The sequence below is a fragment of the Gymnoscopelus braueri genome, assembly GCF_963280865.1.
Source record: "Gymnoscopelus braueri genome assembly, chromosome: 18".
Taxonomy (NCBI): domain Eukaryota; kingdom Metazoa; phylum Chordata; class Actinopteri; order Myctophiformes; family Myctophidae; genus Gymnoscopelus; species Gymnoscopelus braueri.
Genome location: NC_137618.1, coordinates 47,390,141 through 47,462,229, shown reverse-complemented (window position 1 = coordinate 47,462,229; position 72,089 = coordinate 47,390,141). Strand labels below are relative to the sequence as shown.

Here is a 72,089-nt window from a genome sequence, read left to right as displayed (position 1 = left end):
ACAGTAGAATAGCTGAGCTTTGAGCTCCTTGGAAGAATAGTAGTGCTTCTGCTCTGCCACCTTGTAAGCAACTGTTAAGGATGACAAAAGGTAAACAAAATGTATTATGAATAAATACAGTACATCAGGGATCGTCAACAGGGGCCCCCCAAATCTGTGTGTGATAGGATCTTTTTTTTTTACATTAACCACTTGACCAACCCTAGCATCCCTATTCTGAGTGGAACATTAGCCAAAATAGCAGATCTACAAGCTCACAACGCATCGCACTGCGAGGCGTTGTGAGCTTGTAGATCTGCTATTTTTGGCAAAGAGGTTTGGTGTAGAGGGGAAAAAAAGAGCAGACTAAGTATTGATGGTTCAAGTGGTTAAATGTCTGAAACTACAAATTAATCCAACACACACTGATGATAGTGCTGTCAAAGTCTACAAAGCTGTCTAAGAAATCTATGAAAATGTTTCATCTGCAACACAATTTTATACAAAATGTAGTGGGGGTCCCTGCTTCATCTCTCAGCTAAGGGGTCCTTAGCTGAGAGGGCCTGAAAACGTTGAAGACCCCTGCAGTACATCATAAATGTGGGCGACAGAATGTACAGTGAAGTGTCCTGTAAAACTGTAGTGGAGTACTAACTTCTGTTACATGATACATGTTGATTGAGTCTAGGTTTGAATTGAACCATGCATCTATGAATTGAACACCCAGTAGGACATCAGTGTATAGATATGTGCCATTTAGATTAGTTTATATTTATTTATTTGGTGTATAGATACAAGTCATTTAGTTGTGTGCAGCTGATGTTTAGTTGGATCTACTGAGCTCGTTTTTCAAAATGTTAAACCATTAAGACCAGGAACACATCAGTGTCCTTTTTAGATTTCTTTGGCTATTGAAAAAATAGCAGATCTACAACCTCGTAGCGCGGCACTCGACTTGTTGATCTGCTCTTTTTTTTTTTATCGTGAAAATGTGTGCAAATCTTTACAAATGTCTTCTAAATCCAGTTGTCTGAAAAACTTATGTTGCTATAATATCAGTGGTTCTCAAACTTTTTCATGTCAAGGACCCCCCAAATTATGTGTTTGGCCGCCGATGCCCATCAAAATATGTTAAATAGTATTTTACACAACAGCATACAATAACAATATTTGCATCAGCTTACCATCACACTCCTCGAATGTTATAATGGCACTCTTGTCTTTGCTGACCCAGCGAATGGACTTGATATCACCACCTCTGCTTCTCTTGCTGGAGAAGTAGAGGTTGAGGGCCTCCTCTGATATTGTGCTCATGTCCCCCTGGACAAACACAGAGTCTGTCATCTCCAAACGATGGACCCCTATCTCTTTGTCCTGGAACTTCTTTGAGGAACACTTCCTCATGAAGTCGTTCACATCTGCAGACATGGAAAGAGCATTTTCATTCCGTTATAATTCACACCTTCATTGACGACCGTTAAGAGAATGTCATCATTACAAAATTACACATAATTATTATTATTCACATTTTCATCATATCATATGCAAATATCTTGATACATGAGGATTTTGTTTCAGTGGGTCCCAAAATATATATGTTTTAACTTTAAATTTGATCATACACCTTTGTACCATGTATTCATACAAAAAGACACCCTATTTTTAGCAAAATATTACGTATGCCTACCAATGTCTTGTTTGAAGGTGACCACTATTCTGTCTCCATCATCCAGTGTCTCCCAGACATGTTCAGCCCCGTGGCTACAGCTCCCAACGTACACGGACACGTGGGTGCAGATGCAGCCGTCATCAAACCCACTCAGGACAAAGCGTCTGGGATCCAGGTGCCCCTCTGTAGACCGTTCATTGCAGACGACCACAGATATCCCGTGGTCGTGTACCGTCTTGGCGCAGACCTTCTCCATGTCTGAGAGGGGAAAAGTAGAGGCAGCAATTTATTCTGTGTTATGAGAATAGAAGATTGTTGCATGCACAGTGGAAAATGTACGAGTGGCTGGTCATAATGGACAGACAAGTATGAAATCAAATTCATGTTCAATTAAGCATGTATGAGACCAAATGAAATGAAACAATGACAAATGAATTAACAAATCTAATTATCAAATGACACCAAACGTTTCTACTGTTGGATGCTAAACATGTGACATCCAAATAGTCATTCTAGTTTTCTGTTTTATCAAATCAATCAAACTTTTAATGTAATGAATGAAGCATGGCCTGCAGTGGTGTAAAGTAACTAAATACATTTACTCAAGTACTGTACTCACATAAAATGTTGAGGTATTTTTACTTTACTGGAGTATTTCCAATTTGCAATACTTTTACTTCTACTCCACTACATCTCAGAGGCAAATATTGTACTTTTACTCCACTACAATTATTTGAAAACTTTAGTTAGGGCACGGCCCCACCGCACTTTTATTTTACCTCTGGGGCGAAGAATCCACGCATTTGCATTGACAAAGCATTGGCAGATTCCGCCCCAGAGGTAAAATAAAAGTGCGGTTGGCCGTGCCCTTACTAGTTACTTTGCAGATATAAATGATTACATTATAAAACAGACATTAACCACTTTATCCCTATTTTATACCTAGGCTATTTGAAAATAGCAGATCTACAAGCTCACAACGTGTCGCATCGCGATGTGTTGTGAGCTTGTAGATCTGCTATTTTCAAACATTTTAGTACTTTTACTTTTGGTACTTTAAGTAATTTTGATACCATACTTTTGTACTTTTACCCAAGTAAATTTTGAATTCCGGACTTTTACTTGCGGATACTACATTGCAGTATTGATACTTTTACTCAAGTAAAACATTTGAGTACTTTTTTCCACCACTGAGCATGGGTGTGTGAGGGTGGGTGCAATGTATATGATCAGACACTGATGGGAAACATGCTGTCCAGTTCAAAGATGGCAGAAGGTGACAGCTGGAGGGTAAGAGCTATGAAATGAATGTTTCGATGGGTCAAAGTTTGATAGTCCGAAAACCATTTTACCTGCATGTTAAACACATTGTTGTTTGCTGACTACATGTAAAAGAAAATGTTGCCACAATATTTATTTTGTATTAGTATTGTTAATGATCATCAGCGGTGTCTCTGACTCTTGTTGGTAATTGCTTCAGAATTATTTATCAAATTGCTCATGCAAAGGTTAATGCTGACATACAGTAGGCTAATTAATGTACACTGTAGTTTTATTTACCTGATCTATCAGACAGTTGAAGGATCCAGGTATTTCTTCCATGTTTAGTAAGAGTGGGTTCTGCTGCAAACTGCTCAAAATACATCTGTAAGAAGGCTTTCTTTTGATCACTGGTGACAAGAAGACTGCATGAACCTACACCCCCCTCCTCATCCTTGGCTTGATCTTTAAAAAAAGGAAGAAAAAAAAGTCTGATTAGAGAATTAATTCATCCACTATCACAGTGGTTCTTAACCAGTGGTCCGGGGACCACCAGTAGTCCTTGAGGGGGTTCCAGGTGGTCCCCAGCTAAATGATGGCGAGTTGGTAACCAAATGGACCCTTATAGATCTTTAACTCTTAAGAGAGTAAAATGAAAACATTTGGTTTCATTTTTTTCATTTTAATTATTGTTAAACATCTACATTACTTAATTTACAAGAAGTCTACATAATTAGAGAATGTAGAAGAATTGTTATTTTGATCAATGTTTGCCTGTTATCTCTCCTATGTTACCAACATCAATACAGCATGGAATTGTGGACAAAATCATATCCAACGATAACAAAATATTCATTGGGTCTTAGAGGCTAAATCTCATCAAATGGTGGTCCATGGCTCAAATGCAGAATAAATAATGGACCTTGATATGAAAAGGGTTGAAAACCACTGCACTATCACCATATGATTGTATTTAGTAAAGACCAATACCTTACCTGTTTGGCAGACCTCAGGCTGTAACATAAATCATATTTTTGATTAATGGAAGTTATATTCAAGATCAGGGAAGTAAAGCAGGGAATGAAATCATGTGATAGCTAGAGTCAAATTAAGGAACCTTCTCATTGGCAGGTCTGTTTACCAAGTTTAGTTTATCTTTGTCAGGGCGAGGAGGAAGAGGTGGTTTGGATTTCTTCCCGACTGGACCTTGCTGTTCGTCGTCTGCTGGCACTTTGACTTCCAGCTCGACCTGTCCGTATGGCTCTCTGAAGTCAACACGGTGCTTTCTTTTAGACATCACTTTATGAAAGGCTATAAGGAAGAAAGAAAACAGCAGTGGTGGAAAAAGTACTCACATTTTTACTTAAGTAAAAGTATCAATACTGCAATGTATAAATACTATGTTACAAGTCAAAGTCCGGTTTACTTGAGTAAAAGTATTGGTATCAAATGTACTTAAAGTACCAAAAGTAAAAGTACTCATTATACAGAATGTCCCATTTCACAAGTTCAAAATGTATGAAAAATCTTTTTAAAATAGCTGATCTACAAGCTCACAAGCTCACTCATTGTGAGCTTGTAGATCTGCTATTTTCAAATGGCTGAAATATATTTAGGGCTGAAGTGGTTGGGATGTTTTGTAATTATATTCAAAATCTACAAAGTAACTAGTAACTAAAGTTTTTAAATAATTGTAGTGGAGTAAGCGTATAATATTTGTCTCTGAGATGTAACTAATGGAGTAGAAGTAAAAGTACTGAAAAGTGGAAATACTTCAAAATTGTACTTATTAAAGTACGAGTAAATGTACTCTTAGTTACTTTACACCACTGGAAAACAGTTAGCCTGGATATCATATGTATTTAATCAAGTCTGACTTGATCAATTGACATGCTATTGACATGCATAGTATGCATGTCAATTGTTTGTCTATACAAGCAAAAGTCTGACTCGATAAAATACATCTATGATAGTCTTGATCAAAGGCTAGCCTAATATGTTATCCTCCTAACATAACGTGAATGTAGCTCTGGTCCATAGTGTTAGAAGTTCTCCTTAACGCTATGTTACTGTTCAGCCGTTGCCTGAACACCCCCGGTAGTGCAGCCTCTCATCTTTAGTGAAAACAAAATACACCTTTGCTACTCACCAAAACAAAGACTGTTTTAACTAAGATGTTGAAGGCCTACTTTTGTGAACAATGTTTTAGTTATTCCACTGCGCCCCCTACAGATCTTGTCAATAGATAAATTCCATCGACCAGATCTATAGGGGGCGCAGTGGAGTAACTATTTCCCCCCCCCCACCCGGTGGAATATTACCTTTTCTGGCCAAAAGGTGTATTTTAGACGTGAGGTGGCAGGGGGCGGGGCTCCGAGTGTTTCCACTATTAAGGAAGGTAGGCTATTCAATATCTAAAACCCGTCTTTGTTTTGGTGAGTAGCGAAAGCGTATTTGTTATGTTTTACTAACAGTCGAGAGGCTGCGCAACCTGCGGTGTGCAGGCAACGTCTCGAAAGTAACATAGCGTTAAGGAGAACTCCTTCTAACTCGATGGACCAGAGTAACCTCGCGTCACCAGACTTTCCACCAGGACCAGAGTAGCCCTGAAACTAGCTGTAGTATACAACGCTCGTAGACGTATTTATGATTCTGACGTTTTCAATCTACGAGAGTTGTAGGGTTCACGCCCCATGGAGACATGGACTTTCTGCACTATGCCCCTCAGATACTCCAAACGTGTACAAATTGAAAATAAAGGTGCTTACCCCAAATGTTAACTACTTCTACGCGGTAGTAGTTTAATGTAATAATCCATATCTTTCAATAAATAAGTGTTTTAATGCCGTCTGTGGCCGATTCTGTCGGAAGTTCCCAATGGGCGGTAGTGACGGGTAGTGAGGGGGCGCATCCGGTGAAACCCGGAATTACAGTAAATGTAAACGGGAAGTAAACGAGGGTGAAAAAATGGCGTTCGGCCATAGACGGCATTAAAACACTTCTTTATTGAAAGATATGGATTATTACATTAAACTACTACCGCGTAGAAGTAGTTAACATTTGGGGCTACAGCTACCCTGAAACATGACTGTCGACCATCATGTGAACCATGGCTATGGACCAGAGCCAGTGTAGGTGCATGAACAGCTGGTAGCCATGAATTAAGACCATTGTAGATGTATTTGATCGAGTCTGACTTTTACTTTCGTATCTACCGTACGATAGTCTTGGCTATCACCCCCCAGTGCGTCCTGCACTTTCATCAGTAAAGCCCGTAGTTCTCCGTACATGTACTGAAACATATATATATATATATATATATATATATATATATATATATATATATGGTGCTTACCCGGTTATTCCTAATGTTAACAGTGGAGTCTTTGTGCAACGTATTAGTCCGTACTCGTACTGTTCAATATAGCCATGGTTCGGTGCCGAGTCCCCCTGGTCTAAAGTCGTGTTCGATTTTTTCACATTGCCATCTCTCACATAAACATAAACGTTCAGATTTCAAATATAAAGTGCTTACCACCGAGCCACGGATGTTACAAGGCGACGCGAACCGCGATAAGTACTCGTATCTCCCGTATTGTTCAATAAAAAGCATTTTAATCCCATCGCCGGCCATTTTCTCCAAATTGTCTCCGATACTTCCAACCATGCGACACTAATGGTTGGGAGGTGTATTGCACTCTGATACATTACCAAAAAAAAAATGGCCGGCGATGGGATTAAAATGCTTTTTATTGAACAATACGGGAGATACGGGTACTCATCGCGGTCCGCGTCGCCTTGTAACATCCGTGGCTCGGTGGTAAGCACTTTATATTTGAAATCTGAACGTTTATGTTTATGTGAGAGATGGCAATGTGAAAAAATCGAACACAACTTTAGACCAGGGGGACTCGGCACCATGACTTATGACAGTCATGTTTCAGGGCTATGTTCAATATAGAAGTGTTTTAATGATCCCGTCTGTGTCAGATTCTGTCGGACGTTCCCTGTTTTCACCGGGGCGCACCCGGTGAAAGCCAGAATTACACTCAATGTAAACAGGAAGTAAACGAGGGGGAAGAAATGGCGTTCGGCCAGAGACGGGATTAAAACACATATCTATCGAAAAATATGGACTAATACATTACACAAAGACTCCGCAGCGCTAGTTAACATTTGGGACAACCGGGTAAGCACCTTATATTTTGATGTACATGTACGGAGAAGTACGGACTTTACTGGTGAAAGTCCAGGACGCACGGGGGGTGCTAGCCAAACAAAAGGCAAAGTCGTTAAAATACATCTGTGATCGTCTTGCTCCAAGGCTAGAACAGCAGCGTAAGCCTAATATCGCAAAGCCATGCAATCATGTTCATATAAATGGAGATGTCACACTTCAGTGAAAGTAACCATATCTTACCTGCCTCGTCGACATAGACCAGGAATGCCCTGTTTGTGTCGTTAGGATCAGCGAGTAGTTCTGATATCTCACCGCCAGACCTCCTCTTGTTTCTGAAGTAGAGTTCTAGTTTAGGTCTGATGTTGTCCAGGTGGTCAGGCAGACCCTCCAGAAGGAGATGCAGCCTGCTGGACATCCTAGAGACAGACGGGGGACATACACACACCTGTCTGTCTGTATGTGAACAGGACCCTGTCTGTCTGTCTGTGCACTGTCACTGACTGCACATTTCTGGAAGGTAACCGGAACGCTCGCCCCAAAACACAGTCGCCCCCATAATTTCCGCGCACCGCTCGCGCCCAGCGGTTTTTCATTGATTGAATACTTGATTTAGAATTTTGCAGTGTCGTATATGGTCCATTGATCAGACAAGAAAAACACTATTCCATAACTATTCCCTAAGTGCAAGAATAAGAAGCATCCAGTTTGAAAGTAGGTTTGTCCACAGAAATGTATTTATTTCCATCGACGTGACATCTGTGTGAAGCCGAATCACAGAGTGTACTTGAATCACCAAAACATTGCACTTTATACAGACAGACATTTGACATAGGACCACCTCCCAGTCCTCCTTCTTGACCACTCACAAACAAGCTTTTAGAAACAAAAGGCTTCTTGGCCAGCCTTTCTCAGTCATCTCAAGGAATTAGCATCCGCCGCCCTAGATTCTAGGGTCGGCTATGACTTGACTTATTGTATTTGTTTTACTGAGGTTGGGAATAAGGTTATAGTTTCTTTAGGCTTAATTTTAATGAGTTTAAGGTTATGAGTAAGGTTAGGGTGAGGCATAGTTTTACTGAGGTTACGTTTAGGAAAAACTGCTCGCTGTAGATTTGACCCGGGGCGACCGTGTTTTGGGGCGAGTGATATTGTATTCCTCTGGAAAACACCGTCCACTTTTTACTTTCACTTTTGATGTTCAGCTTGTTTGTTCCTTTTAACTTTGAATGACATTCTGAATCTGGCTGGTTTTATTTGGCAAAGTTTAGGCAACACACAGGTAAGACTAGCCTTTAAGGGCATGTTCTATAATTGAAATCATAATTTAATAAATAATATATTATACAGTATATTATTCTGAAAGGTTGACATCTAAGTTTCGTTTTCCTCGAAACAGCCCAAAGCCATGGCAGATCTCAACAACATTATGCTGAACGGCACGGTAAGAGTCATTTATACGTTTAACTAGCCTATAGACTAGGCTATTATTAGTAATGAATTTAGTGCTAATTTAATGCCGCAATTATTAACATCATGCTCTCTCTAGATGGACAATGGAATCGAGGAAGACGAACTGGCTAAAGCCAAGAAAGAGCTGGAGTCATGGAAGGTATTATATAGGCCACTAATACTCTTTGGATTTGACTTATAAAGTAATACATAATGTGTTTTAAACAAGTGGTTTTGGTCCGTTATGGCACATTCATGATGACTTCTTAACATAAGAGATGAGACCCACCTGCCCTTTACAACATAGCCTAATTTACAGTGGTGTAGTAATAAGTACATTTACTCAAGTACTGTAAATTAACATTTTGAGGTATTCTTTACTTTACTGGTGTATTTCCAGTTTTCAGTACTTTTACTTCTACTCCACTACATCTCAGAAGCAATTATTATAATTTTACTCCTCTACAATTCTTTGAAAACTTTAGTTACTTTTTAGACTTTGATTATTATCACAAAACACATTAACCACTTCAACCCTATATACATTTCGGCCATTTGAAAATAGCAGATCTACAAGCTCACAATGAACTTTTTAAATTATTTTTTATACATGTTGAACTTGTGAAATGGGACATTATGCACAATGAGTACTTTTACTTGTGTACTTTAAGTATATTGTGATACCAATACTTTTGTACTTTCACTCAAGTACATTTTGAATTCCGGACTTTCACTTGTAACAGAGTAGTATTTCTCCATTGCGGTATTGATACTTTTACTTAAGTAAAACATGTACTTTTTCCACCACTGCCTAATTTACGCATTATGTTTCCAGGTCAAAGTTGAAAAGGCAGATGATGCCAAAGCCAGGCTGATTCTAGAGAAACTGGAGGAGGACGACAGAAAGTCTAAAGCCAAGAAAGAAATGAACACTCTTTTGGAACAGCAAAAGGAAAGTGAGAAACAATTCACTGAAACCACTGACGGGTTAAAGGTAGCCACTCCTGTTCAAATCAATTACATTCACATTATGTGATTACTGATGCAAATATTATTAATATAGTAATGTATTTTTGCTGAATATTTTGATGATTATTATTATTTAATTGTCATCTGCTGTTGGACAGTTTTGCAAGACAACCAGAGTAGTTGTATATCTGTGAATATTCTATTGTTTTACCGCAGCACAATAATGCATACATGACTAATTACATGTTCCCTTTTGCATAGGATGAAATCCTCAAACTCGAGAGAGGTAACCAGAATCTGAAGCACAAACTGGAGACGTGCCAGGCTGAACTGGAATCTAAAAGGTCGGAGGCCATCAAACTCCAACAGAGATTTAAGGTAGACAAAAATATGTAACTGAACTGTCAAAAATAAAGGACATTGTATGTTTTGATATTTCACAATAGTAACTGAACAACATGTTGATTTGCTAAAACAGTGTGTGCATGAACCAAGTATTGTGTGTGTAAATCTGAAATAGTATGGCTGTGAACAGCAATTCTCAACCTGTGCGCCAGGGGGGCGGGGGGGGGAGTCGTATGGTATGTTTTCTTTAAAGGAGTAGTTCACCCAAAAAATGACTTATTCTCTATCAGTTACACACCCCATGAAGCCTTGAATGATGTTTTTTGTCGCATTCCCAAGCCAATCATTTGGTGACCGGTGGAGTCTCCGGTAGGAGTCTCATACCAGAGATCACCATTGTCATAAATAGGAACTTAAAGTATATTGATCCACACCGGATCACCTCAATCTGTGTGTTAATCTTGTGTTAAGTGTGTGTGTGTGTGTGTGTGTGTGTGTGTGTGTGTGTGTGTGTGCTCCTTTCCCACTGTCTCACATCACACATTAAGACTTGGCCATACAAACATTTACAGTTGTGACTGAGATTTTATTTTTGCTTTAATCCATGTATACAGATCTGTGCCCAGATCCCAAAGACTAAGGTGAAGTTCGTTAGTAAGCAGGAGACAGAGGAGCAGGAGGATGGAGCTGATCACATCAAAGGCGTGTTCACCATCACACAGCGACCCACTGTGCTGCTGGAGGGGGGGCAGGCTCTCATCACGTTTGAAGAGGAGAAAGGTACATGTGGTTTGCATATATTAATAGGATCATAAATGATCTGATACAGTGTTATTTACCCACTCAAACCGGGAACGCATCTGTGTAACCACTTTAACCATTATTTTATACTTTGGTTATTCAAAAACAGCAGATATACAAGTTCAGAGTGCCGCGCTATGAGCTTGTATATCTGCTAGCAAAGATTTGAGTTACAAATGTTCGCTTTAAAAAATATATATTCAAAGATTTGCAAATTTACGATTTTTCAAAAATAGCAGATGAGAAAATTAGTTCAAGGCTGGCAGGGTGTTTCAAAGAGACAGACACATGGATTACATGGATTAAAGTTGTAACTGATAAATCGTAGGTCGCACAATCTCCACCATTTGTGCCGACTACATTTTCCACCATTTTGCGTTTCCTTCAAAACACACTTTTTGCTACAACTCCTACAACTTTTTTTCTAATCTCACACAAATCTGACTGTACACATAATCTCCGAAGTCATGTGATAAAGATATTTCAGTCAGATGTCTCATAATCATTCCAATTGTCTATAACTGCCTTCCTAGATTGTCATTTCCTAGATTAAGGGGATGTTTCACTTTTGGCTTGTCTGGGGACGTCTGATAAAATGAATCAAATATCTAAATACTGAATCAAGCAACTTAAAAACTGTCTGGGGTGAAACACAAAAGCCTGAGTTGACCTTAAAATGACCCCAAACATGTTTGAAAGTGAAATATCCCTTTTAACATTTGTCATTTTTAGATTTATTTGGCTATTCAAAAATAGCAGATCTACAAGCCCATAGCTGAGCTTGTAGATGTGCTATTTTTGGAAAATCTGTGCAAATCTTTGATTATATAAATTTTTAAAGCAAACATTTTTAACTCTGTTACAACTTCTGGAGGTCCTTGGAACAAAACATTTTTATATGGGGTCCACGGCCAAATACATATATTTTTTTAAATATTCTAGCACAGTATACATGTTTTTTTTATAAAAACTGTTAGGATATAGAAGACATTTGTAGAATCCCCAGAAGCAAAGATTTGAGTTACAAATGTTCGCCTTAAAAATTATATATTCAAAGATTTGCACAAATGTTCCACGATAATAATAAAAAATAGCAGATCTACAAGCTCATAGCGCGGCACTCGGTGCCGTGCTGTGACCTTGTAGATCTACTATTTTTGAATAGCCCAAAGAAATAAAAAAATAAGGCTCTGTTAATAGCTAGGAGATCCTAAGATTTCCAGTAACGATTCTACAGTATGTGTTTCTTGTTTTTATATTGCACACACACAACGCCAGAGAGAGTGGACAAGAGGGCATTACCCATGAACCAGGAAGTGTTCACAGTGAAAAGTACCTCGTCATACTCCGTGCAGGCATGATTTATTGATAAGCCTCCAATCTCATAAACTGATTTTATGGCTTGTTATGGCTTTATGTAGAGAAGTTATATGACCTAGTTGTTTTTGTGTGCATGTTTACAACAATCAAAACATGTCATTTGCAAATCTTGTGATTAGAATAAATAATTGTTTTTAAAAATATATCATTTTTTTCCCAGTGACTTCTCAGATTCTGAAGATGGCCAAGTGCTCCGTTTCTTGTGAGAAAACGAAGCTGGATGTGAAACCAAAAAGGCTCACCCTGGAGCCCTCTGTAAAGTTTGAGGTAAAGTTATAATTCAGGGAGCACATAGCACTTGCATTTTAACCCATTCAAACCGGGAACGCATCCGTGTAACCACTTTATCCATATTTTATACTTAGGCTATTCAAAAATAACAGATATACAAGCTCATAGCGCGGCACCGACTGCCACGCTATGAGCTTGTAGATCTGCTATTTATTTTTAAATCTTGACCATCAAGTGCAAATATTTGAATATGTATATATATTTTTGAAAGGGAACATTTGTAACTCAAATCTGGGGGGCCTGAAACAAAATATTTTGAGATGGGGGTCCGCGGCCAAATACATATAATTTGGGTGGTCCTTGATATGAAAAAGTTTGAGAACCACTGATATTATAGCATACGTTTTTCAGAAAACTGTTAGGATTTAGAAGACATTTGTAGAATCCCCCAGAAGCAAAGATTTGAGTTACAAATGTTTCCTTTAAAAAAAAAAATATATATATATATATTCCAAGTTTTGCGCAATTTGTCACGTTTTCCCAAAAATAGCAGATCGACAAGCTCAGCTATGAGCTTGTATAACTGCTATTTTTGAATAACCAAAGAAAGGGTTAAATGGGTTAATGTGAATTTGTGGTTTGGAATGAAAAGAAAGCTCAAAATCATGATTCTTGAACAACGTGTGTTATTGCCGCCATGTGTAACATTGCAGGTTCACATAGACGTTTCCAAGAAGGAACTCAAGTTCTCCAACGCCCCGCCCGCCATGGCGGAGGAGCGAATGAGGGACCGGCTGGAAATGAGCTTCTCCAGACCCAGCAGAGGTGGAGGCGAAGTGGAGAGGGTTGACTATGACAAACATAGTGGCTCAGGTCGAATCACCTTCTTGCAAACTGGAGGTACAAGAAGTGTTTAGTGTGTGTCAGTAGGGCTGTCACCATTACACATTTAAGTTGACTATTCATTGTCACTCAAATAATTGCGATTAACGATTTAATTGTGTGTTTGGCGTTGTTGAACATGTGAAGCCTTTTAGGCTTCGTAATAAGATATTGCACATGGGGCGGATATGACAAATAGCTGAAATATACAAAGAAATTATTGACATAATTAATAATTTTATACATGTAAAAATTGCAGAAATAGCTGATCTACACTTGTAGATCAGCTATTTCTGCTTTTTTTAATATTTGAAAATGTGTGAAAAAAAAATCAACATGGAAACGATTATGCGAAAATAAATGCGATTCTCCTCCTATAATTTGACAAACCTCTGTGGTGGGTGGTGAGGCCAAAACTGTCTGCCCGGTTCTCCTCAGTGGCTGGAGCAATTAATCTGAATTTGCACTCAGCCATTGACCATTACCATGTGCACGGAACTGCGAAGCCCGTGCACATGGTTCGCGATGGGACGTGTGCAGGGGGGGGCATATCCTCCCACGGGTATGGACTAGTCTCAAATGATTGCGATAAGATGATCATGTAATAATTGTGACAGGCCTATGTGTGAGTCTGTCTTTGTCGTGGTTGTGCATGAAGGCATGCTCAAGTGTCTGTCTTTTGTGTTTTTTTGTCACCATTTGTTATTGTGTTGGCTTATATATTTTATAGCAACAACAAAACGGGTCAATCATCAGCTAAATAAAAATACCTCAAAATTGTGCTCAAGTACAGTGCTTAAGTAAATGTACTTAGTTACTTTCCACCACTGAGTGTGACACAGAGTGAGCGAGCCTATAGTCAGATTGATTTCACTAATAAAGCTCTTGTGTTTGTGTTGGCCCCTGTAGTGGCTGAGAACCTGGCCCTGCGAGGGAAGTATTCTGTCAACCTGGACTCTGAAGTCAACGTGAAGGTTGGACCAGTTTATGACTATCAGCTACGGAAGTTTCAGGTAAGATAGTAAAAAGAATAATAAAAACTTGGTTCATCTACCATTGGCTTGCCCTCCACTGTTCTAGTATAGTTAACCTGCTGGGACGGTGGGACTTTGAGTTCTTTTGCATCATGAGCCAGTGTTATGAGTAGAGTTGAACGTAATAGAAAATATATTGTATACATACTTGGTGGAGGTATGCCTTTAACCTCACTGTGATCAATTTAACCCATTAACCCATTAAGACCGGGAACGCATCTGTGTCATTTTAAGATGTATTTGGCTATTAAAAAATAGCAGATATACAAACTCATAGTGCGGCCACGCTATGAGCTTGTATATCTGCTTTTTTTTTTATCGTTAAAATGTGTGCAAATCTTTGAATATATATATATATATATATATATATATATATATATATATATATATATATATATTTTAGAGCAAACATTTTTTATTACAATCTTTGCTTCTGGGGGGTCCCTGGAACAACATATTTTGAGATGGAGGTCCGCGGCCAAATACATATAATGTTTGGGGGTCCTTGACATGAAAAAGGTTTTAAGCACCACTGATATAGCAACATATTTTTTTTTCAGAAAACTGTTAGGATTTAGAAGACATTTGTAGAATCCCCCAGAAGCAAAGATTTGAGTTACAAATGTTCACTTAAAAAATATATATATATATTCTGATTTGCACACATTTTCACGGTTAAAAAAAAATAGCAGATATACAAGCTCATATGAGCTTGTAGATCTGTTATTTTTGAATTGCCAAAGAAATCTAAAAATTACACATGACAAATGACAAAAATGACGCTTAACGGGTCAAGACCTGAGGCTGATTCTACAAAATGTTTTCTAAATCCTAACAGTCTTCTGAAAACCTTATGTTGCTCTGTCAGTGGTTCTCAATCCCCCCCCCCCCCCCCCCCCAAAATGATATGCATTTGGCTGTGTGGTATATCCAGGACCAAAAGTAGTTATTAAAACATGAGAATATTACTACCAGATTATTTTGTTATAACACATTGGTTTAATAATAAGCAACTATAGGTTAAAGAAATTGATGTCTCACTCAAAGTCCACTGTGCCAGCAAAAAGGGACTGAGTTTGCCTAACAAAAGACTAATCAGTCCTCACATTTACATTGAAAGGTGTGATGAGTACATCACCTGATGAAGCTCCAAAGACTGAAATACTTTGATCAGGAAAACAGATGGTGGTCACCAATGTAAATAGCATAAATCATGAGTTCCTCTCTTTTACTGATTTCTGGGAGAGCAAGACAGTTGCTGGAAGCTAAAAAGCAAGTTTGTAAGTAAGTAGATAAGATAAGTAAGATAAAATAGAGTTGAGTTGCAGTATCTTTCCCTGACTGTGAAAAACCAAAGGTCACCAGGCTTAAGCATTTAGCTCATGTAAATTAGCTAATGTAAATGAGTCTAATCATTAGGTTGCAACTTTTTCTAAAGTAGACTTAGGATGAGAAATAGTAAAATGTGAGATCCTTTAAAAAACTGTAAAATAGGTGAATAAAACTTTGGTGATAATAGTCATGAATTTTTAATTTGATATCATGCATAAAGACTATTTTTAGTGTAATCATTTTAATTCTGTTTTATTTTATTATTCTGGGTTAACATAACATATTTTTATGCTGTTTGGACATTTCTTGAAGTACATGAATTGTGGAGTAATGAATGAATTATGAGTTTCTATTTTTAAAGTCATACCTTTGCAAAATAACTGATGTAAAGATATTGTTTTAAAGTTTTGTGCTAATTAATTTCTTTGAAAAAACCTGCTGATGTGAGAGGTGGAGTCAGATGCAGTTTACCTGACAACGTTATTGGCTGGTGAGAAAGTAAAGAAAGTAAAGGCGTGTCTAAGTCCATTGTTAAAGAAATGGAGGTATACCTACTGTTCAGTATAAAAGGTGTGTTTGTTGTAATGTAATTTGCGCTATTCTTATTTGACCCTGAATGGTTTTGCCTCTGTGGCAATAAGGATATTGTTATAAACCCACTTCTGCAACCGGAGCTTTGTTCATCATTATAATACTCAGGAGATAATACCTGTTTTTGTTGGATAAACTTAGATCAGTTACCACAGCTGCGGACCCCCATCCCAAAATATGTTGTTCCAGGGACCCCCTAGAAGCAAAGATTTGAGTAAAATATGTTTGCTTTAAAATTATATATATATTCAAAGATTTGCACAAATAGCAGATCTAAAAGCTCATAGCGCGGCACGACTGACGCGCTATGAGCTTGTACTGTATATCTGCTATTTTCCTTAAACCGTGACACACACACATAATAGCTCAAATCTAAAATGACACAGATGCTTTCCCGGTTTTAATGGGTTAAAAGCAGACAAGACACAATGAATACACAAACTCCACAAAGACAATATACTGTACTGTACCAAATGAGGTCAAATAAAAACCTTCCACCTGTTGTCTCTGGTTCTGGGCGCATGCCAGGGCAGGGCAACCAAGTGGACTGGCAGGTTTATTCTCACCGAGGCAATGTCAAGTCAAGTGAAAATGAAAGTGACTGTGACATCTGATCTGACAGCATAGTAGTAGATGAAATGTTTTCTCCTTCACCTTTCACCTACAGATGTGGAGGATTTTGTCCTAGGGGGTCCTCAGAGTTACTACAGGGGGTCCGCCAAATCTTTTTTTGTGAAAGGGAACATTATCGCCAAAAATAGCAGATCTACAATCTCTGAGCTTGCAGATCTGCTATTTTCGGAGAGTCGGTGTAGAGGGAAAAAGAGCAGACCAAGTACAGAGCCAACGGTCAAGTTGACTAAATATTGTGGGTTTAAAAGGTTTAACTATCTGAAAATACACATTAGCATGAATCCAACTATCTATGAAGTCTATGAAAAAGTTTAATCTGCAACACAGTTTTACACAATATGTAGGCTAGTTGGGGGTCCCTGCTTCATCTCTTTCTCAGCTAAGGGGGTCCTTGGGCCGGAAAATGTTGAAGACCCCTTGCACTACAGTATATTACACCATATCATTTGAGCCTTTTGGAGATGAACGAGTAGACATGTTGCTGTTGTCACTCAGTCACAAAGAGGCAAATGGAACATGAAGGAATAGTTAAAGTTATAACGTTTATGTCTGTTGTCTCCTCTCAACGAGAGAGGCAATTGCAACGATATCCAAACTACAGTAATAGTGTATGTACGTCCATCTGCTTGTACTGTACCGTGTTGAAATTAAATGAATCTACATGGCCAGAAGATGGCAGTGTGTCCTTTGTCAAGTTATCCAAACTCACCTTAATGCTTTACCAGTTGTTGCATACAGCAGGGTTCTCAAAGAGGGGGGGGGGGGGGGGTTCCAGGGGGTCCCCGGGGGTCCCCAGCTAAATTAGTTAATATAGCATCACAATCATTTTAACCACTTTATCCACATACCCACCACTATAACCACTATCTTAACCCATTAAGGCCTGAGGTTCCGATTCTACAAAGTTCTCTGAAACACTTATGTTGCTATAATATCTGTGGTTCTCAAACCTTTTCATGTCAAGGACCCCCAAAATTATATGCATTTGGCCGCGGACCCCCATCTCAAAATATTTTGTTCCAGGGACCCCCATGAAGCAAAGATTTGAGTTAAAAATGTTCGCTTAAAAAAAATAATATATATATTCAAAGATTTGCACACATTGCTCACGATCTTTCAAAAATAGCAGATCTACAAGCTCCTAGCACGGCACTCGGTGCTGTGCTACGAGCTTGCAGATATGCTATTTTTGAATAGCCAAAGAAATCTAAAATGACACAGAATGATTCCAGGGTTTAATGGGTTAATAGTTTGTCTATTAAAAAATAACCGATTACAAGCTTTTGTTTGTTTGTCTTTTTTACACAAATCTTCTCTTCTGGGGGTCCCTGGCACAACATATTTTCATGGGCGTCTGCGGCCAAATGCATATCAATTTGGGGGTCCTTGACATGAAAACGTTTGAGAACCACTGGCATATAGTATCTATAGTTGTATTTCTCGATATGCGCTTACACACATTAAAGGAATACATGGAGATCAGCTGCAAAAACTAGATTTGAGATTATGAAATTATCCTCCTTTGCAAATTGGGAATCACCAATAGCAACTCTTACATTAAAAGACGTCAGTGGTGTAAAGTAACTAAGTACATTTACTTAAGTACTGTACTTAAGTATAGACTTTAAGTACTTTTACTTTTCTGGAGTACTTTTACTCAAGTAAATTTTGATTACCGGACTTTTACTTGTAAGGGCGCGCTCTCACCAAAAGTTGGCTGGCCGCTGTTAAACGCAGGTTGTGCGCGGCCACAGTTTTTTGCAGCCAGCGGATTAAAAAAAACGCTGTGACGCACCTGTCACTCACATTCAAGACCGTCCCCGTAGCCCGCACCGCCTGCTGCCTTGAGCACCATGGTGCTTCCTGAGTCTTGGGACGGTCCGCCTTCAACTCACCCGATTGGACAGAGGGGGAAAATCAGCTCCTGCCTCCAGCAGTTTTCTGCTTCCAATGGACAAATCGTGTAGAGCAGATAAACGCAAGGTCTGCGCGACAAGCGGAAAAATCCACTCTTGCGTGAATCCACGCATTTACATTGACAATGCATTGGCAGATTCTGCCCCAGAGGTAAAATAAAAGTGCGGTGAGAGCGCGCCCTAACAGAGTATTTCTGCATTGCAGTATTGATACTTCTACAAAACATTTGAGTACTTTTTCCACCACTGAAAGACGTAAATCAACGCATCATTCACCCTTCCTTTCCATAAACACCTGTTGTTGTGCTTTCATCTCAGACGTTCTGCGGCGTGCCAAAGCGTACCATCCTCCTGGACGACATCGAGGACATGGGCGACGAGGAGGACCTCCAGGACCACCTGGAGATCCACTTCCAGAAGCCCAGCAACTACGGCGGAGAGGTGGAGAGCATCAAGTACGTCTCCACCGGAAAGAGCCTCCACGCCTTCTTCACTGAGGACAAGGCTGAGATGGAGGCCTAGTTTACAGCTTTAGATGTTATTAAAGGCTGCTAATTACAATTATGCAAACATACACTGGGTCAATAATTGTATAGTAAAAATGCAACCTAAAAAAAGAATAAGTCAATAGTTTAATAGCATTAATAAAGGAAAGATACATTCTGACTATCTGGTAAGAAATGTGTTATGTGTTAAACAATGAAAACGTAACATAGGACGTATATAGTATGACATTTAAGCTCAAATCTGTAGCTACAGGTGTATGCGCTTATTATTTGACAGGAAGAAAAAATGAATTGTCTTTGGACAGTAAGCTAGGTATTTAAAGCCACATTTTTGTTGCCCCCTTCAAATACTCTCAAACTAATGGATTTGTCAGGAATGAGAAGTCCAGGTTTTTCTTACAAGTAGAAGCACAAAATATGTTGCAGCTAACTCCATTTTGACGCTTTCGCATTTTTTTCCCATAAATCTGGGCTATTGAACACCCTTTACGTCTGTGTGTTGGTAAAAAAATATTTAACCAATGAAAAGCGCTTCTGACCAGCTAACTCCATTGATCCTCAAACTTTATGCTAAACCAGCTAACTCCACCAGAGTTAGCTGGTTTTGCTGACTCCAGGCTCCACCCCCTTTTGACCTCCAACCTCATTGTGAGCTTGGAGGTCCATTCAGCTGTTCTTATGAATGATGAACAAAACCTCCTAACTCCACTTTTTTCTTTTGGAGTTAGCGGGTTCCTGCCGGACAGCAGAGATATAGAACTTTTCTAGGTATATTTAACTATCTTTGTGATTTTTCATATGGTGAGTAATACTATACAAATACAACCGAATATTATTTGTCATGTACTTGTGATTCTCTACACATTAATTGTAGTTGCAGTGGACAATTAAAGACCTTGTTACTTCAAGAACCCTACTGTCTGTCTCCTTCCACTACCATTAAGCCTGTCACACTGGTGCATTGGCTGGGAAGATGGCAGAGCCTGAATACGAGACCCGGCTTCATATATAAAGTTAGTATTATTATAATATCATTTTAAAAGTTATAGAAATTCATTGAAGGATTTTTTTTTTACAATGGGAAGAAAACACGTAATCACTTAAACTCAGTGGTGTAAAGTAACTAAAATTGAGGTACTTTTACTTTACTGGAGTATTATCGATTTTCAATACTTCTACTCCACGACATCTCAGTGGCAAATATTGTACTTTTAGGGCGCGCTCCCACCGCACTTTTATTTTACCTCTGCATGGATTCATGGTCTTCTACATGGTCTAATCCACGCATTTGCATTGACAAAGCATTGGCAAATTCCGCCCCAGAGGTAAAATAAAAGTGCAGTGGGTGCACGCCCTTACTCCACTACAATTATTTGAAAACTTCAGTTAGGGCGCGCTCTCACGCACTTTTATTTTACCTCTGGGGCAGAATCTGCCAATGCATTGTCAATGTAAATGCGTGGATTCACGCAAGAGCGGATTTTTCCGCTTGTCGCGCAGACCTTGCGTTTATCTGCTCTCCGTGACTTGTCCATTGGAAGCAGAAAACTGCAGGAGGCAGGAGCTGATTTTCCCCCTCTGTCCAATCGGGTGAGTGGAAGGCGGAGCGTCCCAAGACTCAGGAAGCACCATGGTGCTCAAGGCAGCAGGCGGTGCGGGCTACGGGGAGGCTCCTGAAAGTGAGTGACAGCCAACTTTTGGTGAGAGCGCGCCCTTAGGGCGCGTTCCCACCAAAACATGGTCGGCTGCTGTTAAACGCAGGTTGTGCTGTTAAACACAGTTTTTTGCAGCCAGCGGATTCTAAAAAACGGGAGTGACGCACCTGTCACTCACTTTCAGAACCCTCCCCGTAGCCTGCACCGCCTTCTGCCTTGAGCACCATGTTGCTTCCTGAGTCTTGGGACGGTCCGCCTTCGATTCACCCGATTGCTACTATATATGTCTATGAAATTAATTCAAGGACCCCAACGGAAACAAGTCCGCAAGGACTTTTTTGGTCGGACCTTTTAGACAAAAGTATGATAAATGTAACTGTTGTTTTACATTATTTTGCCTAATTTTTTTTTCAATCAACCAATCAATGGACAGAGGAGGAAAAGCAGCTCCTGCCTCCAGCAGTTATATGCTTCAAATGGACAAGTCGTATAGAGCGGATAAACGCACGGTCTGCGCGACATGCGGAAAGATCCGTTCTTGTGTGAATCCATGCATTTGCATTGATAAAGCATTGGCAGATTCCACCCCAGAGGTAAAATAAAAGTGCGGGCGCGCTCCCACCAAAACATGGTCGGCTGCTGTTAAACGCAGTTTTTTTGCAGCCAGCGGATTAAAAAAAAGGGAGTGACGCACCTGTCACACTTTCAGGACCCTCCCCGTAGCCCGCACCGCCTTCTGCCTTGAGCACCATGGTGCTTCCTGAGTCTTGGGACGATCCGCCTGTGACTCACCCGATTGGACAGAGGGGGAAAAGCAGCTCCTGCCTCCAGCAGTTATATATGCTTACAATGGACAAGTTGTGTAGAGCAGATAAACACAAGGTCTGCGCGACATGCGGAAAGATCCGCTCTTGCGTGAATCCACGCATTTACATTGACAAAGCATTGGCAGATTCTGCCCCAGAGGTAAAATAAAAGTGCGGTGGGAGCATGCCCTTACTAGTTACTTCGCAGATATACATTTTTATATTATAAAACATACATTAACCACTTTAGCCGTATTTTATACATGGGCTATTTGAAAATAGCCGATCTACAAGCCCACAACGTGTCACATCGTGGCAAGCTGTGGGCTTGTAGATCTGCTTTTTTCAAACATTTTCGTACTTTTACTTTTGGTACTTTAAGTATATTTTGATGCCAATACTTTTGTACTTTTACTCAAGTAACATTTTGAACACATGCCCTTTACTTAACAGAGTAACCAAGTATTTCTACATTGCAGTATTGATAATTTTACTTAGGAAACAATTTGAGTACCTTTTCCACCACTGCTTAAACTCTTTATACCTTTTTGACCAGGGTGCCTGCCCCCAAGGGCTATACTTGGTCGTCTCCTTTTTCCCTCTACAGTCTGCACAAAATCTGCTATTTTGGCCGAATGTTCGCCTATTGTGACATGGCCAGAACAGGGGCGCTAGGGTTCATGTGTCATATAACACATTATGTCCCGTTTAAGGCCTCTAGGTGGCAGTGTAATACCAAAGTTCCAACAGAAATCTAGACTTTTATTGCAAATGCAAGTCACCTGCAGTTCTGTGTGTACTTAAAGCTGACCTTCATTTGCCCCTTTGTAATGAACACATTTGTGTATTTAACAAGGAGTCCTCTAAACAAGACACCAAGGCTTTGACTTTGTAGCGTATATATGTTACCAGTCTGTACAGTCATATTCTTTCTATATTGAGATGCACAATCATAAATCACAGAATGACCTTCACAGACTCGCTTCATAATTGAAAAGCTTTAAAAGTGCACCATTTAACTCCAATCACGGCAATGCAATATCTGTCATTGTAAGAGTGTAAAACGACGTAAAATGTGCTATTTTGTCCAAAATGTTAAAAAAAATAAGCAATGTAAGTAATGTACATTAAGTAAAGTAAAGATGATTTGAACATGTATGCTGTACATCGTTATCAGACTTAAATTTACCCTTCAACAAAATGATTGGAAATACAGGTTTTGTAGTAATTTGTAGCAATTGTAGAAATATTAGACCTTAATTGTCAAATGTTCAATCATGTTCTAATCATGTATACTTTACATGACTTAAGACTGTTTTCCAAATATTTTATGTTGTAACATTTTGGACCAAATAGTACATTTTACATGGAGGTGCCCAGTCTGCCCACTCGCCCTGTTACCCTGTTGATTCTCAAACTTTGTGTATTTGGCCACAGACTCCCATCTGAAAATATTTGTTGTGCCAGTAATGTTACACACTGCTGTCTGCTTTGTTCCCAAAGTGTCACGGTTTGTTTTCTAGCAAGGAGCTGGCTCACTCTTTATGACATCGGCCAAGCGGCCATATTGGCAGTGGAATGTTTCTACTGCTTATAGCTGAAACATTATTATTACAATTATTTTTGATTTCTTGTCCACCTTTGGAGTTACAAACTGGCAAGGCAACTACACAACCCACATCTCTACCAAAGTGGTCTTGCCCTTTAAGGCAGTGGTGCTAACAGAGAGATTATTCTGACACTAATACCATTAAACAATATCACTATGGCAATCTCCACAGATCGAGAGGATCTTCTGCTTGCTTCATTTATTTGGCAAAGTTTCCAGCCACCAGGCACTTCCTCAGGTCTGAGCATTATATTAGTGTTACTTATTAAGCGGTCCATGGAAATTAAGGAACGAAACGTGCATCTTTGAAACTATGGTTTAACTTTATTTCCATACAATTGTTTCATTGGAATGAAATTTTGGCAGTGCAATCAGAGAAAAACAAAACATTTCAGCAGCAATGAACTTCAAAGGAGTTGTATGCATTTTCATGGCAATGATCATGACATAATTTATCATGCCATGAGGACAAGAAATTGGCCTTCCCAGCCTTTCACTTACGTGACAGTCGTCTATTAGTGTGCCAGGAAATCAAAAACCGAAATCTTGGCCACATTTTCACTGATTATCTCCATGGTGATAGAGATATCTCTAAGCAGTGCCGCAAACTTTATGGTCAGGCTAATATGCTGCTTCGCAGGTTCAGTATGTGTTCAGATCCTGTCAAGTGTGCACTTTTTAAAGCATTCTGCACTCCCATGTATACAGCTTTCCTGTGGTGCACATACAAGAAAGGTAGCATGCGGAGGCTTAAAGTGGCCTACAATGATGCCCTGAGGATACTACTTAAGGTCCCTAGATGGCAGTGCCAGTCACCTGTTTGTGACGTGTGGAATCCACACATGTGAGGCTCTCCTAAGGCACTCACCGCTCTATTCTCGAGCACTTCCCCCCCCCCCCCCAAACCACGTTAAATACCGATAATGGAGCTGCGCCGCCCCAATAGGTTATTCTAGCACCTGCTCTACCCGTCACCATTATGCCGACGCCGTTATTTGCGCATGGAGGTGTGCCCGTGGGCATGTTGTTGCTATATCCCCCACATTGCCATTCTGCAGACACACATGGGTACGGCTTGGGGAGGGGGGATAGTGGAATCTAATACCACCCGCCGGTTTCTAAAAGCACCTGCCAAGTGCACACAGACACTGCAATGGCTTTGTGCGTTGGACCATGAGCCGTGTTGCCAGCCTTGGCGAGAAATAAGCAACCACAGGTCTATGAAAACAAAAAGAAGCAACTATAAGGCCACATGAGAACTTCAAACTACTAACTAGAGCTTTCATATCCCCTAAATATTTCAGCCCGGCTTGACTAATAATTGACAAATTAGGCCCAGCCCAGCCCGTCAGTCATTTTTCTAAAGAAGCCTTATTTCTCATTAAATCTTGGTAATTCGTTAAGAACAGGAGTCATTCTACCCTATTCCAACAGTCTATATTTTATTTAAAAAACAGCTTGGAGCAAATAGGGCTATATAAATATATACACTGCCCCATAACCATTTAAAAAATGATTATGGTTATTCTATGAAATATATGTTTCATAGAATAACCGTAATCATTTTTGCGATGGAGAAATCACATCCAATGTTACCTTCTACTGCCCGCTGCCTGTGCTCTCATTTGAAGAAATAATCCAACATTTACTTTGAGGTGAAAAAGACATGAAGAAAGCTCAATAGTCTGAAGGTCCATTCTATATGTCATGTTATGGTTTAAACTTTAAAGGGGGCTCTCTGCTGCTGCCGTCATGACAAGACCGCTGATTGATTTGACCTACTTTTTCGTTGCGCTGCCCTGTTGATTAATTATTTGGCATCAGCTGTGTAAGAATATATAACTATTTTAAATGGCTTTCATATACTCTTGGGGATCTGAATATGACAAGTTGCTTATTGTGAACACAATACGCTACAAATTAATTAATATATGAATTTATTTGGATTTAAAAAAAACGTCGACCCGGCCCAGCCGGTGCCGACGGGCCGGGTCGGGTCCCGTTGGGTTTGGGCTAAAATCTTAAGCACTTAAATTTTTTATGAGATGATCAGATCATCTAGTGTGATTTTCATTTTGGCTGCTGTCTCGTTAAACCCATGCTGCGGGTGAATATTATATGATATATTATATATATTATTATATTCCCCACGTAAACGCTGTCATGTTTACTGCATTAAAGGTTCTCAATCTTTTCAGGCCATTGACCCCCCAAAGAACCATATTTGAACTGGGGAGTGGGGACCCCCCCATTTTGTTTGACTCGGTTCCACAGATAAATATTGTGAAAATAGCAGATCTACAAGCTCGCCAGGCGTTGGGTGCTCCATTGTGGTCTCGACCCACAGGTTGAGAACCACTGCATTAAAAGCTCCAAGCAAGTTACATGTCTAGTATGTTGTTGACCACGTAATGTAATGTTTTTGGTTTAGTGTTAGGCTACTCCGTGGCGCGCGCGCGCCTCATTGTTTATGCTGTCCAAAATAACAGATCTGTAAGCTGTCGACAGACATGACGCAGCGCCGTTGATAGCTTGTATGTCTGTTATTTTGGGTAGGTAGGCGACGCACATACGCATCGCAGCAATGTGTCTGGGTTTGAGAGGCTTTGATTGATGTACACTTAAAGTTTAGCTCTGTTCGGGATTACTGAACAAAGGTGGATGATGAAAGATAACGGGGACAATATGGATGTACAGTAAGTTAACTTTAACTGCGTCACTTCAGAGGAAACTATGGAGCAACTTCAGAGATGTTTACACACCCCTGGAATCCATTAGAATGGTGGAAATAGAACGATAACAGCCAACGTGAGTACATAGGCTATAGACCTTTCCTAAAACTTTCCAATTTATTATACCCATGTGCTACTGTTTGTCTGTGTACCACGTAGGAGCGTTGTCGCAACATGATGTAATTAATTATTTGGGAGCAGCCGGTGTGTACCAATAGTATAAATATTTTAAATGGCTTTCATATACTATTCCGGATCTGACTAATATGACAAGCTTATTGTGAACACAATAGGCTACAAATTGATATAACATTTTATTTGGATAAAATAAAAAAAGAGAAGGAAAACAAGCCCAATGCGGCTTATAATAATCAGACCAGGCAACAGCGCAGACAGTGAGATAGGCTAGAGCATATATTGGATCGGGGATGACGGCTAGCACAGTCTTCTCTTAAAGGCAATGGCTTCTGGCACGGTGATTGGTTTTATCATTGTACCGCCCAAACCACACCTATGCATAATGTAAGGGGTAGCTCAGGTGTTTGGCGGGTGAGAGGGGTGCCACAGAATACCGAATTTTGCGGGGAAACGCCTCTTGCCTAGTCCGAAATCCGTAATTAGTGGTTTGTTCAAATCTCACACAGAATACGGCCCTCAATGTATGGATTCATGTCTCGCCTGGATGAGTCCCGGAACAGTATTATTGAGGATATAGTCAATCCTGGGAAGAGAAGAGCTGTCTCCGGTGCACGTCCAGGCTGCGTAAACACTGGAGAGTCAGCCTCTATTTATTGATTGTGTTTTTTTTATTTGTTGTGTGATGATTTGTATGTACTCTAATGGACCCCCTATGTGTCTGGGATAAAGTTTGAATTGAATTGAATTTCATAACTATTTACCTACAACAGTATCACACATCTGGTCACAACGACTGTATTTTAGAGGATTTTGTCAATTCAATTAGGAAAGAAAATGTATGTACTCAAAAATGTATATATACTGTCAATCAATATAATTGAAAAAGTGAAAAATGTATTCACTGTGTAAATACAGCCTATACTGCACAGTATATTTGGTTGTAAAACACCATATTTCTCCCACAGTGTAGACACATCAGAGTGCAATTTATCATTAAAAGTCAAATGTTTGTGCTCAAGACAAAGTGTCACCAGGATGCTCACAGTATAAGCAATTTAAAGGTTTCCACTAAAAAACAAGACTGACGTGTTTAAATCCTTTTTACGAGGGGTTGATAAGAGAACAAAATGTTTCATTGTGTGGCCATATTTTTTATTGCAAACCGTCAAATTGTACTCTGATTGTTTCCCAGTGTTCCTCACGATGTCTTGAAGGTGATCAGATAGTCAGGATAAGCGCCTGCATCGCAAAACACCACGTAGATTAATGGATTCAGTGGGTCGTCCACTGCACAGTCATGCAGGCCTGCGCCCAGGTTACCGGGGTTGAGAGGTGATGGCTCCAACATGCCGCTGGTCCCTTCGCAGGGTTTCCCGACCAGGACTCGAGCATGGTAGATGTACTTGAAGCCATTGGCATCAGGGTTGGAGTAGGCGTCTTGTAGTGAATACCAGGATTCTTTGGCAAAATAGGTCCCATTACCATACGCAGTGGCTGAGAAAACAGAATTAAGAGGAAACTCATTAATATGATGAAAATATGTATACATGTGTGTGTGTGTGTGTGTGTGTGTGTGTGTTGATTATGGTTTATGACTATGTTAATGACTATGGTGCTGACTATGGTGCTGATATGTTAATGATTATGGTGCTGACTAAAATACTATGCTGTTGACTATTAATGACTATGGTGCTGACTATGTTAATGACTATGGTGCTGACTAATGCTGACTAAGTTAATGATTATGCATGGTGCTGACTATGGTCCTGACTATGTTCATGACTATTTACTAGATCTAGTATGCATACTATCTAGAATGCATACTAGATCTACAGTAGTATATATACATACGAGATCTAGTGATATGTATCTGTGCATTTGTGCTCATACAGTACTGTGTGTGTGTGTGTGTGTGTGTGTGTGTGTGTCAGAAAGACTTCTTGTGAGCTAGTAATAAAGATAATAGAAATTCTCAGCACCAACTAGAAAACTAGCTGTCACAGCTACATCTTATGTGTGAAAGAAAATATGTAAATATAAAACATTATTATAATCCAGGGGGCTAATTTAGCATTTCTCTGGTTTTCTGGAGTTCATGTCAATGCGCGTTTGTGCCGTCAGGGCTGATCCACTGTACTAAAGTACACCACTACCTACCATTTCTACCACAGAAGCTCCTGTTGAAGCCGCTGGAGTTGATCTTTTGGCAGATGGCTGAGGTCGTGCCGTGGTAGAGGTTCATCTCATTCTTGTTGTTGGGATACCTCTTATCCAGCAGCTGTTTCCTGAAGGCGTACCGCTGCCACTGGTCTATATTCTGGATCCTCTGGATCTGTGGACATTAACAGAGTTATATTGTACAATGGTATTAGTGTTAGAATAAACACTCAAGACAGCAGAATATGTCAGCACTACTGCCTTTATTGTTGTTAGTAGGAATAAACATAGAAGCACCCGAATGGGTTCCCAGATTGGTGTCAGAATGACTATTGTGAATTATGTTATAACAGAGGGATTAAACAGACTGACACTGTGATTTTTAACCTGTATCGTAATGTTCTATTGTGAGACGGACATATGACATTCAGAAATAACACTTCACAATGCTGTCTTTGTATGTTTACCAAAGGTACTGTAAAGTGACACCAGCCTACAGTGCGTAAAGTGACGCGTTATGATAGAAACAATACAATTCATTTAATTTAAGTGTTTAAGGCTTTATAACGACAATTCATAACAAAGTATACCCAAACCTAACTAAAGTATATATTACCTTGACAACTTGAATGTTCGGCTTGATACCAGCTTGTGGACTTTGGGATGTTAAAACGAATTCTGTCTCAACTTTCTTGTACTCTCCTGAGGTTGGAGCAACGTCAACAATATCCATGTCCTTGTTGCCCATCTGGGTCCAGGTTGGTGGAGACTGTATGACACCTGAGAGAGAGGGACATCTTAGTACAATGAGAACATTCTGCCTCAGCTACATGTTATATACTGTATGAAAGGCACTACAATTAAAATTAACATTACAGAAATATTAACTAAATATAGATCATTCATGTATGTTTAATAAATATAAATAAAACTTAGTAACAATTGTAGTTAAAGGTAGGGAAAGTCATTTACTTTGGTTAAAATAAGTGTTAAATAGCTCTATATTCTGATAGTACTCATTGATAGAGTGTTTGTTCAGTAAAAGGAGTCTCCATGTCTCTCCAGCTCTTTATTAAACAGAAAATGCATTTTCAGTGCTCTCTCCTGATTGGCTTAAATTTTGTCACCTACCTGAAAATGTACTATATTCTGTTTACTAAAGAGCTGGAGAGACCCCTGTGACCGAACAAACGCTCTGTAGCAATGATCACTATCAGAATATAGTACTTTAACCTTTTAACAAAAAAAATATAAATACCAAAAAATATCACTTACCCTACCTTTAACTATTAATTGTTATTATAATCATTAATAATAAATAAACACATTTCTACACAATGTACCTGTATCAGAATCGGCCTTTGAGGTTCTCTTGACCCTTGTGATGGTTCCTGTAGCGTCTGTGCGCTGCATGCTCTTCAGATCCACGGTGTACGTTTGGCCCGAGTGGCTGTAGGTGATGCTGGGCCGCCTGTCGCACAGCGCATGTTCCAGGTCTAAGCTCACGCTCTGGTCCAGCGCTCCCCAGGCCTCGCCCACCGCCGCCTCCCAACACACCATCTCACAGAGCCTCTTCTCCTCCTCCTGCCTGCTCTCTCTATCCTTGGCCTTTTGGAGGAACTCTCTGATCTGCAGGACGGCGGTCAGGACGTCGTCCTTCTTCCCCGAGACGGTGGCTTTGTCCGGGGCCGACACGAGCACGCTCACCTGGCCAGCGGTGGAAAAAGTACTCAAATGTTTTACTCAAGTAAAAGTATCAATACTGCAATGTAGAAGTACCGTACTCTGTTGCAAGTAAAAGTCCGGAATTCAAAATTTGCTTGAGTAAAAGTCAAAAGTATTGGTATCAAAATGTACTTAAAGCACCAACAGTAAAAGTACTAAAAGGTTTGAAAATAGCAGATCTACAAGCTCACAAGGCGTCGTGATGCAACGCCTTGTTAGCTTGTAGATCAGCCATTTTCAAATAGCCTATGTATAAATTAGGGCTATGGTGGTTAATGTATGTTTTACAATGTAATAATGTATATCTGCAAAGTAACTAGGAACTAAAGTTTTCAAATAATTGTAGCGGAGTAAAAGTACAATATTTGGATCCGAGATGTAGTGGAGAAGTGAAAGTATTGGAAATGGGAAAATCTCAAGTAAAGTACAAATAACTCAAAATCGTATTTAGGTACAGTACTTAGTTACTTTACACCACTGCTCACCTGGCTCTTCTGGCTGAGATCCACAATGGCCTGCTTCTCTGACTCCAGCAGCAGGGGCAGCTGGCTGGAGGACAGGTCCTGACTGTGGCACTCCTCGGATATCAGGTCGTCCATGATCTTTTTGACTTGGGCCAGGCTGGCGGCAGAGCAGCCCATCACCTCCGCCTCCATGGTGGGGAAGGACACGGCTCTGCAGGCGCTGGACAGGCTCAGCGTGTTCAGCTGGGTGGATGTGGAAGGGTTGGCCGTGGCTGGTTTTGACGTTGCGGGACGGTGGTGTACCTTTTTGGTCCCTGTGGGAATAGTTTAGTAGACAAATATGTGTTATAAATGCTGGATCGGCTATTTTTAAATAAACAAATGTAAGATTTGCTTAACTGCTTATATAGATAGATAGAGAGATAGATAGATACTTTATTAATCCCAGAGGGGAAATTCAGATATAGAAGAGGAAGTCCGCACACTGTTGACGCTCCAGCGACCACAATTCTATTTAAGGCTCACAGCACACAACGTTTCCACCCCTTCGGGTCTTCATCAGGTATGAAGAGTGCAGACATAGGGAGCAAACAATTTTTAGAAAAACAGTTCATTTTTAGAAAAATAGAAATTAAATTCATCTTTAGAAAAATAGAAGTTCAATAAATATAGAAATTCATTCATTCTAATTCATTTTTAGAAAAATAGAAATTCAATTCATCTTTTGAAAAATAGAAATTCATTCATTTTTGTGACATGTAGTGACATAATGCAGCACAATACAGTTTTAAGAGGCAAAAAAGCCAATGGACTAATTATAGGCAGTACATGGGTGTTTTTGGGATCCCAAAAAAGACACATTAGGAATAGAGCAATAGTTTAGCAGCTCCAAATAGACATCACTCAAGGCCTAGATGCACAAATCAAATAAGTGAACGAGTACACACATATGGTACCATAGGGAAGGCATAGACAAAAAGACGTATAATAAAGAGAAAAAAAGTTAAAAGACAAAAAGCTATTACACAAAATGTTCTTGAAATGAAACTGGGGTATAAAGAAGGTAGATAGGCCCCCTCGAGGAGGTGATCAGAATCGATTATTACTACAACGAGAATCCTTCTATATATATACATTAAATACCATGGCCCCTCATGGGCTGAATGAGGAGTTTGACGTTAAACCTTTTCTGTAATAGCTTGATTTAGGTTGAAAATCTGCAAAGTTTAAGTTTAAGTAAACTGTAACTTAATGTAAACCTAACGAGTAGCATATCTCTAAAATGTCATGTATGCTGTCCGGCAGAAACCAGCTAACTCCATTTCTCCGCTTTTGCATTTTTTTTTTCATAAATTAGTATATTGAACACCCTTTACGTCTGTGTGTTGATTAAAAAATATTGAACCAATGAAAAGTATTAAAAAGAGCTTCTGACAAAACCAGCTAACTCCATTGGATCCTCAAACTTTCTGCTAAACCAGCAAGTCCACCAAAGGGGGGTGGAGTTAGCTGGTTTTGCTGACTCCAGGCTCCACCCCCTTTTGACCTCCAACCTCATAGTGAGCTTGGAGGTCCATTTAGCTGTTCTTATCAATGATGAACAAAACCTCCTAACTCCACTTTACATTTTGGAGATTTCTGCCGGACAACAGAGATATTAAAAGAAAAATGTATTTGTGACTATGATCAAATGATTTCATATGTAAAAGAAATGATAAAACCATAGTGGTATGATGTGACGGCACTGTCTCCTGGCCTCATCATAAAGATGTATTAACTGTACCTGAACTGAGATCGAGGGAGGTGTTGGTGCTGCTGACAACAGCATCCGTCTTCTCCTGAGTGATGTCAGCACTAAACACCTTGACCTTCACTGGTCCCACCATGCCTTCACTGTTGATGGCTGGGATTGAAGCCTGTTTGAAAGTGAAATATCCCTTTAACCACTTAAACCTAGCCTGGTAAAGCCCCTCCCTCCGGAAAATCTAATTTCCATTTGATTTCAGGAAGGAGTCTGGCATGAGAACCTGTGTGTGTTTTTGACTGTGGGCTGAAGTTGGGCGGGAGTAATACCGTTGACTGACAACCCTTTCAGCCAATCAGCAGTTCCTTTTTACCACCTCCAGATCAATGTGACGCAACAGGACTTTTGAAAGGGCCATGCCCAAAATCGGTTGCCTTATTCGGATACATTCGTGTCACTGCCCGCCCCTGCCGGTTCTCTGAAATTTTATTTTTAAATAGGCTCTGTCATGATTAATTGACCACATATATGAAGTTAAACAATCTAAAAGGTGAACAAATTGAGCTGGTCACATCTTATAAATACCTGGGCATTTGGCTAGATGCCAAACTCTCATTTAAGGTTCATGTGGAGAACCTAATAAAAAAATTAAGAGGACAAATTGGCTTCCTTTACAGAAACAGGTCCTGTTTTTCTTTTACCAGCAGAAAGACTATTGTTCAATCTGTAATAATGTCTGTATTTGACTATGGGGATATACTGTATATGCATGCTTCACTCTCCACACTGAAGCCTCTGGAAGCAGTCTACCACAGTGCTTTGCGTTTTATTACTGGCGATGATTATTTCACCCATCACTGTATTTTATATGATAAAGTGCGTTTTAAAACCGAAAACCAAAAACAGCAGACAGAAAACAATGTCTGCCGTCGGCTGCACTCGGATCTGACTCGGATCCATTCGGGTTCACTCGAACTCGCCACCTGATTGGCCAACTTTTGCTGTCAATCACAGAACGATGGGCTTTACCAGGCTAAGGATGCTGATAGGCTCGTCCACTTGGTGGACGGCGAAAAAAAGCCAAACAAGCCCTCATGCCAGACTCCTTCCTGAAATCAAATGGAAATTAGATTTTCCGGAGGGAGGGGCTTTACCAGGCTAACTTAAACCCTCTATACTTAGTAAACGAATACCTAACTGATCAGGATTGACTCTGTACTTGGTCCGCTCTTTTCTTCCCTCTACGCCAAATCTCATTGCTGAAAACAGCCGATTTACAAGCTCACCACGGGTTGCGTTGCGACGCCTTGTGAGTTTGTAGATGCGCTATTTTTGGCAAATATTGGCCCCAGATAATCCACCTTATTCCTGAACTTCTCCAGGGCGCCGCCATTGTCTCTTACAGGGGGCGCCATTTAGTTTTTCTCTGTATGCTGCTTCATTCAATATCTGTTCACTTCCTCCCTAGTAATAAAGTGAGCAGGTAATCAGTGTGTTGCCAGATTTAGCAATGAAATAAGCGGCCAGGTCTATGAAAACAAGCCCAAAAGAAGCAACTAGCTCAGTTTTACCATTTTAAATCGGATATTTGAAAATACCAGATCAACAAGCACACAATGTGTCACATTGTGACATGTTGTGAGTTTGTAGATCTGCTACTTTCCAAAATTTTAACAACACAAATCTTGTATGGGGGTCGCTGGCACCACATATTTTCAGATGGGGGTCTGCGACTCTGTGGACATATTAATCTGGTGGTCCTTGACATGAAAAAATGTGGGAACCACTGGTTTAAAAAACATTAGAAAGCAAGCCCAATTAAGCAACTACACTTTAAAGCAGCCCCAAATTGCTTATTATAAGCAGACATGGCAACACTGGTAAACAGGAAACTCATTGATATGGGGCTCCCCACCTCCCCTACCTGGCGATGCCCACAGTGGGCATGGCCATGCCCACAGTGGGCATGGCCAGGCCTACAGTGGGTGTGGCCAGGAATAAGGTCAATAGGGATGCTATGGTTCAAGTGGTTTAAGTGAAAAGAGATTTGAAAATTATAATCACCATCATGATCATCAATTAAGTCTTGTCAAGACACTATACTTTATATCCCTAGCACCAATTTCTACTGTACGTATACGCTCCTCCTTGATTTTAGGTGACTAGAACAACATTATTATTATTATAATAAAACAATTATTTAGTAAATAGCAAAAGTGTAGTTGTGTTTCACTATTCAAAAATGATCATATTTTCTGCATTTGTTGTAAGTCCCTTTGGATCAGCAGGATCAATACGTACTGTTTATGTACATACGGGTGTACAAGTGTGTGAACTTACACTCTGGTTTGACTTCCACTGGATGAAGCCCTGCAGAAAGGCTTGGAGGATGGTGTCCTGTTGGATGACTATGTAGATGAGCTTCAGGACAGTGGAGGCAGTAGAGGATAGATGGACTGTGATGCCCTGCAGGATGGCCTCAACGCAATCCAAGCCTGACACGCCTCCGGCGCCTGCGGTTAACAAGGAGAGGGAAGAGTACACCAAATGTATGATGATTCAAAATGTCTCTTTTGTTTTCAGAAAGCTTGATGTTCAATTGATGACATTGTCAACATTTTTACCCACTGAAAATTCCATTCATACTTCAAAATGAATGTGCTTCTACGTGTTTAGTTTTTTAAATTTAATTTCCACTTAAATTATTTGCTCAAAGAATCAAAGCTCATTTAATTACATTTCAACTCCATTTCTGATTTTATTTAACTATGCAGTTTAATAAGTTGGGATGTTACATGTTTTGCAGGACCACATTGGAAACAAGTGATTACACTTTTGTATGTGTTTATCTTGGCTTCAAGTTATATTGTGATTACTTGTATTTATGTGACCAAAATCAAGTATACAATATATATTGTGAATATAGGTTGTTTGATATTGTTTCAAAACCAGCAATATCACCAGGGTTGGTTAGGCATTTCTCTAAGAACAGTGATATTCCTTCCCAGGGATAATTTGGTATTTCTCTACGACTAGTAATCTTTCCAGAGGGAATATGGGCAGACAAAGAGCCCCATGTGTCCTGGGCTGTGGTATAATAACAATATACCATGGCCTGTAGTGAGTTATTGCTTAACCCATTAAGACCTGAGGCTGGTTCTACAAAAATGTCTTCTAAATCCTAACAGTTTTCTAAAAAACTTATGTCAAGGACCCCTAAAATGATATGTATTTGGCCGCGGACCCCCATCTTGAAAATGTTTGTTCCAGGGACCCGACCAAAAATAAATATATATATTCAAAGATTTGCACAAATTTTCAAGATTTTTCAAAAATAGCAGATCTACAAGCTCATCGTGACGCGCTATGAGCTTGCAGATCTGCTATTTTTGAATAGCCAAAGTATAATATATGGCTATGGTTGAATAATAGTGCCTACCAGTTCCCACAGCAGGGAAGGACAACGTGGTGATGGCGTTCTCTTCGCAGCGTTCCAGCACCTTGCGGACGCGTGTGGTGGCGTCCGCTGCGCTGTGCGGCCCCACCATGTGCAGGATGAAGTCACACTGCAACGCTCCGCCACTCGTCACTCCAACCTGATCACCTTTCAGGGGCCCTTCAGACACAACCAGAGGGCAGCAACCAAATCACATGGACAGAAATTACAGTGCATTTTTACATCAAAATCAAACCCACTTCATGCAGACAGATTAGATTAAAAACCATGTATATTCAAAACTCACGGATGTTTTGGCATTCTTGTTCAACTGAAAGCCCAGCTGCTTTGAAAATGGCTCCACTGACACCTAAAATGAAAACAAGTGGGTTCTTAAGGTGGCATTACACTACAAGATAATCGGGCTAAAAAACAACCCTCCCGAGTATCAGGGGGGCGTGCCCTACCCCAGCCTAGATCGGGGGCGAATCTCTGGCATAAATATCGTCTAGTGTGGGGGTTCAAAGATCCAATCGATAATGTCCATAGATAGAGAATCTATCCCAACCTGAAAGATGCTTATTAAACTTTTATATAACTTGCCTGGTACCATTCCATGCTTCATCTTGTGGTGCCGTCTAAAATTATATTCCTTTTGGCTTGCAAGCAGCCAAAACGTGTGTAGCCGATGAAACACAACAGCTTTGCATTGATGACACCATGCAGGTAAGATAAACACATAGTTTCCTCTACATATTCATCTTTAAAAGCCCTGTTTTCAGCACTGTCACATACATATCCGCTTTATACTTTTGGATAGTGTGTCATTTCTCTTGTTAACTATAGTAGCAGATTAATGTTTAGCGATCTCAAGCAGTCTGTCTCTCTCCACAAGTAGCAGAGCGCAGATTATTTTTCGTCGCGCAATGGTGTCGAGAGGTTAATTAACATTATGCGATTCACAAGACCACAAGTGCCGCGGATCATACAGTATGAGACACGTTGTGAGCTTGCAGATCAGCTCTGACGCAATGCACCGTGTGTGTGTGCGTGTGCGTTGCGAGGAGAGGCGAGGAGCAGCTCAGCAGCGTAGCTGGCTGTCGGAAAAAAACACACTGAATCGATTCTCCACAATTGCCAGTCAGAGTATGCATGCTTATAAAAAACTTTAAATATGAAAATGTATATGAAAATGTACGGATTGTAATGTGTAACTTAATTAATATCAAAATAATATAGGTTACCAATATAATAATATCTTATATCATTATAATTATTAATGATTAATACTTTTTTTCATAATATTTATTATTGCTGTGTTCGGGCAAGCCCGAGAATCTGGATCTTGTAGTGTGAGGTGCCCCCGATTTTTTTAATCATGTAGTGTGTGCATGTTTAAAATAATCTGATAAGAGAATCTTGAAAGATTATCTTGTAGTGTGTGATGATACCCGATTTCAAAATCGTTTAAGACTGAAAACATCTTGTAGTGTAAGGCCAGCTTTAGTCATGTCTCACTGTGTTAGATCTGCATATGAGCTACAAGTTGTTTAGTATTGTCTGTACACAAGAGGGCAGTGTACCAACCTCCTTTCGAATTGATATCAGCATTGGTAGTATTCACGATGCCTTTGACAGAGTCCTGAGTGATGTCACCTTTCCGCACTTCAACCCTGACACCGTGGATCTTAACTACAGTGGAAGGAAAATAGATAAATAATTACATAATGGCGATGATGATGCCTTTTTTTGAAAATGCGATACAACAAAAAAAATATTCAAACCTTGATTTGGAGGTAGATCAGACTTGGTGTTTGTTGATGCAGCTGTTGCCTATTAAAGACATCACATCATGTACAGATTGCAGAAAATACAGGAAATACAGAAGCGAATGAGGAAAGTCACAAATTCTTCAGTAAATAAATATGGATAAATGATTAGATTCATAGATTCATCATAGAAAAAACGAAAACATTTATAAATGTGATTCTACTGTACCTGACTGACACTTTTTTGAGGTTGTTTGTTTTTGCAGAAAACATGCCTCATTGCGTTAAAGATCTTGTCTTCAAAGGCCACTACAGAAATGCTCTTGAGGCTGGAGGATGCAGCCTGGGACGTGTGGTTGTCCACTGCTTTTAGAATGGCCTTGAGACAGTCCTCAGGGCTAATGCTACCTCTACCTGTGGCAATACAACAACAATCAACAATCAAAGAGAAAATAAATTATGAATACGAATGATGTACAGTACCTACTGAATATTCTTATTCAGCAGTGAAATATAAGTATAACTGAGTGGGACTATATTGCCTAAATATCGCACAGTTGCATAGCTTGAATATAATATAATGTAACAGAAGTAACACCTGTTTATACAGTGCAAGAAAAAAACGAAACAAAAAAAGAATCTCATACTGTATATTGCAATATGACAAGATTACAACAATTTATAGAGACTGGACCTTACATGTACAGTATGTTTTATATGAATGATGCAGTCTTCCCATAAGAGACTCATCCTTTCTGGAAAATTAACTGGTATGACAGTATATATTACCTGTGCCGATGGTAGGAATGGCAATGGTGGCAGCCATTTTGCTCTCACAAAGCTCAAGTACTTTCTCTATGGAGGCAGTGATACAGATGGCCTTGCTGGGTCCAACCATCTGAGCTACATGTTTACATTTCAGGTTGCCACCGCTTGTTAGCACCACACCATCAGCTTTCTGGGCACCTGAGAAAACAAAATGTCATCACAGATAGAGATTGTGATCGCTGAATTTCTATGCTTTTAATGTTCATGTTAATGTATGTAAAGGAACGTGTCATTTAATAATAATAATGATAATAATAATAATAATAATAATAATAATAATAATAATAATAATAATAATAATTAATAAGCATAACTTTGAAACAGTTTCTCTACCATGTTTGTTGCATTCATCCACAACAGATTTCCCTGCTGCTTTCAGGATGGCTCCGGACACACCTGTCCAACACAATGTGAAACAATCCATCAATAAGGACGCTTGCTTCAGATGGAGTGAAGCAACAAAAGAAGGTTAGATGACCACAAGAGCCAAGTAGTGTTAGAGGTAAGAACACTTTCAGCACACATTTCAAAAGACGTAATTTATGATCACCAGTGTTCAAATTCAGATCCTGGTTCGTAGAGTTCACTATGATGTCCGCGGCCTCCTCGGTGATGTCACCTTTCTTCAGAGTCACGGTGACTCCACCTATCACTAGTTTGAACAAGACAACAATCAGGTCCGCTCTTCATTAGTATATTCAAAAGGCCTTACATAATAATAATATTAATAACGTTATCAAAATGTAATTACCTTTGATGTTTGGGATAGGTGGTAGTGGTGGAGATGAAGCACTGTGTGGAGGCAGAATGGCTGATGATGTTTTGGGGATATTTGTTTGATCGAATCCCTGTTTGATAGACAAGAGGATTAATAGTTAAACTGTAACACATAATATTCCTCTCCGAATGTATAAGTCCAGCAAGGCCTGGAAATAACAATACAAAATAACAAATCAATAACAAAGAAAAAAAGGCAAGGAATACAACCGTACCATGCCCTCGACAGCTGACTTGAATTCTTCCACAACTTTGGCATCAGAATCTATCATGTGGATGCTTGTCAGAACTCCATGGCCCGTAGTGATGAAGTTTAGGATTCCCCCCACAATTGCTTCACAGCAGTCCTTTAGAGGAAATCCAAATGTGCCACATCCCAGTGCTGACATGCCAATGGAGACACACTGGTTGCTCTCTGCTTGCGCAAGGCTTTCATGGACTGCAGTTTGTAGGTAGGTTGCATGAAGACTTGGCATGCCCTTCCCCTGAACTGGGATCATTGCATAGATAAGTTTCTTGCATTTGAGGGTGCCAGGGTTGGTCAGGACAACATCTCCTGCTGTAAGACTCTGCTTCTCCCTCTGAAACTTGTTAATCACCTGCTTTATCTCTGGCCCTCCAGATTGGAGGAACTGTTGTGCAATGGGGTTGTCAAAAGCCAGGCTGCTCATAGGGCAAATCAAGGCATCCAATGTATGCTGGGAAATATCACCCTGATTGAGGGTCAATGTGATACATCCTTCTATATCAAAGCTGCATGGCTGAGTATTTGTAGTTGCTGGTTGTGACAGATAGAGTTCACAATGCAAAAGTTTCGCCCGAGCGGTCAATATCAGCGTATTCTTCTCCAGGATCTTGGCCTCGCCTGCTTTGGAGTACATAAGCTTCTCTGTTAGTATCGTACCGATTAAACGGGTCACCACATCTGTGGCTTGTTTGATTTTGTCACTTGGAGCTTTGACTTTCAGGCAAGGTGATGCTTGGCTTTTAGAGGGCAATATAGTCGCTCCCAAAGCCTTGAGGTCAGAGAACATCTTGCGAGACTGGACAAACTCCAACTCCTGCAGTGATTTCAACGGGACATCTTCTGTCACTGGCTTCTTGTCCTCCAGGTAGGCCTTTATCTTGCTTAGAACATCTGTCACCACACCAGAGAATCCACACACCTCAATCTTCTTCCCTGTGAGTTTGATGCTAACATTGTGAGAGTTCTGGCTGGATTTAAGATCTTTGTGAAGTGCTTCTAAAAACTGGTCCCAATGTTCACCTCTGACAATTTTAACTTGTTCGCCAGAGATTTCAATGACTTCATTTTGTATGACTTCGCGCAGTTTGGCTTCAGCTTTCTGGATGTCAGCACGATCGCCACGGATTTGAAAGGACTCCTCACTGGGGATCAATACGGCTGTTATGTTGCTCTGAGCAAAGTGATCCATTTGGAACTTCTTCAAGTCGAGTGACTTAATGAAGTTCATCAGCTGAGGGGACATGTCAAGGGTTATGGAATCCACACCCTCCAGGGCTTTGTTCAAGATCCCTTCCGCAGTGTTCACCGCGTTCCTCTGACCCTTAAGGTGAATGGAAAGACTTTCGTCATCTTTGGACAGCACCATGTTGGTTTCCATTTTGCCAGAGGCGAGATCCCAGATCAGGTCCAGTTTCTCCTTTGAGTCCAAGTGGATTTCTCTTTCTGCAGTGTCTCTTTTGATTTGGAGGTCATCGCCAGTCTTCTTCACCATGTTTCGAACCTTCTCCGCCACTGTCTTCACTTCGTCTTGCGTGCCCACGACCACTACCTCAGAGGTGCCCGTCTTAAAAGAGATGCAGGATTTAGTCGTGTTGAACTCAAAGCAACTGTTTTCGATTTCTTGCCAGACCTCAACCTCAGCAGGCAGATGTTCCTCTGTGTATCTATTCAACTGGACCTGAGCCTCACTCTGAGCATCCATTTCCCACGCGGGGCCCTGTCGTAGCATGCCCAAGGTGTCCGCGTCCAGGGTCATGCTGAGCTCCATCTGAGGCGTCTCGATGTCCATACTGATCGAGACACTGGAATGGACCTTTTCGAGTGCAGATGTGAAGGTCTGTTTTTGGGACTCGTTGCGACTGATGAAGCTGAGGAGTTCTGCGCTGACAGGGACGACTGTGTTTGTTGCGATATTTGTTTGGAGAGACATTCCTCCCGTCAAAGCCTTCTGCAGGCTACAGTAGAATAGCTGAGCTTTGAGCTCCTTGGAAGAATAGTAGTGCTTCTGCTCTGCCACCTTGTAAGCAACTGCAAAGAATGACAAAGGCAAACAAAATGTATATCAAAACTATGAATAAATATAGTACATCATAAATGTGGGCGACAGAATGCACCGTGAAGTGTCCTGTAAAACTGTTGTGGAGTACTAACTTCTGTTACATGATACATGTTGATTGAGTCTAGGTTTGAATTGAACCATGCATCTATGAATTGAACACCCAGTAGGACATAAGTGTATAGCTATGTGCCGGTAGAGGGTTTTGTTTAGTTTATATTTATTTATTTAGAGTATAGATATGTGTAATTTTGTTGTGTGCAGCTGGTGTTTAGTTGGTTTTTCAACGTGTTAACCCATTAAAGACCGGGAACACATCTGTGTCATTTTTAGATTCGCATTTTTGTTTTAATTATGATTATTTTTTGCAAATATTTACAAAATGTCTTCTAAATCCTAACAGTTGTCTGAAAAACCTATTATGCCATAATATCAGTGGTTCTCAAACTTTTTCATGTAAAGGACCCTCAAATTATGTGTTTGACCGCCGATGCCCATCAAAATATGTTAAATAGTATTTTACACAACAGCATACAATAACAATATTTGCATCATATTTTCATCAGCTTACCATCACACTCCTCGAATGTTATAATGGCACTCTTGTCTTTGCTGACCCAGCGAATGGACTTGATATCACCACCTCTACTTCTCTTGCTGGAGAAGTAGAGGTTGAGGTCCTTCTCTGATATTGTGCTCATGTCCCCCTGGACAAACACAGAGTCTGTCATCTCCAAACGATGGACCCCTATCTCTTTGTCCTGGAGCTTCTTCGAGGAACACTTCCTCATGAAGTCGTTCACATCTGCAGACATGGAAAGAGCATTTTCACTCCGATATAATTCACACCTTCATTGACGATCGTTAAGAGAATGTCATTATTACAAAACTACACATAATTATTATTATTCACATTTTCGTCATATATGAAAATATCTCGATACATGAGGATTTTGTTGCAGTGGGTCCCAAAATATATATATATTTGTCTCCGCCGGAGGCGGAGAGTATGTTTTCGCTTCGTCCCGCCGTGTGTTCACCTCCCTCCTAGCCAAGCTAACATTGGTCAAGCTCCACGTGACACGTGTCAATATGTTGACACCAATGCCTTTGATTGGCTAGAGCAGTGTCTATCAACCTTTTTTGTGCCAAGGCACACCTGGCATAGCCAAAAAATCCCAGGGCACACCTAGATATACGGCATATATAATTATATATATATATATACGGTATATCTATATACACACACTAGGGGTGTGCCGATTTTCACATTTCACGAAACGATACGATACGATATTGGGCACACAACTTCGATACGATTTCGATACGATACGCACTTTTTTATCATGAAAATATATGGGGGAGAAAAAAAGCAAATGCAAACAAATATTTCTGTTTTTGCATTATTCAGACATGCAAACTTTTCAGCTTCCACTAGCCGTTTTGAATCCAAATAGGGCAATAGTGTGACACCTGACCCGAAAAAAACAGCATGTTGTCACCCTTTTCACCTCGGGGCTGTTTGCATGCCTGATTATTATTATTGTTTAAAAAAAAAAAAAAAAGATCTTTTTTTTTTTTTTCAAAATGATTTTTTTTCAAACCTCCTTCAAACGGCGCGGCACGCCTCAGCAGTAGCCCCGGCCCAAAATTGGGACGTTTGCCAGGGTTGATATACACTGGGCTAGAGGGACGCATGACGAAATAAAATCCTATAAATAGGTGTGTCACTTCAAAAAGCCATTTATGTTTTTGAAGTGAGGTAAGACAGGATTAATCAGTCTTGATTGGAACAGTACCTTCCAGTACAAATCACCCGTCTGTGCGTGTGTGTGTCCCTCTGAGAACACCTAACATTGGTCAAGCAAAGGCGCAGAAGGCCAAAGCTAAGAAAGCATACTCATCTACAACAGTAACACAGAAGAGGACTATAGAGTTGAATTGATCCCACAACAAGGCCGAAGTCTTAATACTGTAACAATTGGCCACCTTGATCAAATACATTATGTAGCACTAGAGAAAACTGACATAGATCAAACACACCAATCAACTGCTGAAACTGTTCAAGACAATGAAGATGAAGAAGACAGACAAGCATTTGAACAAACCAGTCAATTACGACGACTCCCATATCTATAAATATGTATTTTTCTGAAAATGAAGAGAACCTTATATTTTTAAAACAAAGCAATATTGCCTCATCAAACTTGGTATTGTGACTTTATATATTATCAGATACTTGCATGTGTCATTATATTATCACCACTTCAAAATCCAATACAAAATCCAGCGCAAGTGGAGTTAGGAGGTTTTGTCCATCATTGATAAGAACAGCTGGCAATGGATCTCAAAGCTCACAACACATCACAACGCATTGTGAGCTTGGAGATCAGCTATTTATGGTGAGCGCCATCCTCATATACTAAGTATATATCAAGCTGAATTCTGTACTTAAACAACTTTTATTTTAACATGCATTGTAAACAACCATGGATCTAACTGTTACCACTGTTGTTCTTCTACAGTTGAGTGCAACAAACAATTCTGCCTCAATACTCAATCATGTATTTAACAAAAGCAATCATGGCACACCAACAATAAATAAATGGCATATAAATACACAATACATTCATGAAAAATAGAATCTGTAGCCTATCAAATCTGTAGCCTACTGCACTAACAATAACAACCACAGTTGAATTGACCAATCATATACCTATCAATCACACTGTTGTGTGTTGTGTGTTGCGTGTGTGTGTGGTGGGTGTTTCTTAGTGCTTTAGATTGTCATAAAAGCTGTGAAAGTCTTTTGGCATGATCTCCTTGAGCTCTTGGAGATGTTTGAAACAAACTCCTGCACACACTCATTCTCTGACCATTAACATTTAAAAAGAAAACACGAGCAGATGACCTTTGTGAAGACACCCTTCTCCTCTTTACTGGGGTGACATCTATCAAACCTTGCACATACATTCTCTTCTCTTCCCAGTTTATGTTCTCCCAAAAGCATTGAAAAATCTTCTCCCTGTCTGCCTCATACAGAGCAGAGCTTCTCTGAGAGCCTGAGAGGAGGGGGGAGTTGTTTGTTTTTGACGGACAGTTTGAGGGTCCAATGGAGTTAGGAGTTTTCGTCAGAGGCGCTTTTTAATACTTTTCATATGTTATTATTAAAAAAAAAATTACACAGATGTAGAGGGGGTTCAATAGCGTTGATTTATGAAAAAAAAAAAAAAAAACTGAAAATGGAGTTAGCTGGTCCCGGCTGGACATCGACGATATGACACATTGCTTCAAGAAGATTTTTTTTTAGATGCAGACACTACATATTCAGTCGCCCCTGCAGAACACCAAAAACCACGCGCATTCTACCAAGACGACCCGTTCTACCAAGACGACCCGTGCTATTAAAATAGCACGGGTCTGCTGGCGGAGACTTGTGCTCCGAGGAGCACATTTTCTAGTTTAACTTTAAATTTGATCAGTGGAAAAGGTACTCAAATGTTTTACTGCTATGTAGAAATACTCTGTTACAAGTAAAAGTCCGGAATTCTAAATTTACTTGCGTAAAAGTACAAAAGCATTGGTATCAAAATGTACCTAAAGTACAAAAGTAAAAGTACTCATTATGCAGAATGTCCCATTTCACAAGTTTTCAAATGTATAAAATTTATAAAAATCCTTAGAAAATAGCAGATCTACAAACTCACAATGCGTTGCATTGCGATGCATTGTGAGCTTGTAGATCGGCTATTTTCAAATGGCCGAAATGTACAAAGGGCAATGTGAGTAATGTATGTTTCGTAATAATAATCAAAATCTACAAAGTAACTAGTAACTAAAGTTTTCAAATAATTGTAGTGGAGTAAAAGTATAATATTTGCCTCTGAGATGTAGTGGAGTACAGTACTTGAGTAAATGTACTTAGTTACTTTACACCACTGAATTTGATCATACAACTTTGCACCATGTATTCATACAAAAATACACCCTAATTTTAGCAAAATATTACTTATGCCTACCAACGTCTTGTTTGAAGGTGACCACTATTCTGTCTCCATCATCAAGTGTCTCCCAGACATGTTCAGCCCAGTGGCTACAGCTCCTAACGTATACTGACACATGGGTGCAGATGCAGCCGTCATCAAACCCACTCAGGACAAAGCGTCTGGGATCCAGGTGCCCCTCTGTAGACCGGTCATCGCAGACGACCACCGATATCCCGTGGTCGTGTACCGTCTTGGCGCAGACCTTCTCCATGTCTGAGAGGGGAAAAGTAGAGGCAGGAATTTATTCTGTGTTATGAAAACTAGTCCATACCCGATCGACACATCCGTAGGGGGATATGCGCACATGATCTGGCAGCCCGCGAGGCGATATTCTTTCACACAAAAACGCTAATTAACAGCTGAGATTGGGTGATATCGAAAAACGGGCTTCGCAGTTCCGTGGGCATGGTAATGGTCAATGGCTGTGTGCAGATCAATTGCTCCAGCCACTGAGGAGAAACCGGGCAGAACAATGTTGGCCTCACCACCACGACACCATGCACCCATGCACTACAGAGGTTTGTCAAATTAGGATAGATAGATAGAAGATCGTTGCATGCACAGTGGAAAATTGATGAGTGGCTCATAATGGACAGGCATTAAATCAAATTCATGTTCAATTAAGCATGTATGAGAACAAATGAAACTAGACGCGTCGCAATTCAGGGCAATTGCAGAGTGTGGTTGCGCCGACGCGAGTCGCAGGTCGCTGCCGCCGGGACTCGAGGAATACGCTGGGAGGAATACCGTCGGAGGCTGTGCCAATTACATTGTCACATAACTCCTGAGATCACTTGCGTTTCATTTTGAGAGGATTGATCCCCCCAACATAAGGTTTTTGCATCAAACGGTTACATTTTGAGCATTTGTAGCGCCCCCTATGGATCAAAGTGGAAATGCTTTTGGGGATTTGTTGAATAAACCACCCTTGACATGTGATTCAAATTTAGGATTGACTGGACGTTTCGTTCGTGATTTGTGGCCTTTTTTGTAAAACGGGCCCCTTCCGCTAACTTTGGAAGCCATTTACGGACGAACGGTATGGACTATCTAAATTCTGTTTCGGTCCAGATTATTGCATGGGTCCAGAGATCATGTGTACCGATTTTTGTGAAATTTGACCAAAATATGTGGGAGGAGGAGCTAAAAGTGTGTTTTGAAGAAAATTCAAAATGGCGGAAAATCTATCCTGACACAAATGGGCGTGGCCTATATGGGGAGATGCGTCATGACCCAAGGAATCTAGGGAAAATAAATTTTGATTTTACGACCTACGGTTCAAGAGTTATAGGCCAAAACGTAAAGGGGGCTGTTATAGCGCCACCATGTGGCCGATTAGTGTAATTATTTTTTCAATAATTTCGGACTAAATTATAAACCTCCCTTCCAAATCTGGTAACTCTAGCTCTTACGGTTTCTGAGAAAAAAATACTTGAATTTGAGTTTTTTCACTTTTCCATTAAAGCGGATGGGGAAATTTAATGCACTAATAAATCAATATCAATTAAACTATTTAACCAATCTCAAAATACAAGCGCACGATTCCCGGTCATGACGGTCATTTTGACATATGGCACGACATTGGGGGATAAAAACTGTGGGAGGAGAGACGGTCTAAACTAAAGTTTATCTCCATATAATAAAGTGCGAGGATTACTATAGTCTGGTTGCCCTGTTAGGGCAACCACACTAATGAAACAATGACAAATGAATAAACACATCTAATAATGAAATTACACCAAACGTTATACTGTTGGATGCTAAACATCCACATAGTCATTCTAGTAGTCTGTTTTATCAAATCAATCAAACCTTTAATGTAATGAATGAAGCATGGCCCGCAGTGGTGTAAAGTAACTAAGTACATTTACTCAAGTACTGTACTTAAGTAAAATTTTGAGGTATTTTTTACTTTACAGAAGTATTTCCAATTTCCAATACTTTTACTTCTACTCCACTACATCTCAGAGGCAAATATTATACTTTTACTCCACTACAATTATTTGAAAACTTTAGTTACTTAGCAGATATAAATGATTACATTATAAAATTAACCACTTTATCCCTATTTTATACCTAGGCTATTTGAAAATAGCCGATCTACAAGCTCACAACACGTCGCATCACGATGCGTTGTGAGCTTGTAGATGGGCTATTTTCAAACATTTTACTTTTTTTTACTACTTTTACTTTTGGTACTTTAAATACATTTTGATACCATACTTTTGTACCTTTACTCAAGTAAATTTTGAATTCCGGTCTTTTAGGCCTACTTGTAACAGAGTACTTCTACATTGCAGTATTGATACTTTTAGGGTAAGGGTAGGGTAAGTGATTTGCTTTGGTTAAAATAAGTGTTAAATAGCTCTATATTCTGATAGTACTCATTGCTATAGAGTGTTTGTTCAGTATTAGGAGTCTCCTTGTCTCTCCACCTCTTTATATTTTTTATTTTTTTGATAATTTTATTTTTTATTTTTCAAGTAAAGCAAACAGGTGAGATCACCAAAGCACACAAAGAGGCCATACTCAGGAAAAACCAAGACAAAAAAGGAAAAGGAGAAAGAAACTGATAATAATACACATACACACATGTAGACATACAACAACAACAAAAAAAACAAAAAAAGGAAAAAAAATAATAATACAAAACTCGGTCAGACAAACAAACTCACAAAGAGCTAAATAAATGAGACAAGTCAAACAATAAACATGCATACATGCATTAGATGGAGACATGCATACATGCATTAAACAAAAAACACAACACATAACAAGCAAAACATTCAATACGATAGAGACACACGGGGACTACAAATTTCACGCCCACTTTTGAGACAGCGCCGCTACTCGAGGTCCGTTAGAACGATGAACTGCAGCTGCCAATGCATTCCCTATGAGAGGATATGAAAGTTAGCCTACTTTTTAAATTATCCTGCATTAACTGAAGACGATATTGATTTAAATAAAAATATGTTTCCAAATGTATGGAGTGTCTTTGTCAACATATCTTCTTGTTTTCTTAATAGTTGATGTGTTTCACATTTAATTTGCCACTTTAACGAGTTACCCATAATGTTAACACAGCAGAGGGTAGACAGCAGACAGACAAGTTGTAGCATTTCAGTGACATCACTGTCTTTACGAGCGCCGAGCGCCGACCAGTGGCGTACCCACTGTAGAGGCAGGAGAGGCGGTCGCCTGCCCAACTAAGATCTCGCCTCCCCTAAAAAAAAAGAATAACCCGAAAATGTGTCATTGCGTGCTTAATGTCCTCAAAGTCACGCATCCAACAAGCTTTGAACTGAGCAGATTGGACCTTCTGTTCCAGAGATAATGACCAAAACCTATTGAAAACGGCCACTTTCGCCAGTTTTCTGGGTATTGAAAACCTCAAGGGATGCGTCCGTGACGTATATACCATGCGACCACTTAAACTCTGGATCTCCGATGCTAGCGGTTTTGACATACTGATGGAGTATATTATAGTATATTGTGGGTAGTATATCGAGATGAAAGATATGGGACATTAAAAAGGACAAATTAAACAAATGGGACAGATTATTAGAACACCAAAAAAATCGCTACAGCCTCAGTAGTTAACCAGTGAAATGACGGTATTTTACAATGCCTCTCATAGAGATTGCATTGAGAGCTGCAGTTCATCGTTCTAACGGACCCCGAGTGTCAAAAGTGGGCGTGGATTTGTAGGCCTTCCGCTTCCGGCCGTGTGTCTCTATATGGACATCCACATGAACAGAAAAGAAAAAAAGTACAAATACAAGACAGGTACAGACAGGGACAGACCAACACGAGACAAGCACAAGACAAGCACAGGACAAGTACAGGACATGCATTTTCGTTTCAGTTTCAGTTTCATTTCCAATTTTATCCAACCAGGACAGAGAACTCAATCAGGATACAGATTAAACAAGTGAAATTGGAAGTGATGACACTAAGAAATGAGCAGACAAAATTGGAACTGGAACACTATACAAATTAAGCTTAAAAATGGGTACTTTCTCCTGATTGGCTGAGATTTTGACACCTAACGAAAAATGTATTTTCTGTTTATTAAAGAGCTGGAGAGACGGGGAGACACCTGTTACTGAAAAAACACTCTATAGCAATGATTACTATCAGAATATAGTATTTTAACCTTTTAACAAAATACTTTTTGTTTTAACCAAAAAATATCACTTACACTACCTTTAAGTAAAACATTTGAGTACTTTTTCCACCACTGTGCATGGGTGTGTGCAATTTATATGATCAGACACTGATGGGAAACATGCTGTTCAGTTCAAAGATAGCATAAGGTGATAGGCGGAGGGTAAGAGCTATGAAATGAATGTTTCGATGGTCAAAGTTTGATAGTCCGAAAACCATTTTACCTGCATGTTAAACACATTGTTGTTTGCCGACAACATGTAAAAGTAAAGACCAATACCGTACCTGTTTGGCAGACCCCAGGCTGTAACATAAATCATATTTTTGATTAATGGAAGTTATGTTCAAGATCAGGGAAGTAAAGCAGGGAATGAAATCATGTGATAGCTAGAGTCAAATAAAGGAACCTTCTCATTGGCAGGTCTGTTTACCAAGTTTAGTTTATCTTTGTCAGGGCGAGGAGGAACAGGTGGTTTGGATTTCTTCCTGACTGGACCTTGTTGTATGTTGTCTGCTGGCACTTTGACTTCCAGCTCAACCAGTCCATATGGCTCTCTGAAGTCAACACAGTGCTTTCTTTTAGACATCACTTTATGAAAGGCTAAAAGGAAGAAAGAAAACAGCAGTGGTGGGAAAAGTACTCAGATGTGTTACTTAAGTAAAAGTATCAATACTGCAATGTTACAAGTAAAAGTCCGGAAATCAAAATTTACATACGTAAAAGTACAAAAGTATTGGTATCAAATGTACTTTAAGTACCAAAAGTAAAAGTACTCATTATAGGGCGGCCATAGCTGAGTGGTTAGTGAGCCCGCCTAGGGAACCAGCTGGCCCTGGTTGCCCCAGGTTCGATTCCAGGCTATCCCAGCATATGTGCCGATGATATGAAATTTGTCCCTGAGCAAGACTCTTAACCCCAATTGCTCACAGGTTCTCATTGGAAACAAGACCGCAAGGACTTTCATGAACGACCTGTTAAAAGGAATTATCCTTATTATTATGCAGAATGTCCCATTTCACAAGTTGAAAATGTATTTAAAAAAATGTATGTATAAAAATAGCCGATCTACAAGCTCGCAATGCGTCGCATCGCGACACATTGTCAACTTTTAGATCTGCTACTTTCAAATGGCTGAAATATATGTAGGGCTGAAGTGGTTGGTGTGTTTTGTACTAATATTCAAAATCTACAAAGTAGCTGGTAAAGTTTTCAAATAATTGTAGTGGAGTAAAAGTATAATATTTGTCTGAGATTTAATGGAGTAGAAGTAAAAGTACTGAAAATTGGAAATACTTCAGTAAAGTAAAAAATACCTCAAAATTGTATTTAAGTACAGCACTTGAGTAAATGTACTTAGTTACTTTACGCCACTGGAAAACAGTTAGCCTAATATTAGCCTTGGAGCAAGACTACTGTATTATTTTTGTGCTTTATTGATGGTTCCAGAGTATTTGATAGAGTTTTCATGCAAAGTTATTTATGGAATTGATTGATAGAGGAGTTCCAAAATACTTAGTAAGAATATAGTCTTTGGTATGCCCGTCAAATGTTTCAGGTAAAATGGGGCAATTACATTTCTGAACCATTCCATGTCAGTAATGGGGTCTGCTTGGGTGGCTTTTAAAGTTGTTTAATGTTAAATGGGTGCAACACTGGCTGTCTTGTGGGTGACACTGTTGTCAATCATCTCATGTATGCTGATGATTTAGTTATATGTGGTCCATACAGTGCTGGGCTTCAACTATTATTGAAGATCTGCACACAGTATTGCAAAGATTTTGACCTAAACTATAATGCCAAAAACGTAACATCATGATTGTGAGAAGCAGAGAGAACAGGAAATTATCTTTCCTTGCTTTTCAATTGTGTGATAGTCCTCTCATAACATGCAAGGAAATAAAATACTGTGGTCATGTCACTGTGATGATTGGATGGACGACAGAGATGTCTACAGACAATGTATGCACAGGCCAATATGCTGCTCCTGAATTTTTGTATGTGTTCTGTTGATGTTAAGTGTTCAAATGTCACACCTCTGTATACGGCTCATCTCTGGCATTTGTACATAGTGGAAGTATGCAGAGGCACAGAGTGGCTTATAATGATGGTATGAGGTTGTTGCTCCACATTCCCAGATGGCATAATGCCAGTCAATTGTTTGTGTCCACTGGTGTGCCTACATGTGATGCACTTTTAAGACAGTATAGATGTACAATTTTATGTGTCGGCTTGATGTGTCCGAGAACAGCAACATAGAGGCTCTAACAAGCCCTATGAGAAGCAGTTATCGATACACATCCAGGCTCAGAGAACACTGGCATAATAGCCTCTATATTTTTTTATAAATTTGGCTGAATATTTTGACTTAGTGCTTGACAGACGCCTCATGTATGTGAGTGAGGTGGGGTGGGGGGTGGGTGCTTGAGTGATCTTTTTTGTTTTGTTATATACTGCTGTCTCTTTTTATATTATGTGCTGTCTTTTATATGGATCCACAGGTCTGAAATAAAGATTATATATATTATAACTCTGGTTATACATAATCAATTTCATAGTAATTTTAGCGATAATTCATAATCATAAATCCAAAGCTAACCATTCTAAGGCTACTATGGGTATAACAACAACTGTATAATAATAATAAAAAATAATAAGAATGAATAACTAATAATAATGGGTATTACTGTGGGTATAATAAACAATCACTCTTGATATTTATATAATGCCATTAATTTTTTTGCTGGCCAGGTGGATTGATTGATTGAATATTTTATTAGACAGAAATGTATGATTTTGATTATTATTACAAAACATACATTAACCACTTCAGCCCTAGATACATTTCAGCCATTTGAAAATAGCCAATCTACAAGCTCACAATGCCATGGATTGTGAGCTTGTAGATCTGCTATTTTCAAAAGATTTTTATACATTTGAAAACTTGAGAAATGGGAACGTTTTTGCATAATGAGTACTTTCTACTTTTGTTACTTTAAGTAGCCTACATTTTGATACCAATACTTTTGTACTTTTACTCAAGTAAATTTTGAATTTCGGACTTTTACTTAGAGTATTTCTACATGTATTGATACTTTTACTTAAGTAAAAAAAAAATAGTACTTTTTCCACCACTGTTTAATAGTTAATTTAGCGATTTTTGATATTCATAAATCCAAAGTTAACCATTCTAAGGCTCTCTTCTAAGACACCGACCATCCCAGCGTTTGTGTGTGTTTTGTGTTTGTTTATATTGATTTATTGTCGATAAATAAAGTAAAAACGACAAAAAGAAAAGTCTGCTCATCAGTTCCAGCTGCGTGAGAAGGGAGCGTGGCACAGACGCGCCAATATGGAGAAACAGAATTCAGTACAGCTTGCGCACTGTTGTTTTAAATTCCTAATTCTTTTTAGAACCACACCAACGAAAATCGGGAATTGAATACCTATTTCTAAGTTTTGTTTAACCATTTCTAAATAGTATTTAGAAAACAGACAGTTTTCCGAATTTCATGTATCAAATATCAAATTCAAATTCAAATGGCCGAAAAATACACGGACCAAAACACATATCTATTGAAAAATATGGACAGTAATACATTGACTCCGCAGACCGCAACGCTAGTTAACATTTGGGACAACCGGGACGGGTGAGCACCTTAAATACAAGTGCATGTACGGAGAAGTACGGACTGATGTAGCTGTAGTATACATATACAACCCTCGTAGACGTATTTATGATTCTGACGTTTTCAATCTACGAGAGTTGTAGGGTGCACTTCCCATAGTGATCTGGACTTTCTGCACTATGCCCCGTAGACACTCCAAACATTGTACAAAATGAAAATAAAGGCGCTTACCGCCGAGCCCCAAATGTTAACTGGGTCTACGGGGTAGTAGTGTAATGTAATAATCCATATCTTTCAATAAAGAAGTGTTTTAATGCCGTCTGTGGCCGATTCTGTCGGAAGTTCCCAATGGGCGGTAGTGACGGGAAGTGAGGGGGCGCATCCGGTGAAACCCGGAATTACACTAAATGTAAACAGGAAGTAAACGAGGGTGAAAAAATGTCGTTCGGCCACAGACGGCATTAAAACACTTCTTTATTGAAAGATATGAATTATTACATTACACTACTACCCCGTAGACCCAGTTAACATTTGGGGCTCGGCGGTAAGCACCTTTATCTTCATTTTGTACAATGTTTGGAGTGTCTACGGGGCATAGTGCAGAAAGTCCAGGTCACTATGGGAAGTGCACCCTACAACTCTCGTAGATTGAAAACGTCAGAATCATAAATACGTCTACGAGTGTTGTATATGTATACTACAGCTAGGACTGATGAAAGTCCAAGACGCACGGGGGGTGCTAGCCAAAAAAAATGCAAAATCAATAAAATACATATTATATGATCGTCTTGATCCAAGGCTAGAACAGTAGCGTAAGCCTAACATCGCAAAGCCATGCAATCATGTTCATATAAATGGAGATGTCACACTTCAGTGAAAGTAACCATATCTTACCTGCCTCGTCGACATAGACCAGGATTGCCCTGTTTGTGTCGTTAGGATCAGCGAGTAGTTCTGATATCTCACCGCCAGACCTCCTCTTGTTTCTGAAGTAGAGTTCTAGTTTAGGTCTGATGTTGTCCAGGTGGTCAGGCAGACCCTCCAGAAGGAGACGCAGTCGCCTGGACATCCTAGAGACGGTTGTTGACAGTGGACATGCACACACCTGTCTGTATGCTAACAGGACACGGTGGTTATACCCCTGTCTGTCTGTGCGCCTTTCTGGAAGGTAACCGGAACGCTCGCCCCAAAACACACTCGCCCCCCTTTTAGCCCCGGACATTTTTCTTGTATTCTTGTTTTACTAAGGTTGGGAATAACCAGTTTAGGCTTAGTTTTGCTGAGTTTAAGGTTATGGATAATGTTAGGGTTAGGCGTAGTTTTACTGAGGTTACGTTTAGGAATACGTTTAGGTTTATAGACATAGTTTTACTGAGGTTACGTTACGTTTAGGAATAAGGTTAGGTTTAGGCATAGTTTTACTGAGTTTAAGGTTTGATTGATTGATTGATGTAGTTTATTTAGAAAGACATGAGAATAGTACATGACAGTACATAACAGTACATGGAAGTACAAATTCACAATACAAGGTCTACTAAACTGGAAACCCTCATTAAGCATAACGCTTGTTTAAGATGAGAACCATGCACACAAATCATGATGAAATATAAGAGGCAGGCAGATATACACACTACTATACAGAATGTCATACAATCAGCTTTCAGGTTACTGGTATAGGTTAGGAATAAGGTTATAGTTTAGGCTTAGTTTTACTGAGTTTAAGGTTAGGAATAGGGTTAGGGTGAGGCATTGTTTTACTGAGTTTTAGGGTAGGAATAAGGTTAGGTTTAGGCTTAGTTTTACTGAGTTTAAGGTTATGAGTAAGGTTAGGGTGAGGCATAGTTTTACTGAAGTTATGTTTAGGAAAAACTGGTCGCTGTAGGTTTGACACGGGGCGACCGTGTTTTGGGGCGAGTGTTCTTGTATTCCTCTGGAAAACACCGACCACTTTTTGACTTTCACTTTTGATGTTCAGCTTGTTTGTTCCTTTTAACTTTGAATGACATTCTGAACCTTGCTGGTTTTATTTGGTTTAGGCAAAGCACAGGTAAGACTAGCCTTTAATAGCATGTTGTGCTATACTTTAAATAATAATTTAATAAATAATAAATAAATAAAAACAGCCAGAAGCCATGCATGGCCGATCTCAACAACGTTCTGCTGAACGGCACGGTAAGAGTAATTTACAAGTTTATCTAGCCTATCAGGCTATTCATAATGACTTTAGTGCTATTTAATGCTGCAATTATTATATTAACATCATGCTCTCTCTAGAATGGAATCGAGGAAGACGAACTGGCTGAAGCCAAGAAAGAGCTGGAGTATGGAGTTACATTTGTGTCTTTATTAACCAAACAAAAGAAAAACATTTGAGAGAGAAAAAATATAAACAGAACAAAGAATAGTTTTGAATGAAAACGAATTAAAACAGCAAGCAAAAAATAATAATTTGTAAGCAAAGGAAATTATATAAACAGAACAACAAAATATTTTTAATTAAAACAAATTAAAAACGCAATCAAAAAAATATATTTGCAAGCAAAAAAATATAAGATTTGAAAGAAAATAAAAAATAATTGAGAATAAAACTTTTAAAATTCAAGAGTGAAAAAATAAGGAAAAACTGTTTAAACTACATAAAACAAAATACTTAGTAAAATGTTTGGGTAATAAAATGTGTTGTGCTAAATAAAATGTTTCTAATGTTTTTTCCCTCATTTGCGAATGAAAGTTGTTTTTTTCTGTATTGCAAAATGCCTTCTCTCTCAAAACGTATGTCTTTGGTCTCGATTGTTTTTTCTCTCTCTTGGATTTTTTTGTGTGAGGGGTTAAAGTTCAGAAGGCGGGTCCTACGCTGATAGATGTAAGACACCTCTCCATTGGTCACTTGGAGTCTGAGTGACAGCTCCCCCTTCCTTATGTAGTTTATTGAATGCAGGGATGGAGGTGTGTTACGGCCAGCATGGTTTTTTGATTGATTGAATTATTAGCAGTTTGCAAAAAAAACAAAAAAACATGAAAGTATAATGCAAGGTCAGCTAAGAGTATTTAAAACCCAAGAAAGATGACTTGTTTCCATTGGGGTCCTTTGTACTCAATTCATAGAGACATTTAATGACAGACAGATATACACTATGCAAAACATCATAAAAACTAAAACAAAAAAAATATGTACAGTAAACAGTTTGAGTAAACAGATTGATGGAATACTTTATTAACAGTAGGATACAGAGGTACAATTGTACAATGATTGTTATAAGGATAACACAAAAAGGCTTGTTTCCATTGTGGTCCTCTGGGACTGAGGTCAGAGCTCCATCCCAGCTCTGGGCACTACACTATTCGTTACAATATTGAGCATTTTAGGCTATTAGCAATTCAGATGATTCCCTAATGTTAGGTTTCTGTTCTACTTACAGTTTGTGATCTGTATTTAAAATTGTTGTATTGTTGTTACTGTTATAGTAGGCCAGTGGTTCCCAAACTTGGGATCGGGACCCTCAGAGGGGGTCCCCAGATTAGCTTAATGGGCAACATTGTTTTCTCTCTCAACAGTAAACAAACCAACATATACAGTATAAGTGTATACAGGGTAACACATTTCTAAAGTGACAATTTAATGACTTTTAAGACCTTTTTAAAGGCATTGTGCGCTTGTTGTTCGGCTATTTTCACAATATTTATCTGTGGAAACGAGTCAAACTAAATCTAATGCCTACAATTTCAAGTGCTTGTCCCCAGGGGTGTGGTCCCCAGTTCAAGTATGATTATTTTGGGGGGTCCCCAGTTCAAATATGATTATTTTAGGGATTCACAGCCTGAAACATTTGGGAACCCTTGAAGTTATAAAATAAAGCTACATTATTTTATGTTATATTTGTTATTCTAATTAAGGCAAGGCTGAAGTGACTGGCCTACTGGCCAGGCCCATTCCAGATAGACTGCTTTGGAAACGTTTCGTCTGATAGTGTGCTTACTTTATGATTAAATGCCACATGCATTTTTTCCACCTGCCAACCTTAAATCCTAACAAATGCAGTTCTAACTTAGTATGCAGAAGCACTTTTAGTTTTGGCATTCTCGTCCAGCATTTCAGTATACACAGACAAGGCCTAAGTTGAGCAGAAATCTATTTATCCAACATTGACTTTCCTATAATTAGCATAAACTGCATTCGAAGGTCAAATTAACAGATATAGCAATTCACAATGTATTCATACAACTACATTTTCAGTGAATTGTTTATTAAAATACATTTTAACCAAAATGTGGGCTATATCGTATGCCATCGTATGCTAACCCTAACATCGACAATTAACACCGATTTACAAATGGTCTGAGTTTATATTATATTTCACCAAATCCATCTGTGTGAATGTGGTAGAAGCTGTTGTAGAACTTGTTACTTGGGTTCACATAAACTTTAAACACTGTGACACACTTGCCCTTTGTAGAGCAGTTGTAGAGCAGATTTGAAAGAAGAAAAACATTTTAAAACAGTTACACTGCCAGTGCCCTTAAAAAGTGCAATCATTTCAAACGTTAGGGAGGGTAAGTGATTTTCTTTTGTTAAAATAAGTGTTAAATAGCTCTAAATTCTGATAGTACTCATTGCTATATAGAGTGTTCAGTAACATCTCTCCGGCTCTCTAACAGAAAATGCATGCTCAGGTTGGGATGCCAATTTTATCCAATCAGGATAGAGACCTCAGTCAAGATACAGAAGTGAAATTGGAAGTGATAAATGAGCAGACAAAATTGGACCTGAAACACTTTTAAAATGGGTTAGGGTAAGAGGTTCATAATCTGGCAAGTTTTCCTTTAAGTTTGTATCCTTAACACGAGTAAAAATTGACAATGGACTGGAGTAAGAAAGTGACAATGTACAGTTATTTACAAGTTACACTCTGTCAAAGCTTGCACCGTTAATGTCCGAAAGCAAGTTGGTCTTAAAAGACTCGTAATCTTCAAGGTGGGCTGTTGGAAGTGTTACAAGCACTAACAATGGGATAACAAACAGTGTGGCCTGGCCTGTGGACTAGACAGTTGTGGTCAACTATTTTGAATTTCTTTCTCTCCGACACCAGCAAATGCCTGTGTCCCTGCCCAGTCAGCCACTGCATCACCATGAGCACAGAGGGTCTCTCTCCCTCAGCCACATCTTCTGGTTGTACATCTTAGAAAGGACAAAAGATCAACATCTGAAGTAACAAGTTTCAAAGCTTAAAAAAATATACCAATAAACGTAAAGAGAGCAATTATGTTAAACTCATTCACAAGAATCACCAATAAAATACACAGCGGACGAAATATGATTATGAACGGAAACTGTATTATTTGTCTGACAGACCGATATCCAGATAATGAAATTGTGTTGTGCTACTGACAAGATACACTACGATCACTTGAGAACATTGCTTGCCCTGTACCCGGTTAGTTAGTGGCCCCACTTCTTCTCTTTATGAAAACAAACAAGAAACTACGGAGCTTGCACAAAAACTAATTTCACCCACTGTTTTACACCTGTAAACCTGTGATTTGACAATAAAGATGATTGTGACAAAGATTATTCTGATTCTAAAATCGGTTAAAATCTGGGTATATTATGTGCTGTATGAGTGTAGGACAGGGTTTCTCAAAGTGGGTGCCGCAAAATACTTTGATAATGTTTGGAATGTATCAATATCACTTCAGTTTAACACTTAGAACCACTACTCTTAATAAAACGGACTTGAGGTGCACTGTACTAGGCTTACGAATGCTTAAGTCAGGGGTCTGAGGGTCCGTCACCGTAACCCCAAGGGGGCCCTCAGAGTTACGACGGGGGGCTACCAAATTCATGTTTTTTTTACATTAACCACTTGAACCCTAGCATCCCTGCCTACACTGAAGAGAACTTTAGCCAAAAATAGCAGATCTACAAGCTCACAGCACCTCGCACTGCAAGCTTGTAGATCTGCTATTTTTGGGAACGTTGTTTGGTGTAGAGGGAAAAAAGAGCAGACCAAGTACAGAGTGAAAGGTCAAGTTTACTAAGTATTTGAGGGCTGAAGTAGTTAAATGTCTGAAAATACACATTAACATGAATGCAACATGACAGTGTCTGTCAAACAAGTCTATGAAGCTATCTATGAAATATATGAAAAAGTTTAATCTTAATTTTATACAGTATGTATTGGGGGCCCTGCTTATCTTTCTCTGAGCTAGGGGGTCCTTGGCCTGAAAAGCGCTGAAGACCCCTGGCTTAAGTTTCATACTCATTTGGGTTCCCAGAACAACAATTATGTCAATATATAAATAGTTACGCAAACGTCAGAATGTACCTGTTTGGATGCGTCGTAGTTGAGAGCCTAGCACACTGAGCTGCACTTTTAATTTACTCAATGATAACATTTGCATCACATGACGCAAAAATAATTGCAGCACATCACAATAAGAGCATAAACTAACGTTATAGATGATTGACCTGGTAACTGGAGTAGCTACATAATATACATGCAACGACATGCTGCAGGCTGGCAATAGCCGTTGGATGCGCGAGTGACGGCCACTAGCAGCACAATAATGTATTTAAACTTACTACATCTTATATCATTAAATTAAATAAAGTCGCCATAGGCCTAATATGTGAAAAAGTTAAAAGGAGGGAAGTTAAAATACTTACGCACTGACTATCTGTCAAAGTTTCGCAGCACAAACATCTGCCACAGCTGGAGAAATGTACTGGGAGCCGGAGTGGAATGTTGTTGTTGTTGGCTGGGAGGGGAAAGTTGTCAAGCTGTCACTCAGACTCCGAGTGACCAATGGAGAGGTGTCTTACATCTATCAACGTAGGACCCGCCTTCTGAACTTTAACCCCTCATACAAAAAAATCCAAGAGAGAGAAAAAAAAATCGAGACCAAAGACATAGGTTTTGAGAGAGAAGGCATTTTGCAATCAGAAAAAAACAACTTTCGTTCGCAAATGAGGAAAAAAAACATTAAAAACATTTTATTTAGCACAACACATTTTATTACCCAAACATTTTACTAAGTATTTTGTTTTATGTAGTTTTAACAGTTTTTCATTATTTTTTTACTCTTGAATTTTAAAAGTTTTGTTCTAAATTATTTTTAATTTTCTTTCAAATCTTGTATTTTTTTGCTTGCAAATATATTTATTTGATTGCGTTTTTAATTTGTTTTAATTAAAAATATTTTGTTGTTCTGTTTATATCATTTCCTTTGCTTACAAATTATTATTTTTTGCTTGCTGTTTTAATTCGTTTTCATTCAAAACTATTCTTTGCTCTGTTTATATTTTTTCTCTCTCAAATGTTTTTCTTTTGTTTGTTTAATAAAGACACAAATGTAACTCCATACTGGAGTCATGGAAGGTAAGACCACTAATATAGTGCCAGGACACTCAGTCATTTCAAATTCATGTAAAAGTTAATTTTTCACTTCTAATTTGTAGATAATAGTCTATAGAACAATTTGGCTCGAAGATAGCTAAACCAGATTGAAAAACAAAATATAGTTTTTGCCCCATTTCCAAAAGAGCCAAAATCGGAATTATGATGTTTCTTAATTTTCCCACAATTGCTGTGTAATATAACACATTGTATTGTTATATCAAGTCAATACTGTGTGAGGAATCAACTGGAGTTAAAATATTGATGTTTTGAATATTCTGGTATGGAAAAAATAAGATGGCTGCCATTTACATCGAATTACTTCAAATTACACCTAACTTCTATTAGGCCTGGACAGTCATTTCAAGTTGTTGAGAAAGTTTAGTTTTCACTTCTAATTTGAAGATAAGGGTCTATTGAACAATTTTAGTTTGAGTGTCAAGAAACCAGATTTTTTTTTATTTATTTTTTTACCCATTTTCCAAAATGGCAATAATCGAAATCAGTCTACTTGTAGGTCAGATTTCCAAAACATCTTAACCTTGAAGGCAAATTGTGGTAATTTATGGCATACATGGTTTTAGGGGTAATAAGGGTGCATGCTGGATCCAAATCTGCTGTATGCCCAGCTCAGAAATGGCTCAGAAATGGCTGATAATGGCTCAAAATTGACCATTTAAAGATGGCGGCCACCACAATGCTGAAATATATTTAAAACAACATATACTTTTGACTAAACCAGGTATAAACTGGATTGTATTTTGCTTTATTGGGTTTTCATATGGGGAATACAATGGCATATTCTCATATTAGAGATCAAATGTGAGGAAAGTGCTTATATTGGGTAAATTGTCATTTATTGGTGAATAGGTTTTCCAACCAACTTTATCCCATGACCTATGACATATCTGCTGTACAATAAGTACTTACAATATATGGATTTGAAAAGCTATCTGCTGTACAATAAGTACTTACAATATATGGATTTGAAAAGCTCGACTGGGGATTGAGCTGGCCATCAGGTGTATACACAAATCCATGGAGCGCTGCCCTGCGTGCAGCCATTGCTGCGGTGTCAACGCTCCGTGGACGCGACACCGCAGCAATGGCCGCCTACAGGCAGCTACAGGCAGCGCGTCTGTGGATTCGTCTATAGGGAAGATGGGCTACTCAGTGGGGATACAGTGAAGAGACATGGCCTATTATGGGCCAGGGTGTGAAGGTTGGTGCAAAGCTATCAGAACCCACTGTCTGGATGAGTGTAATCTCTCAAGAACAGATTCTGCTCTGCGTTTGAATCTGTCGGTAGCCGTGTTGACAATCCGTGCGCATTGGTTACAAGTGGGCGTCATCAGATCAGGAAGCAGGCTGCGCTTTACCCAATCAAATGTAGTGGGCGGGATTTACGTGTGTGCCGTTCCTTCCCTACTAGAAACAAACCGAAACTCATTTAACAATAGCGTCCTCGAAGCCGACAAGACCACGGAAAGTTAGTAACATTTTAAATTGCTCTTTCATCATAGAAACAAGTGGGCTTATAACCAAAACAATCTGTTCAATCTATGTTATTTGGGAGAATTGGTGTTAGTGTTCCGTGGAGAAATATTGTTAGTGGGAATGAAAACATAGTCGCACCACCGGAAGTGAAAGGCTGAAGGCAGACCAAAAACCCTGGTTTCCTTGCGCACAGGTGCTTCGTTGAGCTCCAAGTGAATAAGCGAAAAACAGCAGAGGGCGCTGTTTTTCCTTTTCATTTGGCGATGGGTTCCCAGATTGGGATGAGTGTAACAGGGCTATGGAGTGGGTGGGTTTGGAGGTAATAAAATAGATAAAATTAATATCAAATATTTAAATACTGAATCAAGCAACTTAAAAACTGTCTGGGGTGAACACAAAAACCTGAGTTGACCTTAAAATGACCCCAAATATGTTTGAAAGTGAAATATCTCTGTAAATAACAAGGATATCCTCAGATTTCCAGTAAGGATTCTACAGTATGTGTTTCCTGTTTTTACATTGCACACACAAATGCCAGAGAGAGAGTGGACAAGAGGGCATTACCCATGAACCAGGAAGTGTTCACAGTGAAAAGTATCTCGTCATACTCAGTGCAGGCATGATCTATTGATAAGCCTCCAATCTCACAGACTGGTTTTATGGCTTCTTACGGCTTTGTGTACTATGGACAAGTTATATGACCTGGTTGTTTTTGTGTGCATGTTTACAGCAATCAAAACATGTCATTTGCAAATGTCACATAATGTTAGTTGTGGTTGTGATAATGTTAGTTGTTTAATCACAGCAGCTCATCAAGTAATATTCTGATGGTTGTCTATCTTGTGATTAGAATAAATACCTTTTTTTAAATATAATTTCTTTCCCAGTGACTTCTCAGATTCTGAAGATGGCCAAGTGCTCCGTTTCTTGTGGGAAAACAAAGCTGGATGTGAAACCAAAAAGTCTCACCCTGGAGCCTCTGTAAAGTTTGAGGTAAGTTATAATTCAGGGAGCACAACACTTGCATTTTAAGCCATTCAAACCGGGAACGCATCTGTGTAACCACTTTATCCATATTTTATACTTAGGCTATTCACAACATTTGTAACTCAAATCTTTCTGGGGGGTATAAAAGCAACATACATTTTTAAGAAAAATGATTCCTTTAAAAATATATATATTCAAAGATTTGCGCACATTTTCAAGATTTTTCAAAAAATAGCGGATCTACAAGCTTGTAGATCTGCTATTTTGTAGATCTGCTATTTTTGAATAGCCAAAGAAATCTAGAGTGAATTCATGGTTTGGATGAAAAGAAAGCTCAAAATCATGATTCTTGAACAACGTGTGTCATTGCCGTAATGCGTAACACTTGCAGGTTCACATCGACGTTTCCAAGAAGGAACTCAAGTTCTCCAACACCCCGCCCGCCATGGCGGAGGAGCGAATGAGGGACCGGCTGAGGTGGAGGTAAAGTGGAGAGGGTTGACTATGACAAACATAGTGGCTCAGGTCGAATCACCTTCCTGCAAACTGGAGGTACAAGAAGTGTTTGGTGTGTGACTAGGGCTGTCTGTCACGATTACACATTTAAGTTGACGATTAATTGTCACTCAAAAAATTGCGATTAACAATTTAATTTTGTGTTTGGCGTTGAACATTGGACATGTGAAGCCGGCTTTTAGGCTTCGTAATACAAAATTGCACATGGGGCAGATATGACAAATAACTGAAATATACAAATAAATTATTGACATATTCAATAATTTTTATACATATACAAATTGCAGAAATAGCTGATCTACACACTTGTAGATCAGCTATTTCTGCTTTTTTAATATTTGGAAATGTGTGAAAACAATTCAACATGGAAACGATTATGCAAAAATAATTGAGATTATCTCAAATAATTGCGATTAGATGATTATGTAATAATTGTGATAGGCCTACTATGTGTGAGTCTGTCTTTGTCGGTGGTTGTGCATGAAGGCATGCTCAAGTGCCTGTCAGATTGTGTTTTCTTTGTCACCATTTTTGTCTCCGCCAGGCCGAAAGGCATGGCGAGAGAGTATGTTTTACCCCCTGTCTGTCCGTCCGTCCGTCCGTCCGTCCGTCCGTGTGTCCTGTCCGTCCGTTACCACCTAATCTCCAGCACCGTTTGCCCGGCCGCTGCGAAACTGTGCACACACACTCCCTGGATGCCAAGTCAGAACCTATGGCCCAAATGTTTCAGATTGGCCTGTTATAGCGCCACCAGGAGGCCGATTTGTGCAAAACACATTTATTGATACTACTCCTTCAGATTTTGTCCAAACATCACACAAATCGGTACACAGTATCTCTATAGTCATGTGATCAACACGGATCTATCCGATTTCCCACATTACATCCTGATTGCCTAAGATTGGCTTCCAAAGTTTGCAGGATTGGTCCGTTTTCAACAAAATGCCTCAAATCATGAACGCAGTTTGCGATTTCCGTGAAATTTCACACGCAAATTTCTATTAGGAATATATAAGGAAGACATGCCACCCTTTTACCATTGGCCTGTTATAGCGCCACCAGCAGGTCTAATTGTGCAAAACACATTTCTGGAACAAAATGCCTCAAATCATGAATGCAGTGTCCGATTGCAGTGAAAAGCCTAAGAACAAATCGCACCCTTTTCACATTGGCCTATTATAGCGCCACCAGGAGGCCACAATAACCTACCTGACCTGGCGGAGACCTGTGTTCCGAGGAGCACTTTTTCTAGTTTATTGCTTGTGTTTGCTTATATATTTTATAACAACAACAAAACAGGTCATTCATACTACACTAAGGGTTGATACTACTTTGTTGCACCATTCTTTTGACACGTGTCTTTCGACAAAAAGGTTTTCGGCTGAGAATACATTGTTGTCGAGCGACATGCTTAGTGTGACCAGTAGTGGAAAAAGTTCAATTTTTACTTAAGTAAAAATATCAATACTGCAATGTAGAAATACTCTGTTACAAGTTAAAGTCCGGAATTCAAAATGTACTTGAGTAAAAGTACAAAATATTGGCATCAAAATGTACTTAAAGTACCAAAAGTAGAAAGTAGTCATTGTGCAGAATATCCCATTTCAAGTTTTCAAATGTATACAAATCTTTTGAAAACAGCAAATCTACAAGCTCACAATGCGATGCATTGTGAGCTTGTAGATCAGCCATTTTCAAGTGGCTGAAATGTATATAGGGCTGAAGTGGTTAATTAGTTATTAATCCAATTTCTACACAGTAACTAGTAACTAAAGTTTTCAAATAAATGTAGTGGAGTAAAAGTGCAATATTTGGATCTGAAATGTAGTGGAGTAGAAGTAAAAGTATAGAAAATTGGAAATACTCCAGCAAAATAAAAAATACCTCAAGATTGTGCTTAAGTACAGTGCTTAAGTAAATGTACTCAGTTACTTTACACCACTGAGTGTGACACAGAGTGAGCGAGCCTATAGTCAGATTGATTTCATTAATAAAGCTCTTGTGTTTGTGTTGGCCCCTGTAGTGGCTGAGAACCTGGCTCTGCGAGGGAAGTATTGTGTCAACCTGGACTCTGAAGTCAACGTGAAGGTTGGACCAGTTTATGACTATCAGCTACGGAAGTTTCAGGTAAGATAGTAAAAGGAATAATAAAAACTTGGTTCTTCTACCATTAGCTTGCCCTCCACTGTTCTAGTATAGTTAACCTGCTGGGATGGTGTAGTGGTACTTTGAGCATTTGTTCTTTTGCATCATGAGCCAGTGTTCTGAGTAGAGTAGAATGCAATAGAAAATATATTGCATACATACTTAGCGGAGCTATGCCTTTGACCTCACTGTGATCAATTTAACCCATTAAGACCGGGAAAGCATCTGTGTCATTTTAAGATGTTTTTAAACCATAAAAAACATCTTAAAATATATATATATATTTTTTTATATATATATTTTAGAGCAAACATTTTTTATCAAAATCTTTGCTTCTGGGGGGTCCCTGGAACAACATATTTTCAGATGGGGATCCGCGGCCAAATACATACATAATTTTGGGTGGTCCTTGACATGAAAAAGGTTTTAAGCACCAATGATATAATAGCGACATAAGTTTTTTCAGAAAACTGTTAGGATTTAGAAGACATTGAATCCCCCAGAAGCAAAGATTTGAGTTACAAATGTTCTCTTTAAAAAAATATATTTTTTATACGATAAAAAAAAAAGAAGCAGATATACAAGCTCATAGCGCGGCCCTTGGTGCTGTGCTATGAGATTGTAGATCTGCTATTTTTGAATTGCCAAAGAAATCTAAAAATGACTCATGACAAATGACAAAAATGACACTTAATGGGTTAAGACCTGAGGCTGATTCTACAAAATGTCTTCTAAAAACCTTATGTTGCTATATCAGTGGTGCTCAAACTTTCTCATGTCAAGGACCCCCAAAATGATATGTATTTGGCCGCGGACCCCCATACCAAAATATTTAGTTCCAGGGACCCCCCAGAAGCAAAGATTTGAGTTAATGTATATATTCAAAGATTTGCACAAATCTTCACGATTTTTCAAAAATAGCATATCTACAAGCTCATGCTTGAGCTCATGCTATGAGATTGTAGATATGCTATTTTTGAAAGACCGTGACACACACTCATAATAGCTGAAAACTTTATTTTTATTTTTATAGCATATCTCGTGCCGTGCTATGAGCACGGCACTTTAATATCTAAAATCTAAAATGACACAGATTATTTCCCGGTTGCAATGGGTTAAAAGCAGACAAGACACAATGAATACACAAACTCCACAAAGACAATGTACTGTACAAAATGAGGTCAAATAAAAACCTAAAGAATAAACTTCTTCAACCTGTTCCCTCTGGCTCTGGGCGCATGCCAGGGCAGGGCAACCAAGTGGACTGGCAGGTTTGTTATTCTCACCGAGTCACTGTCATGTGACAAAAAAAAAGTGATTGACATCTTATCTGCCAGCATAGTCTTTGATGTAATCTTTTCCTCCTCCACCTTCACCTAGAGATGCGGAGGATTTGGGGTCTGGCGTCACTCAGTGCACACTATACAGTATTCACTACAGAAGGGGTCTTCAACAAGGGGTCCGTGACCCCTAGGAGGTCCTCAGAGTTACTACAGGGGGTCCGCCAAATCTTTGCGTGATAGGGAACATTATAGCCGAAAATAGCCGATCTACAAGCTCAGTAGATCGGCTATTTTCGAAGAGTCGGTGTAGAGGGGAAAAAGAGCAGACCAAGCGCAGAGCCAACGGTCAAGTTGACTAAATATCGAGGGTTTAAAACGTTAACTATCTGAAGATACACATTAGCATGAATCTAGCTATCTATGAAATCTATGAAAAAGTTCAATCTGCAACACAGTTTTATACAATATAGTGGGGGTCCCTGCTTCATCTCTTTCTCAGCTAAGGGGTCCTTGGGCCGAAAAAAGACCTGCACTGTCTACAGTATATTACACCATATCATTTGAGCCTTTTGGAGATGGAACGAGTAGACATGTTGTTGCTGTTGTCATTCAGTCACAAAGAGGCAAATGGAACATGAAGGAATAGTTAAAGCTACAGTCCATAACTTTTATGTCCGTTGTCTTATGTCCGTTGTCTCAACGAGAGAGAGAGGTAATTGCAGCGTTATCCAAACTACAATAAGTGCGCTGTACATCCATCTGCTTGTACTGTACTGTGTTGAAATTAAATGTGTCCTAATCTACATGCCCAGAAGATGGCAGTGTGTCCTTTGTCAAGTTATCCAAACTCACCTTCATGCTGTACCAGTTGTTGCATACAGCAGGGTTCTCAAAGGGGGGGGTCCTTTTTTTTTTACTTTTCTGGAGTATTTCTGGAGTATTTCTCATGTCAGTACTTTTACTTCTACTCCACTACATCTCAGAGGCAAATATTGTACTTTTACTCCACTACAATTAAAAGTCAGTTACTAGTTACTTTTGTAGATTTTGATTATTATTACAAAACATACATTAACCAACTTAAGCCCTATTTAAACTTTGGCTATTTGAAAATAGCAGATCGAAAAGCTCACAACGCATCGCGTCGGGATGCGATGCATTGTGAGCTTGTAGATCTGCTATTTTCATTAAAAAAAAACACATTTTAGACCTAATGATAACTTGTGAAACGGGACATTCTGCATAATGAGTACTTTTACTTTCGGTACTTCAAGTATATTTTGATGCCAATACTTTTGTACTTTTACTCAAGTAGATTTTGATTACCGGACTTTAACTTGTAACAGAGTATTTCTGCATTGCAGTATTGATACTTTTCCACAACATTTGAGTACTTTTCCACCACTGAAAGATAAAGTAAATCAACGCATCATTCACCCTTCCTTTTGATAAACACCTGTTGTTGTGCTTTCATCTCAGACGTTCTGCGGCGTGCCAAAGCGTACCATCCTCCTGGACGACATCGAGGACATGGGCGACGAGGAGGACCTCCAGGACCACCTGGAGATCCACTTCCAGAAGCCCAGAAACTACGGCGGAGAGGTGGAGAGCATCAAGTACGTCTCCACCGGAAAGAGCCTCCACGCCTTCTTCACCGAGGACAAGGCTGAAATGGAGGCCTAGTTTACAGCTTTAGATGTTATTAAAGGCTGCTAATTACAATTATGCAAACATACACTGGGTCAATAATTTAATAGTAATAATGCAACATAAAAAAGAATAAGTCAATAGTTTAATGGCATTAATAAAGGTAATATGAATTTGGACTATGTGGTAACAAATGTGTTATGCACATCAAACAATAATGCAAACGTAACATAGGACGTATATAGTATGACATTTAAGCTCAAATCAGTAGCTACAGGTGTATGCGCTTAATACGTGACAGGGAAAAAAAGTGAACTGTCTACAGTAAGCTAGGTATTAAAGCCACATTTGTGTTGCCCCCTTGAATTACTCTCAAAGTAATGGATTTGTCAGGAATGAGAAGTCCAGGTTTTTCTGACAAGTAGTAGCACAGTGTGTGCAATTTTATGCAATTAAAACCGAATGTTATTTGTCATGGTATACTTGTGATTCTCTACACATTAATTGTAGTTGCAGTGGACAATAAAGAGCTTGTTACATCAAGAACCCTGCTGTGGTCTGTCTCTGTCCACCACCATTAAGCCTGTTACACTGGTGTGTTGGCTGGGAAGATGGCAGAGCCTGACTACGAGACCCGGCAAAAAAAGTTAGTATTATTATAATATGATTTTAAAAGGCTACGTCCTCTATAGAATTTAATTGAAGGGCAATTCTTTTTAACAATGGGAAGAAAATACTTAAAGGGATAGTTCACCCCCCCAATGAATTCATGGATATTTTTTTCATGAATTTCTGTCAAATTCCTAAGCCAATAATTTGATGCCCAGCACAAAGGAGACTCTTTGTGTCTCCTACCGGAACCGCTGACTTGTCATAAAATTATTGGCTCAGGAATGCGACACAAACTAAAAAATATCCATAAATTCAAGTCTCCATGGGGTGACTAATCGATAGAAAAAAAGCAATTTTGGGAGTGAACTATCCCTTTAATCAATAAAACTCTTGTTGACCAGGGTGCCTCCCCCCAAGGGCTATACGTGGTCCTCTCTAATAGTGTTCTGCTATTTTTGGCCTAATGTTTACCTATTGTGACATGGACAGAATAGGGGCACTAGGGTTCATGTGGCTTATAACACATTATGTCCCGTTTAAGGCCTCTAGGTGGCAGTGTAATACCAAAGTTCCAACAGAAGACTAGACTTGTATTGCAGAATGCAAGTCACCTGCAGTTCTGTGTGTAGGCTACTTAAAGCTGACCTTCATTTGCCCCTTTGTAATGAACATATTTGTGTATTTAACAAGGAGTCCTCTAAACAAGACACCAAGGCTTTGATTTGTAGCGTATATATGTCCTTAACAATCTGTACAGTCATATTCTTTCTGAATCGAGATGCGCACAATCATAAATCACAGAATGACCTTCACAGACTCGTTTCATAATTGAAAAGCTTTAAAAGTGCACCATTTAACTCCAATCACGGCAATGCAATATCTGTCCGTGCCACTCATGATATTTATTGACTTGCCCCGACTTAACCTCCCATGGTAAATCAATCAGAGACATAAATATAAATGCATTGAAGCAGTGCGGAGGATTATAATTGAAGAGCCCTTACTCCGTCCCTAGAATTTAGACCCCTCTTGTGTTGATGGCTGATGAAATTATATTGCACTTCCTTTGACTTTGACCATAAGCGTCTTTGGGGATTTTCAATTTTACCTCGCTATAGCCTTTACTCTGCTGAATGAATTTCCTGGGGGTGGGGGTGGGTGACATTTAAGTTGGACTGAAATTGAATTGACGTTATTTTAATTTTAAAGAGCATATTTGAGGATGAACACTGTTGCAGCAGGGTGCCTGGAAACCAATGGTGGGAAAAGTACTAAAATGTTTTACTTATATAGGTAAAAGTACCAATACTGCATTGTAGAAATACTCTATTACAAGTAAAAGTCTGGAATTCTAAATGTATTTGAGTAAGAGTACATACATTTTGGTATCAACATGTACTTAAAGTACCAAAAGTAAAAGTACTCGTTATGCAGAATGTCCCATTTCACAAGTTTTCAAATGTATAAAATGTATGAAAATAGCAGATCTACTAGTGATATTATTTATTTTTTATTTACTGGAGTATTTTTACTCCAGTAAAGTAAAAAATACCTCAAATTTGTACTTAAGTACAGTACTTGAGTAAATGTACTTGGTTACTTTCCACCACTGCTGGAAACCAATTAAGCATCTCTCCCCAAAGCTTTATGTTTATACACAGATATGATTGATATGACCCGACAGTCTGTTTTGACCTCTTAACTTCTCAAGCCCTGGTTCAAATACTATTCATCAATAAAAATCAATCGATCTAGGCCTATAGCCCCAGTGACCATGAATTCAAACAGCCAGATATAGAACATGAACAAGTTAATAACCATTCGTGTGTGTTTGAGTTAAGTTTAATTACATTTTTTCAATCTTGGTTTGAAATTCAGCTTTCAGGTCCCATTGGACTCAAGTATTCAAGGACTGAACCAGTCCATGGCAGTGATGAAGTAGGTAAAAACAGGCCGGCGTATGACAGGCATGCAGTGGTGTAAAGTAACTAAGTACATTTACTCAAGTACTGTACTTAAGTACAATTTTGAGGTATTTGTTCTTTACTTGAGTATTTCCAATTTCCAATACTTTAACCTCTACTCCACTCTACAAATATTGTACTTTTACTCCACTACACTTATTTGAAAACTTTAGTTACTAGTTACTTTGTCGATTTTTTTGTATTACAAAAAAATACATCACCCACTTCAGCACAATATACATTTCGGCCATTTGAAAATAGCCGATCTACAAGCTCACAATGCGTCGCATCGTGAGCTTGTAGATCTGCTATTTTCAAAAGATGTTTATACACTTGAAAACTTGAAATGAGTACTGAACAATGGGTACTTTTACTTTTGGTACTTTTAAGTACATTTTGATGCCAATACTTTTATACCTTTACTCAAGTACATTTTGAATTCCGGACTTTAACTCGTAACAGAGTATTTCTACATTGCAGTATTAATACTTCTACTTAAGTAAAAAAATGTAGTACTTTTTCCACCACTGCAGGCATGCTTCCTGCAGTCAAGACACAGCCGAGGAAGTGGTCACACTCTAGCAGCCGCTGGCTCGTACCATAATTGGAACGCGAAATGGGGAGGAAATGTCCCTTAATGATTTAAACCTGGTGTGTCACTGTTGCAGGTGTCCCACGAAAAAAGAATGGCAGGCTCTCCTCTCTCTCTCTGCCAGGCAGACACTTTAATTGGCTGCCGCGCGCTTGTGTGTGTGTGTGTGTGTGTGTGTGTGTGTGTGTGTGTGTGTGTGTGTGTGTGTGTGTGTGTGTGTGTGTGGCAGCTGCATCCGCTCTGCCAAGGCCCTGGGTACCAGTGGTTGACACCGCTGTCAGACGCCGTGCCCAAGCCTTTTAATGGAAT

The 72,089-nt window shown here is 39.3% G+C and overlaps 4 protein-coding genes across 9 annotated transcripts in view; 2 read left to right on the top strand and 2 right to left on the bottom strand.

The window, feature by feature from the left end:
* Positions 1–7,568, bottom strand: part of parp14rs3 (poly(ADP-ribose) polymerase family member 14-related sequence 3) — a 25,245-nt gene extending 17,677 nt beyond the window's left edge. For 2 of the 5 annotated variants that reach the window (XR_013932016.1, XM_080412620.1), the window contains exons 1-7: positions 7,329–7,565; positions 4,026–4,219; positions 3,904–3,922; positions 3,209–3,373; positions 1,667–1,906; positions 1,164–1,397; positions 1–71 (exon numbers count right to left, since the gene is read on the bottom strand). The exon at positions 1–71 is cut by the window's left edge and continues 1,998 nt beyond it. Coding sequence is in view for 4 of the 5 variants with exons in the window: in XM_080412620.1 (XP_080268746.1) it covers positions 1–71; positions 1,164–1,397; positions 1,667–1,906; positions 3,209–3,373; positions 3,904–3,922; positions 4,026–4,219; positions 7,329–7,503 (1,098 nt within the window). In the remaining variant the exon portion in view is untranslated. Of the gene's footprint in view, positions 72–1,163; positions 1,398–1,666; positions 1,907–3,208; positions 3,374–3,903; positions 3,923–4,025; positions 4,220–7,328 lie in introns of all 5 variants that reach the window. The other 3 variants (XM_080412623.1, XM_080412621.1, XM_080412622.1) reach the window with 3 other exon arrangements.
* Positions 7,074–19,181, top strand: nmi (N-myc (and STAT) interactor). 2 transcript variants are annotated; one of them, XM_080412636.1, is made up of 10 exons: positions 7,074–7,097; positions 8,485–8,529; positions 8,635–8,697; positions 9,373–9,531; positions 9,768–9,884; positions 10,466–10,631; positions 12,193–12,299; positions 12,977–13,163; positions 14,055–14,158; positions 18,970–19,181. In XM_080412636.1, the coding sequence occupies exons 2-10, from the start codon at positions 8,494–8,496 to the stop codon at positions 19,171–19,173; spliced, it is 1,143 nt and encodes a 380-aa protein (XP_080268762.1). In that variant the 5' UTR covers positions 7,074–7,097; positions 8,485–8,493; the 3' UTR covers positions 19,174–19,181. The 2 variants fall into 2 exon arrangements, with proteins under 2 accessions (XP_080268762.1, XP_080268761.1); XM_080412635.1 differs by lacking the exon at positions 7,074–7,097 and adding an exon at positions 8,303–8,367.
* Positions 19,182–24,215: 5,034 nt separating this feature from the next.
* Positions 24,216–54,239, bottom strand: LOC308073617 (protein mono-ADP-ribosyltransferase PARP14-like). The gene is made up of 22 exons (XM_080412625.1): positions 54,038–54,239; positions 49,948–50,117; positions 49,802–49,820; positions 45,320–45,559; positions 41,872–42,105; positions 39,213–41,272; positions 38,972–39,068; positions 38,771–38,872; positions 38,554–38,616; positions 38,182–38,358; positions 37,622–37,806; positions 37,408–37,456; positions 37,211–37,315; positions 35,931–35,993; positions 35,627–35,803; positions 34,504–34,700; positions 32,227–32,359; positions 30,465–30,757; positions 29,598–29,961; positions 28,871–29,034; positions 28,255–28,429; positions 24,216–27,591 (listed from the first exon to the last, which is right to left on the bottom strand). Exons 1-22 carry the CDS (start codon positions 54,210–54,212, stop codon positions 27,296–27,298), a joined length of 5,538 nt encoding a protein of 1,845 aa, XP_080268751.1. The 5' UTR covers positions 54,213–54,239; the 3' UTR covers positions 24,216–27,295.
* A 6,273-nt stretch (positions 54,240–60,512) lies between these two features.
* LOC308105805 (N-myc-interactor-like) lies at positions 60,513–68,793 on the top strand (the record flags this gene model as incomplete). Its single annotated transcript, XM_080456727.1, has 4 exons — positions 60,513–60,519; positions 63,499–63,573; positions 65,561–65,664; positions 68,445–68,793. The coding sequence occupies 4 exons, from the start codon at positions 60,513–60,515 to the stop codon at positions 68,646–68,648; spliced, it is 390 nt and encodes a 129-aa protein (XP_080312853.1). The 3' UTR covers positions 68,649–68,793.
* Positions 68,794–72,089: the final 3,296 nt, after the last annotated feature.

Bases quoted from the DNA above. Each gene is read 5' to 3' on its own strand.
- nmi (XM_080412636.1), top strand. From the start codon at position 8,494: ATGGCAGATCTCAACAACATTATGCTGAACGGCACG. The intron at 8,698-9,372 runs GTATTATATAGG...TTATGTTTCCAG, and splicing joins AAGAGCTGGAGTCATGGAAG to GTCAAAGTTGAAAAGGCAGA. The intron at 14,159-18,969 runs GTAAGATAGTAA...CTTTCATCTCAG, and splicing joins ATCAGCTACGGAAGTTTCAG to ACGTTCTGCGGCGTGCCAAA.
- LOC308073617 (XM_080412625.1), bottom strand. From the start codon at position 54,212: ATGTCCAGGCGACTGCGTCTCCTTCTGGAGGGTCTGCCTGACCACCTG. The intron at 35,804-35,930 runs GTGAGTTTTGAA...TTGTGTCTGAAG, and splicing joins ACAAGAATGCCAAAACATCC to GGCCCCTGAAAGGTGATCAG. The intron at 32,360-34,503 runs GTATGTACATAA...ACTTTCAAACAG, and splicing joins GTTCACACACTTGTACACCC to GCTTCAATCCCAGCCATCAA.